At 40.7% G+C, this 72,089-nt stretch overlaps 1 protein-coding gene and 1 pseudogene across 4 annotated transcripts; both read left to right on the forward strand.

Annotated features, from left to right (window-relative positions):
- The first annotated feature begins 2,620 nt into the window (after positions 1-2,620).
- THOC3 (THO complex subunit 3) lies at positions 2,621-16,504 on the forward strand. 4 transcript variants are annotated; one of them, XM_057728766.1, is made up of 8 exons: positions 2,621-2,939; positions 3,737-3,893; positions 6,099-6,303; positions 9,770-9,931; positions 10,711-10,811; positions 13,667-13,765; positions 14,996-15,063; positions 15,955-16,504. In XM_057728766.1, exons 1-8 carry the CDS (start codon positions 2,673-2,675, stop codon positions 15,994-15,996), a joined length of 1,101 nt encoding a protein of 366 aa, XP_057584749.1. In that variant the 5' UTR covers positions 2,621-2,672; the 3' UTR covers positions 15,997-16,504. The 4 variants fall into 4 exon arrangements, with proteins under 4 accessions (XP_057584749.1, XP_057584768.1, XP_057584744.1 ...); XM_057728785.1 differs by having other exon boundaries at positions 15,877-15,992; XM_057728761.1 differs by lacking the exon at positions 15,955-16,504 and having other exon boundaries at positions 14,996-15,859.
- An 8,987-nt stretch (positions 16,505-25,491) lies between these two features.
- On the forward strand, positions 25,492-25,970 carry LOC130833264 (low molecular weight phosphotyrosine protein phosphatase-like; annotated as a pseudogene).
- Positions 25,971-72,089: the final 46,119 nt, after the last annotated feature.

A 72,089-nucleotide genomic window follows, 5' to 3' on the forward strand; every position in this document is an offset into this window, starting at 1 on the left:
TTCCCTCTACACATCCTGGCATCTCTGGCATTATGATTTTTGACCTGAATCTTCCCTGAATGGCCCTAAAATTCCTAAGACTCCTATATGTAAAAACATCCTGCAGAGTCTGAGCAAAGATCAGCTCCCAAAGAGAATTTTTGGGTGGCAGAAGCGACTATTAAAATGGTGCATCAATTATATCTTTCAAAAAATGTAAAGATCATAATAGCACAGAGATGCTGGGGAATTTTTATAGACTCAAGGAGACTGAGGAGACATGATAACTAAACACAGTATGAAATCCTAGACTAGATCTTGTGCTGGAGGAAGAAGAATGCTCAAAAGATATTAGTGGCTAAACTGACACAACTGAAATACAGACAGTAGACTAAATTTTGTGTTACTGGTCAAATTACCAACATTTATAACTATGCTGGGGATAGGAGACAGAATATCCTTATTTTTAGGAAATACTCACTTGAAATATTTAGGTATAAAGAATAATGACATATGCAACTTAAACATTTAGGCAAAAGAGTAATATATATATGTATAGACAGCAAATGGAACAAAATGCTAAAACTAGGTGATTCTGGGCCATAGGAATAGCAGCGTTCTTACTATTCTTACAACTTTTCTGTAAATTTGCTTTTTTCCAAATAAAAAGTAAAAAAAAAAAGTGGTCCATGCCTCTGTTCCCTTTAATTTTATCTCTTTTTCTTTGAAACTCTCTGACTTCAGTCTCATAATCCCCAGAAATGTGCTATTACAACTATCTCGGTGAAGAGCAGTGGGATACACTTATCACAACTGAGGTTCTAACATTTGTGCTTACAGAATATAGAGAAAGAACACATGGGGATATGAAATAAAAAACACATAACATACAAAAATACAGAATTAATACAGAATTCAAAGAATCACATTTATAACCCAGAGGTTTCAGATACTAAGAATGAGAGTGTAGAATTTGAAGTCACTACCTGTAATACCAGCCACGTGACCTGCAGCAGGACATTTTACCTCTTTATTCTTCAGTGTCCATATCTGGGACCAGGAGATATAAATTTTCAGTGTATGTATGAAAAAAAATATGCTAGCATATGAAAAGGATTCCTGAAAATGAAAGCTAAGGAGGGAAAATTAGATACCAAATAATCTCCCGTCCCAAGATCTTAGTGATGCCATCAGTATTCTTTGGAGCCTAAAAAGCTTTGAAGTCTCCAAGAATTTCTAGTTATAAAGGAGTAGGGAAGTGAATTGGGGTAAGAAAAGGGCCTCATTTCCTAAGGCCCCTCTCGGAACCTTGTGCTTTACCTGTGGACTCAGTTTTTAGGACCTTATGACACTCTCCCATGCAGCTGGTGGAAATGTAGATTGTTAGAACTTCTTCAGGTGTTTTGGCAATATTTATTCGAATAAAAAAGTGCATATGTGCACAGTGAAGTTTGTATAGGGATGTTCACTGCACTGTTGTCCTAAAAGCAAATTCATGGACACAAAACGTCCACCAAAGGGGTCAGTGGAATAAACTGTTATGCATCTATATCATTAAGGACTGCATCCATTAAAAGAATGAGACATGCGTATACTGATGAGAAATGATTTCTTATGCACGTTTACCATAGAAAACAAGTTCTGTAAGGAATGCTCCTTTTTTTTTTTTTTTTTTTTTTTGGTAGGGGGAAGGATGCACACCTATCTACCTCTCCCAAGGTGCTTATTTAAACTTAAACTATCTCTGGAAGGCCACACAAGAAATTTAACAGTATTTTTTGGAAGGGTAATTTGGGGACATGGGGGGGAAGTAAGTTCACTTTTTCACTCTACTCCCTTTTGTTTTTTCTACACTTGTTACCAACTGCTGTGTTACCTTTTAAAAAAGACTTATTCTTATGCAAATTTCCAGCACCTTTTCATCACCGAAACACTCCCCCAGCTCACAGGCCTTCTCAAGGGCCTTGGCTGGCGTTGACAGCTCACCAGCGGTTTCTTCAGCAAAACGCTGGACGTGCGGTTTAAGATACGGGTGTGAAGGGAGGGGAATAGTCTAACGGGCGTGACGCAGGCAGGCATTTACTTTTCACTCTATATCTTTTATATACTTTTCCATATATAATCATGCGCATATAGCCCCTTCTAAAAACAAAGACTCTATTTATTTAAAAATACCCCCAACCCCCTTCTCAACACCTCCGCTTCCTTTGCTTCCCTTGCCTCCCCCACAAACCCATAGTCCTTTATCCGGGACAAGTTAACCAGCTGGTGCTTCTCCAGCAAGAACCGGAGAGCCTTCTGCTCTAAAAGAAGGGCCTGAGAGGAGGGGAGCAACCCTGGAAAAAAGATGTTTTTAACTGACGGCGAAGTGAGGTTTAGAAGAATTGCGTTGGTTTATTTCTTCGATTAAACAGGGATACAAATATAACTACCAAGCAGTAGGTAAGGGGAAAATAAGGACCCTAAAAACCTCCTAATCGTTAAATGTAAAGGAGATTTAAAGCGGAAACACGACCGTTTGAAAAGGGAAAGCGGACGCGCGCTGCATGCTGGGACTTTTAGTCCCTTCCAAGGTAGTCCACAGTGCGGCTGAGCAGACGAGCGGGCCCTCTCTCGCACGCATGCGCGCGGCGACGGCGGCAGGGCTGACTGCAGCCCGGCGAGTCAACCGAGCCGGCGTCCGGGAGCTCGGCATGGCGATCCCCGCGGCTTCCATGGGGCCCTCGGCGCTGGGCCAGAGCGGGCCTGGCTCCATGGCTCCCTGGTGCTCAGTGACCAGCGGCCCGACGCGCTACGTGCTCGGAATGCAGGAGCTGTTCCGCGGCCACAGCAAGACGCGCGAGTTCCCGGCGCACAGCGCCAAGGTGCACTCGGTGGCCTGGAGCTGCGACGGGCGTCGCCTGGCCTCGGGGTCCTTCGACAAGACGGCCAGCGTCTTCCTGCTGGAGAAGGACCGGTTGGTGAGCCGCTGGGGCCTAGCCTAGGCTAGGGAGAAGGGCTGTGGTGAAGCGAGGCGTGGTGGTGAGGCGCGAATAGGGGTGAGGCGTGTGGAGGTGGGGAGAGGGGAGGGGGAAGTAGGGGTGTGGAGGTGAGGGTCGTGTGTGATGCGAGAAAGAGGAGCGTGGGGGTGAGGAGGCGGTGAACGGGCTGGGGTGATGGGGGGTGAAGATGGGGGTGGTGGAGAGGAGGACTGGTGCTTAGGGGAGGTGGCGGGGTGTAGGGAGTGCAGTAGTAACGAGGTGTGAAGAGGAGCGAGGAGTGGGCGTGCAGGGAGTGTGAAGACCCGTGGGAGGGGGGTGGACGGATGGGCGGGGAGGGGGATGGTGGGGGTGTGGGAGAATGCTAGGAGGAATTGTGTGGTGGTGAGCGGTGGCAGGGGCGGGGGGTGGTGGGCTCCCTGTGGTGGTAAGTAGGGCCGCTCTGAAAATGGTAGGGCCTCCGTGGCAGTGAGCAGGCGGGTTGGGACCCTGGGTGGCAGAGGAAGGGTGGAAGACCAGAAAGAGGGAGGAAGGCCAGGGAGGGCAAAAGAGTAAGGGCGTTGATGTGGAGCCCATCCTCAGAACGGCTTAGACTGATTGGGGATGAAGAGAGGGAAGATATCAGGAAGAGTTTGGGGGAAGAGGTTTGGATGGACTGGACTCCTTAATTATCCAAACTTTGGTTGGTCACAAGATACCTTGGTTTGAATAAAGTTAAGCAGTTACATGGGGAGGCAGGTACTTATGGGTGAAGTGACATCTGGATTCTGTTCTTTCAGGTTAAAGAAAACAATTATCGTGGACATGGGGATAGTGTGGACCAGCTCTGTTGGCACCCAAGTAATCCTGATCTCTTTGTCACTGCATCTGGAGACAAAACCATTCGCATCTGGGATGTGAGGACTACAAAATGCATTGCCACTGTGAACACTAAAGGTGAGTATTCAGAGAGAGGGCAGTAGGAAGATAAGCTACTTATTGTCATTCAGAAAGCGGTTTTTGCATATCTTCTCTGTGCGTGAGCTTGTAGGTGTGGGACATCCTGAGCTGAATAAAGACAGTCTCCAGCTCCAAGGACCTTAGGGTTTAGTGCAAAGAGATACAGACATATATATGTATATAAAAAGCTAACATAATATGACATGGTCGTCATAATGGAGAGGTCTACAAGGTGAATACCCAGAATGGAAATGCTTAAGTCTGCCTGGGGGAGATAGGGAGGGCCTCACAGAATTTGAGCAAGCTCTTGGGGTAGCCATACAGATTGAGTAGTCAGGGAACAGCACGTGCAAGGAATGGAGAATTTGGGAAACTGCTAATAGGCTGGAATGGCTGATCGTGGAATAAATGGCTTTGATGGTCTGGGAGAAAATGGCCTGGAAGTTGTGCAGTACATTTATAGACTGTTCTTCATCAGGTATTGTCTTATAAACCTTGGGGCCATTTATTAAATTTTATTGACAAAGATGTTATTGATTATAAGATGCATCAATGTTTTATGCACCATTAGGAAAGAAAATAAAGTTTTATTTATCAGAGAATCATGATACGCCAAAAATTTTGAGGTGAATCCTGATGCATTCTAAGGTACATTATAGGTAATAAAGTGTGAAAAAATATACGTGTTAGAATTAATAAAGTTGATGAAATTTTTAATTGATGTATTCAATGTGGGCTACTGGGCTTTGTTGGCAAGACTTGTACCTGGAGGTGGAATGATGTTTCCCCAACTAGACAGCTGGTGATATGTGAGTGATTTAGGTGGTATGTAGATGAACATTAAAAACTCATTGTGTATATGTTTTAATGCCTACTAGAAAAAAAGAACTGGCCTATAGAATTTATTGCTAAAGTAAAGCTAATTTATTGCTAAAATGAGGCTAGTGAAGTAAAAATGTGGGGGGGGGGGCAATTTTTAAAATTTTTTTTTCATTTTTTATATTTTATTTTATTTATTTTATTTTATTTTTTGCTCTTTATTGGAGTATAATTGCATTACACTGTTGTGCCAGTTTCTGCTGTACAACAAAGTGAATCAGCTGTATTTTTACATATATCCCCATATCCCCTTCCTCCCGTGACTCCTTCCCACTCTCCCTATCCCGCCTCTCTAGGTCATCACCTATCATTGAGTTGATCTCCCTGTGTTTTGCAGCAGCTTCCCACTAGCTGTTTTACATTTGGTAGTGTATATAAGTCAGTGCTACTCTCTTTGTTCCAGCTTCCCCTTTACCCCCCACCCGTATTCTCAAATCTGTTCTCTACATCTGCACCTTTATTCTTGCCCTGCCACTGGGTTCATCAGTGCCATTTTTAAGATTCCATATGTATGCGTTAGTATACAGTATTTGTTTTTCTCTTTCTGACTTATCTCACTCTGTATGACAAACTCTAGGTCCATCCACCTCACTAAAATTAACTGAATTTCATTCCTTTTTATGGCTGAGTAATATTCCATAGTATATATGTGCAACATCTTCTTTATCCATTCATCTGTCGAGGGGTATTTAGGTTGCTTCCATGTCCTGGCTATTGTAAATAGTGCTGCAGTGAACATTGGGATACACGTGTCTTTTTGGATTATGGTTTTCTCTGGGTATATGCCCAGTAGTGGCATTGCTGAGTCATATGGTAGTTCTACTTTTAGTTTTTTAAGGAACCTCCATACTGTTTTCCATAGTGGCTCTACCAATTACATTCTAGGGGGTCGGTTGGTTTTAATAAAAATCTTAGAAGAAGAAAAGTATAGCTGTTACATGGGTAGTACAAAAATTGTGAAAATGGCATGAGAGTGACTGGAGTTTGGGAGGTGCTGGTGTAAGAGAGAATTAGAGGCTTTTGTGTCAAGTCTGGGTTTAAATCTTGGCTCTTTTACTTCATAGCTTTGACACTTTGGCTCATCTCTCTTGCATTTTTTCATCTATAAAATGGGGATAAAAAGTGTGCCTTAGAGAAATGTGAGAACTAAAGGGGGAAATTTCAGATGAAGGTGCTGGACTCTCAGTTCATCTGTAAGTGGTAGTTCCCTTCTGTGGACGAGGACCTTAGTGAATGAGCTCTGGCGATAGCTCTGGTTTTTCTATGATAATAAAATAAGGTTATGGGCTGACAGTACCTTGCTGATTCTGTGTGGGTTCCCAGGGGAGAACATCAACATCTGCTGGAGCCCCGACGGGCAGACCATTGCTGTAGGCAACAAGGATGACGTGGTGACGTTCATTGATGCCAAGACACATCGTTCCAAAGCGGAGGAGCAGTTCAAGTTCGAGGTCAATGAAATCTCCTGGAACAATGACAATAACATGTTCTTCCTGACAAATGGCAACGGTTGTATCAACATACTCAGGTGAGGGGTTCTAGCTTAGGGGACTGTCACATCTTTGCATTGGGTGCTGTGGTGGATACCGAGGTGAATTAGATGTGAGTCTATCCTGAAGGAGCCAAAAGGACAAATACAGTTGCCTTTTGAATAGCACAGATTTGAGCTGCTCAGGTCCACTTATATGTGGATTTTTTCAAGAGTGAATACAGTATTACAGTCCTACATGATCCGGGGTTGGTTGAATCTGGGATGTGGACCCTGGGATACAGAGGAAGCGTGGATGTGGAGGACCAAGTTATATGTGGATTTTCGACTGTGCAGAGAATTGGTACACCTATTCTTGTTCAGGGGTCACCTGTAGTAATAAAGAATTCTAACCTCTCTTCAGCACCTTTGAGCCAGACACCTTGTATTTTACTGAGTCCTCAGAGAAATCCTAGGGAGTTGATGGTGTGCTTCCCATTTCACAGATGAAGATCAGGGGCTTAGCGTCACTAGTTAGCTGGTGAGCACTAGAACTGGATGCGTCCTGAATTATAGCTAATTACACCCTTAAAGTCTCAGCTTAAATATCACTTTCCCTCCAGGGAAGCCATCTTCACCCCCAAGGTTAGAAGCTTATTTGATGGACTTCCTATTGGAAGCATTTCTTTTTCTTCCTTCCTTCCTTCCTTCCCTCCTTCCTTCCTTCCTTTAAGAATCAATTAATTAATTAATTTATTGCCTGCGTTGGGTCTTTGTTGCTGCTTGTGGGCTTTCTATAGTTGCGGTGAGTGGGCTTCTCAGTGTGGTGGCTTCTCTTGTTGCAGAGCAAGGGTTCTAGGCACACGGGCTTCAGTAGTTGTGGCACTCGGGCTCCTTAGTTGTGACTCGCAGGCTCTAGAGTCCAGGCTCAGCAGTTGTGGTGCACAGGCTTAGTTGCTCCGTGGCATGTGGGATCTTCCCAGACCAGGGATCGGACCTGTTTCCCCTGCATTGGCAGGCTGATTCTTAACCACTGTGCCACCAGGGAAGTCTCAAAGCATTTCTCATCTTACATTATAAATGCATGTTTACTTCTCTGTATCTTCCATTAGATGGTAAATTTCATGAAGGTAAGGACTATATTTAACTTGTTTAGTGTTGAATCCCTAGGTGCCTAGCCCAGTACCTGCTGCACAAAGTTAGGATTTCAGTGAATAGTCTCTAAATGAATGAAATTTTGGAATTGAAATTGAGGTCTGTCTGATTCTGTTCTTTCTGTTATCTTGGGTGAGCAATTCTAGGCAGTGTGAAGAGGCTCTGTGTTATAGAGGCTGGGAGTTTGCTGTAGAATCCCCAGGAAAGAAAGTTATATTGATTGTGGGAGTTGGGAGTTGAAGGAGGCAACTTCTGAGCTTGACCTTGAAAGATTCGTAGAATTTTAATAATCAGAGGGAACTGCACAGTGGACGAAACAAGTGAGAGTGAGCATGACTGACTCGGAGAGTAGTTGGTAGGTCAGGGTTGCTGGGAGTGGTGGCAGATTAGGTGTCTGAAGAGAGGTCCTGAAATGGAAAGATAGAGTTGAAATATAATTTGGGACCAGATTATTTGGGTCTGGAATTCTGTGCTTAGCAATTTGAATTTTATTCTGTAGGCAGTGTTTTTTTTTTTTTTTTTTTAAGCTTTTTTATTAGAAAATAAAACAGATATAGGAAACCATGAAATACAAATGTATAGCTTAATGAACTATTATATGCTTAACACCTGTGTAACCGCATCAGGTCGAGAAATAGTACTTTGCTGTCCACCTCAGAAGTCTTACCATGGGCTTTGTCCTAATCAAAACTCCCTCCCACCAACACTATCTTGATTTTTATAATATTTCTTTATAGTTTTAGCTACCAAGTGTGCATCTCTAGATACTCTAATTTTGCCCATTTAAAAAAGTTTGATATGCCTTTTAAGTTGGCTGAACTGTGGGGTTCCTCTCCATCCCTTTCTTTTACTTAGAACTTAGCTGTTGAAAAAGCAGGCTGTTAACCTGTGGAGCTTGTCCCAATCTGGATTTTGCTGATTCCAAATGCCTATTTGTTGGAATTTAAGAGATACTTCCTCTCATCTGTTTGGTTACCCAGGAATATAGTTCATTTAGAGAAGGCAGGAAAAATGCTTGATTCTTTTCCTTTGTCATTAGGTAACGAATTAGTTCTCTGTCACCTCCAAAGATGATCAGCTAGGGTTTTTTAAATAAAAAAGAATCATAATGGACTCATGTATTTAACCATGGTAGATGTGTTTCAGTCTGTTGTAATCATTGTCCTTATTGAAGCTCAAATTATCTTATCTTTGGCAAATGGGATCCTCTTCAAGTTGGTTCCTGAGTCTTTTTTTTCTGACATAGTCCTACTAATCTTCAGTTTCTTGCTCTCTGGTATGATAAGATATGCCAAGTTCATCTTGTGTGTTTCCTGCCTCATATCTTTCATCAGAAAATTCTCTGAGAATTCCTGGATTCTTTTACTGGAAAATAATACTAGAGCTAGGAACGTCCATATTGTTGGGTTGGCTGTTTCTAGATCTTTCCAGTGGACAGAGCTAAGAAGTATATGAGTTGTATATACCTTAAAGATAAAATTCTGTGTGAATTCATACTGATAATTTTCAGTTAAAATCTCTTAGCTTCCAAACTGAATATTCTGGTTCTCAGAGCTGCAGGGGATTATAGAATTTGCATATTCCATGGTTACTTATTACCTTCATTCCCTGATACACATGCAGGTATTTCAGAGTAACAATGCTACCGCCACCACCAATCTGATTACTTAAAATAGTAAATTTTGCTTTTTGAATATGCTTTTCTCATTCTTCCTCCATTAAAAAAAATAGTTAATACTATATATTGTCAGATTATACAGAAATTACATATTATACCTTAAACATATATAACTTCTACAAGAAACTATATATTTAATGCTTACCACCAGCCCTAGGCTGGTAAGTCTCTAGTCATTGATTGTCAAAACTCAGTTTCCAGTTTAGATTCCTCAGGAAGAGTTTAGGGGAACAAGATTCCCTGAGTTCATACTTACTATAGCTTATATGCTTCTAAAACTTATAGCTACTTTATTATATTGTGCTTATTATTTGAACTTTTTATAATTGATAGTCTGTTTTGCTAGATACAGATATTTTGATTCATATGTTCTTGTTGGTGTATCTTAAGTATGTTACTCCATTTTCTTTTTGCATAAAGTGGTACTGTCAAAAAGTCTGATGACTATCTAAAGTCCAGTAATTTTAATACCATATGTCTTCATGTTGGTTAGTCTGGGTTCATATCCTGAGGTATGTGCTGTTTCAGTATATTGTTTGAAATCTTTTAATTTCAGGAAAGTTTTCTCGAATTACAGTCTTTGATATTTTTTCTGTTGTCTTACTTTGATTTTCTTCTTCAGTGTCTCCTCTTACCATCTTAGTACCACAGTCCTCTTCCCCTAGTTTGATTGCTGTCTGTCTTGTTTCTCAGCTACCCAGAGCTGAAGCCTGTGCAGTCCATCAACGCCCATCCTTCCAACTGCATCTGTATCAAGTTTGACCCCATGGGGAAGTACTTTGCCACAGGAAGCGCAGATGCTTTGGTTAGCCTCTGGGATGTAGATGAGTTAGTGTGTGTTCGGTGCTTTTCCAGGTAAGCAACTCTGCCAGCACTTTCCTTGTTGGATAAGTTAATTCTGTTTATGTTGGGTGAAACTGGGCCCTCCTCTTGTTGGGTTATTTTATTTTATTTTAAGCTCTTTATTGGCATATAATTGCTTTACACTCTTTTTTTTTTAAGCTCTTTATGCTTTACACTCTTGTACCAGTTTTTGAGGTACACCAAAGTGAATCAGCTGTATTTATACATATATCCTCACATCCCCTCCCTCCCGCAACTCCCTCCCACCCTCCCTGTCCTGGCCCTCTAAGGCATCACCCATCATCGAGTTGATCTCCCTTTGTTATACAGCAACTTCCCACTAGCTATCTGTTTTATAGTTGGTAGTGTATATATGACTATGCTACTCTCTCACTTCGTCCCAGCTTCCCCTTCAATGCCCGCCCCCCTGCCGCCACCCCGTGTCCTCCAGTCCATTCTCTGCATCTGCATCCTTATTCTTGCCCTGTCACTGGCTTCATCAGTACCATTTTTTTTAGATTCCATATATATGAGTTAGCATATGGTATTTGTTTTTCTCTTGCTGGCTTACTTTGCTCTATATGACAGTCTCTAGGTCTATCTACCTCATTATGTATAGCTCAATTTCTTTCCTTTTTATGGCTGAGTAATATTCCATTGTATACATGTGCCACATCTTCTTTATCTATTCATCTGTCGATGGGCATGTAGGTTACTTCAACGTCCTGGCTGTTGTAAATAGTGCTGCTTATTGGGTTATTTTAGTGTCTCCTCTGTCTACTCTGTTATAGGCTGGATTGGCCTGTGAGGACCCTCAGTTTTAGCCATGATGGGAAAATGCTGGCATCGGCATCGGAAGATCATTTCATCGACATTGCTGAAGTAGAGACAGGTAACTACACCCTCACTCCCTTAATGAGACTCCTCTGTCTTTCATCTCTGGCCATCAGGACTTCTCCTGTCATGTGTTTCCCTCTCTGCTCATTACTACTTTGCCAGCATTAGCATAAATGAATTTGTCTCCTTAAGGCAAGTTTGTTTATTATGACTATTGTAGTCAGGTAGTGAAAGGAGCAAAGAGTTAGGAAAGAAAGGGGCAGGTCTGAAAGAAAGTGATTAAAGAAAATATTTTGCATTTTATTCAGTTTTAATTCTTCCATTATAATAAAATTTTAAAATATAGAAAGGGAGAAGAATGAATGAATGAATAGATGGATGGATGGATGGATGAATGATCATTAAAATTAATGACCAATTAATGATCATTTAAATACAACCTCTTTTAGCATTGTGGTATATTTCTTTCTGTCTTTTGCCTGTATGTGGACTTAAAAAATATATATATACATTTTATAATTTAAGAAATTATCAAAGTAGATGTGATTTGTTTTAAAAAGCAACAAAACATGACTTAAAAATAGAAAAATGAGAAGGCGAGTATTCATTTTACAAAAGAGTTTCCTCAGATTTAATTTTTAACGTAGCCTTATTGTTTTTGGAAATACATGATATTTTAATAAAAGAATTCAAAGTATACAGAAAACTTCAAAGCAAGTAAAAAGTTTGAAATTCTGTGATTTAAAGAGACTACTCCTTTTTTTTTCAAACTACTTTTTCTTCCCTTTTTTTAAGTTTATTTGGTTGCGTTGGTCTTAGTTGCAGCACATGGAATCTTTGTTGCCACGTGTGGGATCTTTGTTGCGTGTACAGGATCTTTAGTTGCGACATGTGGGGTTTTTTAGTTGTGGCATGCAGAATCTGTAGTTGAGCATGTGATCTCTTAGTTGCAGCATGTGGGATCTAGTTCCCTGATCAGGGATCAAACCCGGGCCCCTTGCATTGGGAGTGTGGCGTCTTAGCCACTGGACCACCAGGGAAGTCCCTAAAGAGTGCCATTCTTGATAACATTGCGGTAAGCGTTGTCCAGCTATCCAGACACGAAGCTCCTTCATGTCCCCTCGTGTTCGTGTGATGCAGGCATGCTCTCCTGCTGCTCCGGGGCCCGCCCTCCTCATCTCTAGGATCCTACAGCTTCTTACATGGCGATGGCTGCTGTTTTGATGGGGTTTAGAATTCCATTGGCTACACCAGGTGGCTTCTGCTCTTTACACCATTATAAGCAATGCTGTGACGAGTATCACTTTACTTACGTAGTCAGCTTTTCGGGTAAACCATGGAATTGGGATTGCTGAGTCCAAGCTGCTCGCATTTGTCAAGGACCAGACTTCCTTACAGAAGGGTTGTTGCAGGGTTTACTCTCAGCAGCAACACATGCATGGAGTTAAAGGCTGAAAGGGAAATGGAAGGGGAGTAGTAGCCTCCGAAACCATTTTTTATGTCTGTGTAACACAGAAATTTGATCAGGCATGTAGCTATCGATCGCCAGATCCTAGCGTTATGAAGAGCAGTTAACTATCCCCGAAATAGATTACTTAAAAAAAAAAATCTCATAATACAAATGAATCAATATACAAAACAGAAACAGACTCACAAACATAGAAGACAAGCTTGCAGTTTACCAAAGGGGAAAGGGAGCGGGGAAGGGATAAGTTAGGAGTATGGGAGTAATAGGTACAAACTACTCTATGTAAAATAAATAAGCAATAAGGATTTACTGTATCGTGCAGGGGACTGTATTCAGTATCTTCTAATAACCTGTAATGGAAAGTGATCTGAAAGAAATATATATATATAACTGAATCACTTTGCTGTACATGCTATACAGCTGAAACTAACACAGTATTGTACATCAACTATACTTCAATGAAAAAATCTTTCTCTTTTTAACACACACACATATATATATGCATATGTGTGCATGTATATATATATATATAAAAACAGCTTTATTGAAAGATTATTCACATACCATATAGTTGACCAGTTTGAAGTGTATAATTTAGTGTATCTTGTGTTTTTATTTATTTTTTATTTATTTATTTTTAAAAGTCTTTATTGAATCTGTTACAGTATTGCTTCTGTTTTATGTTTTGGTTTTGTGGCTGGGAGGCATGTGGGATCTTAGCTCCCTGACCAGGAATGGAACCCACACCCCCTGCATTGGTTAAAGTCTTAACCACTGGATCACCAGGGAAGTCCCTATCCTGCATTTTTAAATCAGCACCACACTGTGAACATTAATCTTAACCCCAAGACTGAAAAAAGTTAAGCAGGACTACAAAAAATGGCTTTGGAAAAATCATGTTTAATTTCCACAAGTAGGAATAATAAAATTTTTGGAAAAAGAAATCTATTTGCAAGGCATTGTGGTTTAGTAGAAAGATCTGTGGCTTTGGAAACAGACTGACTTCCTGTGTTGAGTCTGCTGTTTCCCTTTTTTTTCCTGTTGCTTTCTTGAGGTGTGACTTAACCTGTTTCTTTATAAAATGGGGTTTAGGATCATTGCTTGCCTTGCTGGATTGTCTTTGTACTTTATGAAGGTAGAGTACAGTCCAGCTGATTCGTAAGGCGTGCTCAACAAACAGCTGCTGTCGCTGTTTTCCCGGGAGGGCAGAATAGCGTTCAGAGCAGAGGCTCTTAAGTAAACCGACCTGCTTTCGGATCCTGCTCTGCCACCCTCTGCGCCTCAGTGCTGTCTGCAAGATGGGGTCATAACCCTATAGGACACGTCTTAAAACCCCATAGGGTTATTAAGTGGATTAAATGATTTAATGTAGGTAAGTACTTAATGAGCCTGGTGTCTTATTAGTAACGTATTGATCGGTTTCTCTGTATTGATTTTTATAGGCGACAAGCTGTGGGAGGTGCAGTGTGAGTCCCCGACCTTCACTGTGGCTTGGCACCCCAAAAGGCCTCTGCTGGCATTTGCCTGTGATGACAAAGATGGCAAGTATGACAGCAGTCGGGAGGCCGGAACTGTGAAACTTTTTGGCCTTCCTAATGATTCCTGATAGGAGGACCTGATGTACGGAGAAGGCCCAGGCAGAGGCTTCCACTGTATAGTTAGTTTGGTCTGTTCTCTTGGAGTTGGTGGGCACCTCAAGTGTTTATACATTGGTATCAATTATACAAGTCTTTTGTCAGGCTGCCCATTCCAGTTTCCTCTGTGTTTGTTATGGCAGCTGTTCCCGTTCCTTGCCCCCTGCAGGAGGGCTCTGCAGTGATGACACCAGCATACCTTGTCCTCTGGGAACCTCCTGTCTTCCTCCTTTTGGGCGTATGATGGACTTTGTTGGGCTTGCTTCTGCTTGGACAGTACCTAGTTTGGAGGGGTAGGTGAGGAAGGATGAGATGGGGATGGAGGTTTTTTAATAATAAAAACAAAATACATATAATTTTGAGAATTGAGCATTTAATAAAACTGACTTTTAAATTATAGGACTTCTAGGATTTTAAAAATTATGGTAATATCATTATTATTTTCTTTTTTCTTTTTTTCTTTTGATCTTTATTGGAGTAAAATAGCTTTACACTGTTGTGCCAGTTTCCACTTTACAACAAAGTGAATCAGCTGTATTTATACATATATCCCCATATTATCCCCTCCCTCTTGATACTATTTTCTTATTATAAGAAGGTGTTGTAATTCTACACTTTAAAAAAATTTCAGATAGAATTTAAAGGTTGTAATTCTATCATTTAATGTCCTAACCAAGAACTCTGTGAAATGCAGCATGAAATGCATGGCCAGTAGCACTTTGATGATGTTATGTCATCAATCATTTATATGTACATGTACCTGGCCTCATTCGACAAAGATTTGTAGGCCACAAATTGATGATAAACACTGAGAAGAGTAGTAACATATAAATAAGAAATACAAAATCAGGATAAGATATGTAAATTAGAATAGGAAGTCAAGACTGGGGGAATTAAAATAGAAATATGCCAAGAATAAGGACCTAGTTGAATGATTGAACTAAAAGTCTGACCCTGTACTCCATGTGGCAAAGAGAAGAAGGGGCTAAGTCAGCTAATTCTTATTAAAATAAGCACATGCCAGCTCCTCAGGGAAGGCAAAGCTTTATTAGCTCTTACCTCCAAAAGAAATGGCTCATGTAGGGGGTTGTTACCTGGGAGCTATATTTAATTTCATGGTTGTGTAATGTATTTCAGCATTAAAAAAGAAAAACCAAATCAAAATATACCTAAGTGATGTTTGTAGGAAATTTTGGAAAAAGCAGGTAAGCAAAAAGAAGACTCATGTTCCTAACCCCAGGAGACAGTCATTTTTGTGCTAATAAGCAGTTTTGTGTATATCCTTCTAGGAGTTTTCCTATGCTTATATTTTTATATAAAAACATGTTTATCTTTATGAAAATCTTGCAGGGTAGACAAATCAAGTGTGACAAGATAAAGCATACGAGGTGCTCAGCACCATGTTTGGCAGTATATTTAATAAAACACTAAATCTTAATAGACGTCTCTAATTATTGAACATTCCCCATGTGTCTGGTACTGTAATGAGCACTTCCCTCAATTTTTGTAACGGCCTTCTGAGGTTGGGTGTGATCACCATTTTACTACTTCGGGGAGTCCAACTCAATGTTACTCATTAAGCGACAGTATTGAGGTCTAGGTTTGCTCAAAGGCCTATATGCCTTCAATTGCAGTGGCGGTTCTATTTCCATTTGCCCTACCCATTTTACAGATGAGTAAACCTTGGGTCTGAGCAGTTAACTCTTGGCCCAAGTTAGTGATGAATTGAGGCCTGTCTTCGGGCTCATCAGTGTTTCCTGCAGCCCAGAACAGCCTTGGCCTCCACCTTCCCTGGAGAATGGTCTTTTTAGTTGCAAACCAACTTGCCACCTCATTATGTAAGAAGTTCAGTAATATTCACGTCACTGGGAGTAAACTTTAGTGTCTTGTTTCTTGTCTATGCAATTCTGTCATTCCCATGGTGGCTGCTGTGTTTCTCTGTATCCCACTGGAACCATGTGCTACAGGTTCGGTCTAGATCCTTGGTATTTGATCAGTTCTCTCTTCCATCCATGTAGATTTTTCCCTCTGGGTTTGTGTAAAGTAACGATCCACTCAACTTACCACTTGAAGAAGAAAAGATTTTCTGCTTTCAGCTAGTGGGACGCATGTGGCAACAGGAAGATGCATCTCCGTGAGGAAAGAGCCTCAGCTTATGGCAGACCTCACTGACCGTCAAGGCCTAGCTGACATCTCTGTGCCTTGTCTTCAGAGCTGTGGAGGAGCTCCGAAGTCTGGTTCCTCCTGGAGAAATGACATTGTCCAGGACCTGGGATCCCTGTGGTTTGAGTGAATTTTCTAGTTCAGAGAAGGAAGGATGCCACAGAGAATCACATCTGATTATTCAGTCAGTCCAGGCATGTGATAGAGTTACTACACTAGCAAGCCAGAAGTAAATGGTGGAGTCAGCTCAGAGCTAGACCTTCGTTGGCAGGGAAAGTCAGATTTGCTGTACCGATGACCCATCACTGAGCTGACTAGAATGACAAGTCAGGTTAAGATTATGGTGTCTCTTTTGCTGAGATCCTGGATTTTGTACAGCATGAGATCCAGGGAAGGATGAAACCTACCAAGTGTTAAGCTTGCGGGATGTGTATGCGTGTTCCTTGAGGATTGTTCTCTGCACCCTAATGTGTTAGGGTAAAGCTGTGCAGAGGGGAAGGCTGTGTGTGGGAGGGGTAGGGGTGGGGAGGTTCCTGGCAGAGTATTGGGAGGCACAGCAGGGAGTCCTGGTTGGACGGAAGGAGTGGGCAAAGTCAGGACCAGGCTGTTCTCTCCATGTCAGGAGACTGAGGTGTGGAGCACCAGAGGGCGGATCAGGAAGGGGCTGATTCTGGGAGTCCCTAGAGCAGAGTGTGTGTGAGTGTGTGTGTGTGTGTGTGTGTGTGTGTGTGTGTGTGTGTGAGAGAGAGAGAGAGAGAGAGATGGGCTGGTTGGGGTGTGATGTGTGGGTGAGTTCAGTTGAGAAAGACCAGGAATGGCCTTCTAGTCATTCCCCACTTACACCCTTAAGCCCTTTTCCTTTCAGAGGTGTTTGCTTTCTACTCTCTAAGGATTTTAGTCACAGAAGGGACCATGAAATGTCTACCTTTGTTGGAAGGAGAAAAGCCCACAGATGGAATTAAGAGGGAAGCCCTGTCTTTAGAAGGAGTGGAGGACATATGTATGGAAGTGCAGCGCACCCGCAGACCTCCCACATGTAGGTACTGTAGCACCTTCTTTCTTCCCTCCGACACTGTGCTGCACTGGAAATAAAGCGGCTTCACACTTGAGCAGAATGGGATTTGAATCCCGGCTCCAGCAGTGATTGGTTTGAACTCACTTCCCTCATCCATTAAGTGGGAACGATTAATCCTCTTCTCCTTGGGTTGTTAGGAGAATTAAACGAGATAAAGGGTTTGTGAAGCATCTACATGGTACCGGGCACACGGGAAATGCTTAATCCATCCATCCCTGCCCCGTGAGGAGCAGCAGCTTCTAATGAGAACACGGGCTGCCTGCAGAGACGGGCCATCAGTCCTTCAGCTGTGTCAGCTTTAAATGCCAGAGCTGAGTGAGCCAGTTCATCATCCCAGGAGTAGGATCTGTGCAGGGAGGAGCCTTATCCATCACACCCTGGGCCTGTGGGAGGTCCAGGGGAGAGACGTTAGGTGTGCTGTCTGGGGCATCTGCTGGGCCTGTGATGGATGTGTGCACCTGTGAACAAGTGGAGCAGAAGCCAGCACTGTGTGAACAAGGGAAGGAAGAGCAGGAGGGTAAAGGTCTTGTCAGCTGAGGCTTCTGGGAAGGGATTGGATGGAGAGGAGCTGGACACAGTGCAAGTCTTGAATATGGAGGGTGTGAGTATCGGGCAGAGGGCGTGGGAGAAGGGGTGCTGCGGGTTGGAGCAAAGCCGAGGTGGCGGCCGGGTCCTGGGATGTGGAGAAGTTCAGGTGGAATGTGAGCTGGGCTTGGGGAGAAAAGGGAGGGAGGGTGTCTGGATGATTTCAGTTTGGACTGGTTGGTAGTGTGACCTTGGTGAGTAGGGCAGAGTCTGATAGGCCCGGGTGGAAATCCTTGTTCTGCCACCACTAACTGGGAGACTTTAGTCAAATTGCTTCACCTCTATAGCTGCTGTTTATCTTTATAATGTCCATAATGGCAGTACAGCTTGTGAAGGTTAAATGAATTGGCATGTGCGCTATGCCTGGCACATTGTGGATGTTCAGTAAGTAGCTACTGTTGTTATGTAGGGTTAATACCACATCTGTGTGCTATATAAATCCTCATACCTTACAAAGCTTTCCTTGTCTCCTAAGTTCGTCATGTTTTGTACAAAAAAGTGGGGGTTGGATGGGCTGGAATTTGGAGAAAATAAATATTTAACACATTTTAAAATACCCATTTTTGAACTAAGGCCCTTTGTTAATGTTTAGGGACACTAAACTGAGAAGTATTTAGCCAGTGATTGCAGATGTACCAGCAGTTCACATGTTAGAAATTGATGCTGACATGGAACCACAAGCTGTTGAACTTCAAGGCATCCAACATCTTCGTCTTTTATCCCTTAGGAGAAGCAGGCAGAGCGTGAAAACATGCTCATCCAGCCAGCAGTGTCATAGCACAAAGTCACTGGGTAGCACTTGCCCTGACTGGAATGTAGTCAGACATCACTGGGGTCCCCATGGACTTGCCAGGAACAAGTTGCTAAACTCACCTCGTTTCCCTTTCGCTTCTTGGTAAAGTTACTAGAATACAGGACACGCAATGGTGCAGATGCAGCACAGAATCTGTCAAAACATCTGAAGATGTCCTTGTGGACCAAAGGAGATATGGGCAGGGCAAAGGCCAATTTGTACCTGGTCATCAACTGTACCCAAAGGAAGTCAACTTGGAGAAAAATTTCTCTCCTGAAATGAGATGTCACCAAGGAGTTTGGGTTAAAGATGACCAGACCTGTGATGAGTTATTGGATGTTTATGATGGACTGTGTATCCAAAATGGCAGCTGAGGTGCTGAGTTCAACACATATTAGAGGGGAGGCCCTCTTGTTCTCTTTGTAGAAAGGAATCTTTGTTGCTTGATCAAATGTCTGAGATTCTTCTGAGTATTGGGCCTTGTATGAGAGAGAGGGAAAAATCAGACAGCTGTACCTTGGACCCATTTTATAGATACAAATCAGGGAGGTTAGGAACTTGCCCAGGGTCACCTGGTCAGGACACTGGTTTGAAGTTTATGTTCTTCCACTGTGTTATGTCCTGCATGTGGGTCCACAATCCCAACTGTTTAGGTTCAGCCCAGTCTAGATGTACCTTCACAACCACACAGATGGAAAGGCTTGGGAGTCTTTGAAGACTGTTTTCCACCGACATTGGGATCCGTCTGGGGCCTTGTGGCAAAGTTGTCATGATGTTGATGGGCAGAAACCAGAGAAGAGAAGGTTTGGCTTAGTGAAGTGAAGAGAAAGAACCCATGAAGGGCAACAAGATCCACTCACGGAGACACTCAACACCCACCTTGTGCCAGGCCTGGGCTGGGCGCTGAGGGTACAGCCTGTTAAAACACACATTCCTAGCTCCCATCTCCAGAGATTTTAGTTCCCTATAAAGGGTCAGGGTTCTGAGAATTTGAGTTTCTAACAGATTTCTAGGGGGTATTGCTGCTGCTGTTGAAGCCATTATATAATATATATATATTTATATATGTAATATGTGTTAATATAATATATATATATATATATATACACACACACACACATAGGGCCCAGCATAAGGTGCTGCTGAGTTTAAACTTTAGATCTTCCACATGTAGCTGGCCATATGGCCTTGGCCAAGTTCTCTAACCTGTGTGAGCCTCAGTTTTCTCATCTGTAAATGGGATACTACCCAATTCCAAAGGTGGTTGTAAGAATTCAGTGAGACAATGTATGTAAGCACTTAGCACAGTGCCTGCAGTCAGCGTTCAGTAGGTTGTTTTATTATTTTTATTAATGCCAGTGAGGAGACAGTTGCAGAAGCACATGGAGAGCTGAAGGAGGGGCTGGACCAGGCCAGTAGCTGAGGGGTGGGAAGGAGGAGACTAGGTTGTTTCAGAGGCTGCAAGCCCCTGAGATCTAGGACTTGGCTCTACGTTAAAACCTGCCTGCTGGCCCCTGTCTGGCCACTAGAGGGCAGTGGAGCCAAGGCTGCACAAGGAAGGCGGCGCGCCAGCAAGGTTGGTGCGGGTCTGTGCATTCAGCCTTTATTCCTATCCTGAAGCCTAACTGTGTATTTGCATTGCACTGCCTCCTCCCTCCTTGCTCTGTGTACTTGCTGACGTTTTCAGAAAACACTTCGCATCACAGGGCACCTCTCAGTGCCTGCTCATCTTGTGGCCTGGGATTAGCCATGGCTGAGGCGTCCCACTTTCTGGCAGCTGTGTTTATTTCTCAAGGGCACAGGCAGAGCAGAACATGGGGGCCTGCGCCCTGCAGCTCAGCAGAGCCTAGTTTGAACCGCCGTTGCTCTTCTGCCAGTTCAAAACTTGGGGCCTCTTCCATCTTGCTTCACTCCCCCGCTCCCCAGCCCTTGCCTGCCCCCTTTGGTCCTGTGGGTGGAGAAATAAAGGGAATTCCAAATCTTTAATCCATTTTGAAGGCTGGTAAACAGCACTGGTTGAATCATTTCAGAGAAGTGTGGGTGCTCTTTCAAGGTCATAGAATATAGTGAGGGAAGGAAGAATACTGGAGGCGCGTTTATAATATTTGATGGTGTACCTTGTGCCAAGCCCTGTCCATTGATGAATTGCTTTATTCCATGAGAATAACAAAAGGTACCAGTGGCAGCAGCCTGCACTTGCTGACTGTGAGCCAGGCCCTCTGCTAACTGATTTTCACATATTAGCTCTTTCAACTCTAATAACCGCCCATGAGATATTCTTCATTTTGAAGAAACTGAGACTTGGAGAGGTTACAATAGGATACATAGGGCCAGAGATGGGTGCTGGTGGAAAATGAAACCAGTGTGTCTCATTCCAAAATCCAAGCTCTTTCTGTCAGCTGTATTGGGCATGGTCAATTCTACTTTTAACCCAGCTCTTTCCGGAAGTGGGATATATAGACCTTAGGAAGGAGAAGACCAGGCTTATGACAAAACAGCCTATTAAGTACTCATGACCCCACAGCACAGTGGACCTGTTAAGGGCATAGATTTGGGACCAGATTGCCTGAGTTCAGATCCTGGCTCTGCCACCTACCATCTCTGTGACCTTGGATGAGCAAATTCTTTGACATCTGTCTTAGTTTCCTCATTTGTAAAATGGGGATAATAATAATAGTTACCTTACTAGCCTGCTCTGAGGGGTAATGAATTAATGTAAGTGCTTAGATCATTGCGTGGCACAAAGTAACAGCTCAGTAAATGTTAGCTCTTATTATCGTCATTTTTAACCATTCTGCTGAAGTCACCTCTGTATTCTTAGTGCCTGGCGTATACTAGGGGATGACAAATGTTTATTGAACGAAATGAACCCTTGGATTCAGAAAAATATTTTATGAGCCCTGGAGGGTGCCAGGTGCTGGCTTGATACATAAACGACTCCCTTTTGGACCCTGTCCTCAGGACTTCTCAGTGGAATAGGAGAGGTCAGGCAGGGTGCTAATTAGCGCACAAGGCAGAATTATTCCTTGGAGGCCCTGATGTGGGTGAGAGCACTTTTGGAGTGGGGAGGGGCCTGGGATCCAGTTTCAGAGGAGACAGGCTTTGAATTAGACCTTGAAAGATGGTGGAGGAGGAGGGAAGGGTGCGCTGGGCCAGAGAATTCAGGCTTCCTGAGCTCAATATGCCTCCAGCTTCAACAAAGGACCATTGAATCAAGTTCAGTTTTATTCATCCAACAAGTATTCATCAGGCAAGGTTGAAACCAGGCACTGAGACACAGTGATGGCTTTCAGCCAGTCTGTGCCCTCAAGTGACCTGGGTCTAATGGGTGAACAACCAAGAAAACAAGTGATGACAATTCAGTCTGATGACGGACCAGTATTGACTTGGAGGCTCTTAGGTGTTGGTGAAAGACATTCGACTCTGACTTCTTTAAATAGGAAATTCTCACTGGACATCCTCGGTCATATGTGTTCACTGTGGTCGGGGGATCATCTGTCCACCCTGCACAGGGTGCGGAGGGTACAGGGCATGCCAGTGCTGCCCAAATTACATGGACTGAGGTGGTGATGGTGGGCTGTGGTGGGTGTGATTCCCCACAGAAAATTCAGATGAGGTCACCAGAGGGAGGAAGAATCGATGTTTACATGCAATGCACAGATGTCCACTACAGCTACCGCATGGGAACAGAATAATCCACCAGTTAAGAGTCCTGGCTTGGCACTGCAGTTCCCGGGGATGGAATCCCAGTTCCACCACTTACAAGCTGTGTGACCATGGCTGGGTCACTTCACTTGTCAGTCTGGGTCTCAGTGTCCCCATCTACAAAATGGGAGTGATGGTCCAGCACTGTGGGCTTGAACCAGTGTGAAAGGACACTGCAAAGGCACCAGGCAGGTACCAGCATGTGTCACTGCAACTTGTGGCATGAAGTCTGAAGTCTCTGACCCAGTGAATCAACTTCTGGTTATCGAATTAAGGGAAATGAAAAAGCTAACTCAAAAAGGTATCTGTATCCCCATGTTCATTGCAGCATTATTTACAATAGCCAGGATATGGAAGCCACCGAAGTGTTCATTGGTGGATGAATGGACAAAGAAATGTGGTGTGTATATACACCATATATACAATGTAATTCAGCCATAGAAAAGAATGAAATCTTGCCATTTGCCACAACATGGGTGGATCTTGAAGGCATTATGCTAAATAAGTCAGACAGTGAAAGACAAATACCCTATGATCTCACTTACATGTGGAATCTTAAAAACTAAACTCCAAACCAAGCTCATAGATACAGAGAGCAGATTGGTGGTTGCCAGAGGTGGGGTGGGTGGGGGAGCGGGCGAGATGGTTGCAGGGGGTCAAAGTGTACACACTTTCAGTTATAAAATAAATGAGTCCTGGGATGTAATACACAGCATGCTGACTATAGTTAACAACAGTGTATTGCATGTTTGAATGTTTCTAAGAGAGTAAATCTTAAAAGTTCATCACAAGGAAAAAAATGCATGTATGGTGACAGATGTTAACTAGGCTTATTGTGAAGATCATTTTGCAATGTATGCAAATATTGAATCGTTACATTGTACACCTGACGTTGATGTAATGGTATATGTCAATTTTACCTAAATAAATGAAATCTGAAGTCTCTGGATTGTTACCTGACCAGTTCCAGGGCACCTGTCCACAGGCCGCCAAACTGCCCTGGGCTCAAGTCTTCAACCTGCCACTTACTGGCTACGTTTTCCTTCTCCATGAAGTGAAGACCACCGTTCCTGCCTCCCAGGGTTACTGGGAGAAGTGACGAGGTGATATACAGACAGCGCCCAGCACGCATGGTTCTGGCTCTGTAAGTGATGATAGATGTGTTCTCAGTACAATGATTCTTCCAGAGCACACCAGGAGTCCAGATGCCACTGTGGCAGGACAGACCACGTGCTCTGTGAGCAAACAACCGTCCTTCTGGATAAAGGGTGTATTTGGCCAGCAGCCAAGGGCCCTGGGAGGCTTTGTGTAGCAGGGCCCTTCCCGCCTTCCTTTCAACTTGGGCTGGGTACAGCCTCACAGAGGTTCCTGTTTCACTCTTAATCACCCCTCGGGCTCTCCTCTCAGCCTGTCTTTCATTTCCAGCGGAGGCTTTCAGCCAGGCAGTTTGAACAGAATCTCATCTGGAGTGTGCTCACTCTTCTCCCCTGTCGCTGGCAGAGATCTGGGATCAGCTCTGCATTAGGACAGGTTGTAAGTAAACACACATTTGCTCTAATGTGGCCCCTTCTCCCATCCCGTGGCCTTATCTTAGATTCGTGCAGCTTCAAATCAGGGAACACAAGAGTGTTAGGAAAAGACCTTAGAAATCCATTACTCCAGTCTACCCATTTTACAGGAGAGTGTGTTGAAGATGTTTGGTTACGTTGCTCATGTCCACATAGATAACTTGAAGATGCGAATAGAGCTGAAAATCAGGCCTTCTGACTCTTAGTCCAAAACTTTTACCACAATAACCTGGTCCGTCAACCATTCATTCCCTCCTTCGGTAACATATATTGAATGTTGATTACTGTTTTCCAGACCCTATATACTGGGCTCTGTGAAAACGAGTTGAATAAGAAACAATCTCTGCCCTTGAACTGCTCAGGATTTCTCCATCCATCCATCCGTTATCTATTCATCTTTCCATCAGTCTACTTCTCTCTCCACCCATCCATGAATACATCCTTTTATATCTTTATCCATTTATCCAGTCATCAGAGCCTTGATAAAGCCCCAAGTCCTGGGCTGGTGCCACGGACCAAGATAAGTAAAAATTTTGCTTTTTAGGCTTTCACCAGTTGTGGAGGAAGACACATACAAAGCTGCCTCTAAGATATGTATGAAGGGCTCTGTTTGTACACAAAAGGAAACTTTCTGTCCTGCCTCTTGTTTCTGAGGGTGAAAACAGGGCTGTGCGTTGGATAGGAGTCTCCAGTGGGGAATATGGGAAAGAACCTTCTAGGCCGAGGGAACAACAGTGGCAAAGGTGAGAGGATGCCTGGCGGGTTTAGGAGGGAGAGGGACTCCATTTCATCTGACGACGCCTTCTAGGAGCGCACTGGCTGGCTAATCGTCAACAGAAGATGTCAAAGCCTCCTTTACAAGGACCTTGAACACCATACCTGGAGCACAATGTCACCCTTTGGGCGTTTGGAAACCACTGCCGAGTTGTGTTTTTTGATTGTTTGTTTTTGTTTGTTTCGTTTGTTTTTTAACAGGAAGTGACTTAGGCCAGCAGACATTTTAGAAAGATCACTCAGGGCGATTGGGTCAGAGGTGGGAGACTGGGAGTATAGGAGTGTTTAAAACCTGTTCTGACAGCCCTTGGAGAGTCGACATCATGGCCTGAATCAAGGTGTTGACAGTGGAGATGGGACATATGGGGTGGGGTTCGGGCGACACAGGGAGGAAGAATGAACAGCGCCTGAATGGTGACTTACTGTATGTGGACCTTCAGGGAGGGAGAGAGATGAGTCAGAGAAGACTGAGATGTCTGACTGGTGACAGGTGACCATGCCATGTGCTGAGTTCAAGACCACAGGAGGAAGAGGATTTGGGGGGCAACAGAGACAATAATGTATTCAGTTTTAGACATGCTGCTTTTGAGTTGTCTGTGAGGTGGGTAGCTGGGGAGACGTGTAGGATGCAGTTAGTTGTAGGATCTGGGGCTTGCCAGAGGTGGGGTTGGGGGTGGACACGGTGAGCAGTCTCGAGTGTGGAATGTCAGTTGCACACAGAGCAGCAGACGTAAAGCTGGAACAGAGGCTGGGGCTTTGACCTGCTTGTTGGAGGAGACAGACCTGCTGGACTGTGGATTTTCGTAATTGTACCATGGTTACTCAAGTTCTTAACATTAGGGGAAGTTGGGTGAAGTGAGAGTATTTGGAAACTATCTGTGCCATCTTTGCAACTCTTCCAAAGTGCTAAAATTTTTTTTAAAAATAAAAGTTAGGGCACGTGGTGAGCGGGCGCCTCTGCACGCGCGGGAAGATGGCCGAGCGGGCGGCCACGTCGGTGCTGTTCATGTGTCTGGGTAACATCCGTCAATCACCCATCACAGAAACAGTTTTCAGGAAACTTGTAACTGATAAAACATTTCAGATACTTGGAGGATAGACAGTGCAGCCGCGTCTATGTATGAACTAGGAAACCCTCTTGATTTTCGGGGGCAGGCTTGCATGAAGAAGCATGGTATCCCCATGAGTCACGTTGCCCAGCAGATAACCAAAGAAGACTTTGCCACTTTTGATTATATACTATGTATGCATGAAAGCAATCTGAGAGACTTGAATAGGAAAAGTAATCAAGTTAAAAACTGCAGAGCGAAAATTGAACTCCTTGGGAGCTATGATCCACAAAAACAACTCATTACTGAAGATCCCTGTTAGGGCAACGACGCTGACTCTGAGACCGTGTACCAGCAGTGTGTGCGGTGCTGCAGAGCCTTCCTGGAGAAGGTTCACTGACCGGGTCCAGTCCTGCTTCGGCCCAGGCGTGTCCCCACAGGCTGTGTTCTCAATTGAGTGTCACAGTGTCACCATTCCCTAGCCAAGGCCACAGTCCTTTCTTCAGTTGACTCACTGTTTTTTTTTTAATCTTTATTTATTTATTTATTTAATTTTTTTATTGGCTGCGTTGGGTCCTCATTACTGCACACGGGCTTTCTCTAGTTGCTGTGAGCCGGGGCTACTCTTCATTGTGGTGCACAGGCTCCTCATTGTAGTGGCTTCTCTTGTTGTGGAGCAAGGGCCCTAGGTGCATGGGCTTCAATAGCTGTGGCACATGAGCTCAGTAGTTGTGGCTCACAGGCTCTGGAGCACAGGCTCAATAGTTGTGGTGCACGGGCTTAGTTGCTCTGCAGCTCGTGGAATCTTCCCAGGGCAGGGCTCAAACCCATGTCGCCTGCATTGGCAGGCGGAGTCTTTACCACTGAGCCACCTAGGAAGTACCGACTCACTGTTTCTTACCTTAAAAAATAATTGTAGATGGAAATCAGGTGTTGTATTTAACAGAAGAATAAATAAAAATTTTTGATTCAGATAGTTTATGGGGTAAGTGTTCTTAGACTCGTTGAACCTCCCACCTTACCCCGGTTACAAAACTAGTGGAACAAACAACATAGTAGAGCCACAAAATTGAACATAATGAAGTAAAACGTCACTGTGAGCCCCGTCAGCATCTGAGCCCGTTGACACTTCCAAGAATCTGCACTACCTCTTCCCTCTGGGTGGATGGGGCCGCTGCCCTGCACTGCCTCCTGATGCCAGGGCGTGGCGTCCAGTGATGTTGGCTCACAGGGCACACTTACGCATTTACCGGATGGGAAGGAGGAAGAGCTGTGGGATTAATCTTTAGCGCCTTCACTCCTTCCTAGTTTGTGTCTGTCTAGTTTATTTCATAAGGAAGGCAGCTTATTTGTTCCCATTTGAACCACTTTGCCTCTAGAAATGTAATTATATCCTGGAAGAGGGTTTACCTTATGGGCAGTTTGGGGATCGCATCTGCTTTTACATGCATATAATTAACCTGAATGTCAAATATAGATCAGCTTAGGTAGGAAAAAAACAATAAATTGGAAACAGTCCTTTTAAAAAAAAAAAATTAGGACAAAAGACCTGAAGCAGGGACTTCCTAGGTGGTATAGTGGTTAAGAATCCACCTGCCAATGCAGGGGACATGGGTTTGAGCCCTGGTCCAGGAAGATCCCACATGCCGAGGAGTAACTAAGCCTGTGCGCCACAACTATTAAGCCTGTGCTCTAGAGCCCGTGGGCCACAACTACTGAGCCCATGTGCCACAACTACTGAAACCCCTGTGGCTAGAGCCCATGCTCCACAACAAGAGAAGCCACGGCAATGAGGAGCCTGCACATCACAACGAAGAGTAGCTGCTGCTTGCCACAACTAGAGAAAGCCCATGTGCTGCAGTGAAGACCCAACACAGCCAATAAAAAAAAAAAAAAAAAAGACCTGAAGCAGATTGTACTAGATGCAGCAGTGCATCATTATATAAACAATATCTTTTTTTATAGCTTTTTTTTGCTGTTTATGTTGACATATAATAAACACATATTTAAAGTCTAAGGTTTGATAAGTTTTGGCATATGTAGCCTGATATGAGACCCATCGCCACAATCAGGGTAGTAAATATATTCATTACTCACAGATTTCTTCTCATCTCCTTGTTCTCTTCCTTCTCTCCCCCCCCCCCCCCAATCAGGTAAGCACACTGATCTACTTTGTGTCACTATAGATTAGATTGCATTTTCTAGAGTTTCATGTAAATAGCATGTACTCTTTTGTCTTGCTTCATTCAAGCAGCATACTTATTCTGGGATTCATCCATGGTATTGTTTGTATAAACAGTTCTTTCCTTTTTGCCGCTAAATAGTACTTCATTGGGTATACCACAATTTGTTTATCTGTTTACATGTAGATGGCCGTTTGCATTGTTTCCAGTTTTTGGCTATTACAAGCAAAGCTGCTATGAACATTTGTGTATAAATCTTTGTCTGGGTATGTATTTCCTTTTCTCTTGGGTAAACACCTGCAAGCGGAATGGCTGGATCATATGGTAAGTGTATGTTTAACTTCATCAGCAGTAGAGTTCCAGTTCCTCCGTATCTCCACCAACACTTGCTGTGGTCAGTCTTTTTAATTTCAGCCCCTGTAATGGGTGTGTAATGGTATCTCATTGTGGTTTTAATGAGCAGTCCTCTAATGACTAATGATGTAGAGCATCTCTTTGTGTGCTTATTTGCCATCTGTATATCTTCTGTGGTTAAAAGTCTGTTCAAATGTTTTGCCCATGTTTTTAAAAATTGGGTTGTTTGTTTTCTTAATGCTGATGTTGAGTTTTGAGAGTTCTTTCTGTATTCTGGATATAAGTCCTTTATTAGATATATGCTTCACAAATATTTTCTCCCTGTGTGTGGCTTGTAGTTTAATTTTCTTAAAAGTGTCTTTCAACGAGCAGAAGTGTTTACTTATGACAAAGTCCAATTTGTCAATTTGTTCTGTTATGAATCACGCTTTTGGTGTCAGATCTAAGAAGTCTTTGATGTGCTACCATACACAGGGCCACAAAGTTTCTTTTCCTATGTTTTCTTCTGAAAGTTTTATAGTTTGGGGCTTTATGTTTCAATTTTTGATCCATTTTGAGTTAATTTTTATAAGTGTGACAAGTATGGATCCAAGTGTGTGTGTGTTTTTTTTCCCCCTGCATAGGGATACCCATTTGTTCCAGCACTACTTGTCGAGAGGGCTGTCTTTTCTCCACTGCATTTCCTTTGCACCTTTGTCAAAAACCCATATGTGTGTAGGCCAATTTCTTAGCGCTCTCTTCTGTTCCTCTGATCTATGGGCTACTTTGATGCTGATACTACACTATCCTGATTAATAGAGTTTTATAATAATTCTTGAAATCAGGTGAGCTTAGCCTTCCAACTTTGTTCTTTTTCAGAGGTGTGTGTGTGGATTCTAGCTCCTTTGCATTTCCATATGAATTTTAGAATCAGCTGGTCCGTTTGTACAAAAAGAGAATAAAAAGGTAACGGACACTTCTGCTTCCAGCCAGATGAAGTAATGGATATTTTGGTTTAGATTGTGTTGAATATATGGATCAATTTGGGGAGAATGGCCAAGTTAATAATATCGAATATTCTCACCCAACAACAAGGTATACTTCTAGGTTTACTGTTTTTCCCTTTAGTACTTTAAATATGTCACCCCATAGTCTGTCTTCTTGCCCTCATTGTTCCTGATGAGAAGTCTGTGTCATTCTTATCTTTGTTCTTCTAAATGTGACATGCATTCCCCACTCTGTTTTCAGATTTTCTCTTGTTTACTTGTTTTCAGCAATTTTATTATGATGTGTCCTCATGCAGTTTTCTTTCTGTTTCTTGTTCTTGGCATTTGTTGAGCTTCTTGAATCTGTGGGCTTATAGTCTCATCAAATTTAGAACATTTTGGATGTCATTTCTTTAACTATTTTTCTGTCCACCCCCTTCTTCTTCAGAAACTCCAACTGCATATATATTAGGGCCTTTTCAGTTATTCCATAGTTTACTGGTACTCTTTTAATTATTGAAATTTATTTTTTCTCTCTGTGTTTAATTTCAGGCAGTTGCTATTTCTATGTCTTGAAGTTCACTAATATTTGCTTCTGTAATAACGAACTTGCTGTTAATCCCACCCAGTATATTTTTCATCTCAGGCATTGCAGTTTTCATCTCTAAAAATTCCCTAAAAATTGGGGTCTTTTTTTTTTTTTTTTCCTAAAAATTGGGGTCTTTTAAAAAATATGTCTTCCATGGCTCCAGCTAACTTTTTGAAATATGGAATGTTTTAAATACATAATACATTATAATGTAGTACTATACTAAAATTTATTATACATTATAATGCAATATATTATATTATAATGTAGTATATTAAAATATGTTAATCATTTTAATGTCTTTCTTTGCTAATTCTAATAGCTGTGTCAATTCTAGGTTGGTTTTAATTGATTTTTTTCTCATTATGGGTCATATTGTCCGGCTTTTCATGCCTATTAACCTCTTGTTAGATGCCAAACATTGTGAATTTTACCTTGTTGGTTGCTGGTTATATTAATATTTCTAAAAATATCCTTGAGCTTCACTTTGGAAAGCACCTAAATTAGTAGTTTATTTTTTGTATCTTGCTTTCAAGGTTTGCTACAGGGGGCCAGAACATGGAGAGTGAAGGGTTAATCATTCCTTATTATGAAGGCAAGCCTGTGAGTGACCTGCCCAGGCTCTACAGTCTGGCTGGTAGGAACAGGCACTATTCCCAGCCCCCCGTGAGGACCGGGAGCTGGCCCTCTAATCCTCTGCACATTCTTTCCCTGGCCTCAGTTTCCTCGTGTGATTGCATGCACTGCTCTGTGTTTTGCTAAATGCTCCAGAGACCTCCAGAGTTCTCTTTCTGGGTGCTCTCTCCCTCGGGTGTTCTGCACTGCATACTGAAGACACCCTCGTCTCTTCCAACTCTCAGCTTTGTCTCCTCAACTCAAGTTGTTTACAACCTCTGCTTTCCTTCCCACTCTCCGCACCACAGACTGGATTCTCTCTCCAGGGAGTGAGGTAGGGCAATTGGAGGGCTCACTTCATTTGTTTTCTACCTCTCACAGGAATCACAGGAATCATTATCCTTTGTTGCTTTACGCCCACTGTCTTGAAAACTGTTGGTCCACGTTTTTGTGTTTTTTTTCGGGGGTTTAGTTTTTGGTTGTGTCAGACGAGAGAGTAAATCTGTTGCATTACTTCATCTGGCTGGAAGCAGAAGTGTCCATTACTTTTTATTCCTTTATTTTTCTTTGAAAACCCCCCTTTAGAGCAACCTTCCTTGGTAATAACCAACAGCTTGACAAAGTGTGTTCCGTCATCCTGCGATTGCTTTACTCCTCCAAGCAAGCCTGTGGGGTGGTGTCAGATCATCCCCATCTTACAGATATGGGAACTGAGCCTCCGAGAGGTGAGGAAACTTGTCCAAAGTCACACAGTCTATAAAGGATTAAGCCACATCCCCACTACACTGTGCTGCCCTTGCAGTTCCCAGGAGGGGAAACACAGCCACATGAAGTAAGGCTTGCTGTTGTTACATTTTTAAAGGTATTTTGGGGGAAGAGGGAGCAAATAGGTGGGTTCAGGTTCACAGGACTAAAGAGCCCGGAGCAGGAGAGGGTCAGGGGTTTCCGCGTGTGGTTTTCCTGCTGCACGCTCCCCCTGACTCACTTCAGAGAAGGGCAATGAGTCTTCCAGCACATGCACCCTGCCAGACAGGAGAATTGCGTTTTTTGCTGGAGTTGAGGGTCTGGAATTTAGCCTGGCTTTACGAGCAACCTTGGGAAGTGGAGGGGGAGGGGAGAGAGGTGGGGGCTGGAGAGTATTTGTTACTTGTGAGCGTGATGGGAGAGGGGTGGGGAGAAAGAGGGGGCACCAGAGGGCCAGAGGATGGGCTTATGGGAGCTGTGGGTGGAGGGCGTGGCAGCAGGGGGCCGGGGCTCGTTCCCGCCAGTTCCCAGGGTCTCGGGCCTTGTGTGGTTGTCCCTGCTCCTGCCTTCCTCTGAGTGAGAAATAAAGGTGGGGAATACAATGATGAAGGCGTGAGTAGGTGAGGTGTTAGGGAGACAGCTTGCCAGGGTGGGCAGCACAGATGACTGGAGGCTGGGGAGGGAGGTGGTGGGAGGCAAATGCGCAGATCCGAGCTCTGAGAAACTGGGTGGAGGGGACTCAGCCTGGGTGTGCAGAGTTGCAGGTGGGGACCCTGCAGGGTGACACCCCAGGGAGAGGTGCTTCCTGGGAAAAAGGTGATATGGTCTTTTCCTGGCCGTGGGGGAGGCTTTGGAATGTTCTTGGACAATTTATTTTTAGTGAGATTCCCTTTTGACTATTTTTTTAAAGTATGGAATGGAACATAATAGTTACCATTTATTAAGTGCCTATTGTATGCTCAGAACCTGTTTCCCATGCATCATCTCAGTTCATAACATACACAATTACTTTCTGAGGTCGGTACTATTACTAATCCCAGCTGACAGGTGAGGAATCTGAGTCTCAGGGATGTGATGACTCACTCAAGCACCTTCTGCTTTGATTTATTTATTTTAAACGAGAGAGATGTACATGGGGAGCCAGAACCTGCTTAGACAGAACTCAGCCAGGGGTTTTTGTTTTATTTTTTTCTGAGATCTTCTCTTCGGTTTGGCAAATTGGAGCAGGGTAGGGGTGGGGGTTGGAAAAGAAATAAGGTGTTACAGACACAATGCCAAAGAGAAAAGGAAACTTCATGTACATTGTCACAACAGCCCTGGCTTGTCAATATCATCGAGAGGACTCCTATTATCTTGTCTACCCACGCAGGTGCTATAAATCTACCACCCTCCCTGGCTGGGGGGGGTGGGTGTTTGGTGCTAGCTGTGCAAGGCATGTATCCCATCTCCCTGGCCACAGCGATTATGCCAGACATGAGCATGTGACCCAAACCAGGGCAATCACCTCTTTTCCTGGGATTAAAAAAAAACTGGAGCTGACAACCCTGGTTACCCCCTTAGCACAGTGTAACTATCATCTGAAAGACACATTCTTCATCCTGAGAACTGAAAGAATTAGACAGACATGCAGATAGAAACAACGGAAAATAGGCGGTTCTAGTGACATCCAAGGCCCTGATTTTCATTTAGAGAGCTTTGTGGCTCTGGAAACAGACTCCTCCCGCCCCCTGACTCCAGAGGGGACCACTTGGCCTGGGCTAGGCCACTTAGCACATTCCCTTCCCCTACGATAGAAATTGCCAGAGATGGGCAGTACCAAAGCTGGTCTAGTCAGAATGAATTAAGGACCTTAACTAAATGCTGGGGCACAGTTTCTCTTTCCTGTTGGATAAAACTAGGGAGCAGTAGCTTCCTAGCGAGTGTCCATCTTGGGCTCAGCAAGTAAGCCAGTCTTGGGACAAGGCCGACAGTTACACAGGAGATATGAGCAAAAGCCCTGGGTCTCGTTAGTGGATCAGTTCCTCCCTGAAGCCAGCCCTCCTGGTGGATCCTGCAGACTGGGGAACTGTAAATCTCCTTACTGGTTTAAGGTGTCACCACAAGATTCTCAATGGACAAGTTACTCTTGGTGCTCCTGGGTCCTGGTTCCATGTCAACGGAGAAGCTGGTTCCATGGACTCCTCCCTGGAATCTTCTTAGGTGAACCATTATACTTCCTATTTTGCTTCTTTCTTTAAAAATTAAATTATTTAAAAACATTTTTAATAGAAACTTAAAAACATATACAAAAGTAGACAGAATAGTAAAATGCATGCATTCTCAACCAGGATGAAGAGGGGAGTCAAAAGGTGGCAAAAATTGGTTCTTAGGGAGGGGGTGAATAAATCTGAACTATTACAGTGTGGGGTCCTCCAGAGGGCCACGCACATAAGCAGACACACAGTATATCCTTGATACTGAAATTTCAGGGGTGGACAAGTGTTACAAAGTAACATCTAAAAAGACTTTTAGGGGGATGATAATGAAAAACTAGGTTGAGAAACACAGGCCTAATGAACCCCATTTAGCCATTATTTGGCTTTGACAGTTGTCAACTCATGGCTAATCTTGTTTCAATTATTCCCCTCCTATAAAATTCTGAAGCAAATCTCAGATATGATATAATTTTATCCATGAGTATTTCAGTATGAATCTCTAAAAGACTCTAAAAGATGTAACCATGTTATTATTATACTTAAAAAATTAAAAATTCTTTCTTAATATCATGAAATTTCCAGTCAGTGTTCAAATTTCTAATCGGATATCTGCATCAGATCCAAATCAGGATTATTGTAATTAGCTGATAGATCTCTTTGGTCTGTTCAGCATAAAGTCCCCTGTGGTTCTCTTTCTTTTTTCTTGCAAGAAACTGGGCAGTTTAGCTGTAGAGTTTTTCGCATTTTGGGATTTGTGAATTGTGTTCTTCTTGTGTCATTTAATATGTTCCACTGTGATTTAATTTGTTAATTAGTTTGAGGTGTGTTTCTTATACAGTAAACTGCAGAATTTAATGTACGTAATTCTGTAAGCTTCGGTATATGTGCATGCCCATGAAACTGTTACACGATCATGACAGTGAATATATATCCATTGTCTCCAAAGGTGTCCTCTTGACCCTTTGTAATTACTCCCTCTTAGATGTCTCCCTCTCCCAAGCAAATACCATTCTGATTTATGTCACTGTAATTTTGCTTGTACATTCCAGGGCTTTAGATAGATAGAATGTACCCTTTTGTCTGGCTTCTTTCACTCAGCATATTATTTTGAGATTCATGTATGTTGTTGCTTATATAGAAAGTTCATTTCTTTTTAGTGCTGAATAGAATGTAATTGCATGGATGTATCACTCTTTGTTTGTGGATGGTTTGTTAATTGCCATTTGTAGTTTCCAGTTTTTGGCTGTGACAAGCAAAGCTGCTATGAACATTTGCGTATATGCCTTTGTATGGAGATATATATATCCTTTTCTCTTGAATGGAAAGAACTTTGAGTGGAATGGCTGGATCGTATGGTAAGTGTATGTTTAACTGCACCAGCTTGAGAGTTCCAGTTCCTCCACATCTCCATCAACACTTGTTATGGGCAGTCTTTTTAATTTAAGCCATTGTAATGGGTGTCTCATTGTGGTTTTAATTAGCATTTCTCTAATGACTAATGACATAGAGCATCTCTTCATGTGCTTATTTGCCATCTGTGTATCTTCTTTGGTGAAGAGTATGTTCAAATGTTTTTAAAACATTTAAAAAAATTGAGTTGTTTTCTTATTGCTGAGTTTTGAGAAGTCTTTATTTATTCTAGATAGGAGTTCTTTATCAAATATATCTTTACAACTATCTTCTCCCTGTGTGTGGCTTGTTTCATTTTCTTAAAAGTGTCTTTTTGAAAAACACTTGATGCAGTTCAATTTACCTGTTTGTTATTTTATAGATCATGCTTTTGATGTCAGATCTAAGAAGCCTTTGTGTAACCCAAGGCCACAGGATTTTTTCCTGTGTTTTCTTTTAGATGTTTTCAGTTTTAGGATTTATATTTAGATTTATGATCCATTTTTAAGTTAATTTTTTGATAAGTAAGAAATGGATTTATTTAGAGAGATATATATTCCATAGATAGAATGCAGTCCACCTCAAAAGGCAAGAGCAGCCCCAGGGCCTGGGCTGGTCTGCAAAGTGAGAGTGGCCCAGGGAGAAACACCCTCCACAGACAGAGTATGGGCATCTCAGAGGTGAGAGGCCTGAGTTAATTTTTGCAGATGGTGACAAGCAAGATACAAGTTTGGTTTTTTGCATATGGATATCCAGTTGCTCCAGCACCATTTGTTGAGAAGGCTGTCTTTTCTCTACTGCATTCTTTGCATCTTTGTCAAAAGCCCATATAAGTGTGGGTGTATTTCTCAACTGTCCTCTGTTTTACTGATCTTTGTGGCTACTTTCATGCCGATACCCCATAGTCTTGATTAATGTAGCTTTATAACAATTCTTAAAATCAGATGGTCTTAGCCCTCCTTAGCCAACTTTGTTCTTTTTCAGATGTGTGTGTGTGTAAGTTCCAGCTCCTTTACATTTCCATATGACTTTTAGAATTACCTTACCAAATTTGTACAAAAAACCTTCCTGATGTTTTTACTTGGGTGTGTTGAATGTGTGGATCAAATGGGGAGAATTGACATGTTAATATACTGAATGTTCTGATCCAGTAACAAGGTATATCATTCTATTATTTTGGTCTTTTAGAAGTTCTTCAGCAATGTTTCAGTTTTTAGTGTATGGGTCTTGTACATCTTTTGTCAGAATTTCCCCTAGGTATCTCACATTTTTATGCTATTTTATTTTTTATTTTCTTAGATTTGATTTTTACTGTGGTAACATACACATAATATAGAATTTACCACTTTAAACACTTTAAATGGGATTAAGAACATTCACAATGTTGTGTAACCATCACTACTATCTATTTCAAGAACTTATTCATTATCCCAGATAGGAACTCTATACTCAATAAATAATAACTCCCCATAAGCTATTTTGAATGGTATTTAAAACTTTTGATTGTTTCTGGTATATAGAAATATAATTGATTTAGTATATTAATCTTGTGTCCTGCAACTTTGTCTAAATCACCCATTAGTTCTAGTACATTTTTTGCAGATCTCCTTGAATTTTCCACATAGATAAATAAAGACAGTTTTACTTCTTCCCCTCCAAATTGGATGTCCTTTATGTATTTTTCTTGCTTTATTGCACTGGCTACAAGCTCCAGAGCAGTGTTTAATACATGCAGTGAGAGCAGATATCCTTATTTTATTCCTGATCTTAGGAGGAAAGCATTCAGTCTTTCACCATTAAGTATGATGTTAGTTGTAGTTTTTTGCAGATGCTTTTTATCAGATTGAGTAAATTTCTTTATATTCCTACTTTTCTGAGAGTTCTTTAAGAATCAGAAGTGGGTATTGAATATTTTCAGATGCTTTTTGTATCTATGTAAATGACCATATTGTTTCTGTTTTTTAGTTCTTTAATTTTGTGAATTACATTGATTGGTTTTGTGCTAAACCGGCCTTGAAGTCCTGGCATAAAATCCATTTGGTCAAGATATATTATCCATTTAGTATATGGTTAGGTTCAAATTGCTAAAATTTGTTTAGATTTTTTTTTTCTTTTTTTTAAAATTAATTTTTATTGGAGTATAGTTGCTTTACAATGTTGTGTTAGTTTCTGCTGTACAGCAAAGTGAATCAGCTATATGTACACATATATCCTCTCCTTTTTGGATTTCCTTTCCATTTAGGTCACCACAGTGCATTAAGTATAGTTCCCTGTACTATACAGTATGTTCTCATTAGTTATCTATTTTATACATAGTATCAATAGTATGTATGTGTCAATCCCAATCTCCCAATCCCTCCCACTCCCCTGTTTAGACTTTTAAAAAAACCTGTGTTTATGAGAGTTATCAGTCTATAGTTTTCTTTTCTCATAATGTCTTTTTCTGGTCTTGGTGTCTGGTAATGCTTGCTTCATGGAATGAATTGGAAAACACTGCTCTTCTTCAATTTTTGGGAAAAGTTTGTGTAGAACTGGTATTTTTTTCCCTTAAATGTTTGATAACATTCACAAGTGAAGCCCTGTGGACCTAGGGTTTTCTTTGTGGGAAGTTTTTAACTACAATTTCAGTTTCCAAAATGTATCGGGAGCTATTCTCTTAATCGTTTCTTCTTGAGTTTTTGTGGTTGTGTCCTTCAATGAATTTGTCTGTTTCAACTAAGTTTTCAGATTTATTGTTATGAAATGTTCATGATATTCTCCTATCCTTTCAATATCTATAGAATCTATAATAATCTTACCTTTCTCTTTTTCAACTTTGGTAATTTTTGTTTAAGTTTTTCCTAATCCATCTGGCTAGAAGTTATCAATTTTAGTGGTCTCAAACAACGAGTTTTTTCTTTTATTATTTTTATCTATTCTTTTTCCATTTTGTAGTTCATTAATTTCTGCTCTTTATTATTTTGTTTCTTCTGCTTATTTTGGGTTTAATTTCTCTTCCTATTCTAGTTTTATACTAGAGGAAGTTGAACTCACTGAGTTCAAGCCTTTCTTATTTCCTAACATAGGCATTTAGTGCTATAAATTTCCTACCAACTATTGCTTTAGCAGCCTTGCACAGATTTCAATATTATGTTTTCATTTTCATTCAGTTCAGAATACTTTCTAACATTTTTTTGACTTCTTCTTTGATCCGTGGGTTACTTAGAAGTAGAATATTTGGAGTTTTTCCAGAAGCCTTTTTACAACTGATTTTTAATTTAATTCTGTTTTGGTGAGAAGACACACTTTTCATAGCTTGATTCCTTTTAAATTCACTGAGACTTGTTTCATGGCCCAAAATGTGGTCTATCTTGGTAAATGTCCCATGTGCATTTAAGAAGAAAGTGTATCCTGCTGTTTCTGGATGGAATGTTTTGTAAATGTCAGTCAGGTCAACTTGCTAGTGTTATTCAAGTCTTCTATAGTCTTGCTGATTTTCAATCTAGCTGTTCCATTAATTATTGAGGGATTTACAATTTCTGACTAAGATTGTAGATTTGTTTATTTCTCCTTGTGGTGCTATCATTTTTCATTTTATGTATTTTAAAACTCTGATATTAGGTGCATACCTGCTTTAGGTGGTTATGTGCTTTTGAATAATTGGCCCCCTTTTCTCTTGTAATATTCTTTGCTAGGAAATCTACTTTGTCTAATATTAATACAGCCATTTCAGCTACCTTTTGACCTGTGTTAGCATGCTATACATTTTACTATCTTTTTACTCTTAATTTATTGGTGTCTTCATATGTGAAGTGTGTTTTTTTGTAGATAGCATATAGTCTAATCTGCCTTTTTACAAAATGCAATCTGATAATCCCTGCATTTTAATTTTAAACCACTTACGTTTAATGTGATTATTAATATGGTTACATGTGAGTGCATTGTCTTGCTATTTGTATTGTTTTTCATCTGTTCTTTTTTCCCTTTTCCTTTTTTTTCTGACTTCTTTTGGATAAATTTTTAAGTAATTCACTAATGTGAATGAATGAATTATATCATTCACATTAGCGGGCTATTAGCTATACTTTTTGTTTTGTTGCTTTGGTGGTTGTTTTCGGGTGTGTAATACACATCTTTAACTTATTACTTTCTACCTTCAAATGCTATTATACTACTTCATCTATAGTATAAAAAGTTTACAATAATCTTCTTCCTTTTTTTCTCTCCTATTCTTTATGCTATTAGTATCATACATCTTATTTTTGCTTATATTTTAAACTCCAGAATATATTATCATTATTGTTTAAATAGTAAAGTATCTATTAAGGATTTTCAAAAAGTAAGAAAAAAAATCTTTTGTACTTACCTACATAGTTATTGTTTCTATTGCTCTTCATTCCTTTGTGTAGATTCAGATTTCCATCTGGTATTATTTTTCCCTGCCTAAAGTTCTTCCTTTAACTTTTCTTGTAGTGTAGGTCTGCTGGGATAAATTCCTTCAGCCTTTGTATTTAATTCATCTTTGTTTTTGAAAAACATTTTCACTGAGCATAGACTATGTTGACAGGTTTTTCCCTGAGTGCTTTAATGATGTAGCTCTGCTGTCTTCCTAATTGCCTTAATTTTGATTAGAAATCTGTGTCATCTTATCTTTGTTCCTCTCAACATGACAAGCCTTTTTTCTCTAGCTGCTTTAAATAGGTCTCTTGTTTACTGGTTTTGATAAATTTTGTTATAATGTGCATTGGTGCAATTTTCTTCAAATGGGGGGGGATGTGTGTGTGTGTGTGTGTGTGTGTGTGTGTATGTTTGAACTCTCCAAGCTTCTTGGATCTGTGGTTTTACAGTTTTTATCAAGTTTGGGAAAAATTGGTTGTTGTTTTTTCAAAAAATTTTTTTCTGTTTCCTCTCACCCTCCAGTGCTTTGGTGACCTAAATTATATGTGTATTAGTTCTCTGGACCTATTCAGATTATCTATTTCTGTTTGAGTGAGGTAGATTGTGTCTTCCAAGGAACTGGTGCATTTCATCTGGATTATCAAATTTGTGGGCACAAATTTGCTAATACTCTTAAATTTCCCCCCTTTTTCTTTCTGTATTTTATTTTGAATAGTTTCTATTGAATCTCTTCAAGTTTACTAATTTTTTCTTCTGCAATATTTTATTTGCTGTTAATCCTATCCCATGTGTTTTTAAAATCTCAAACATTGTAATTTTTATCCCTAGAAGTTTGACTTAGGTCTTTTTTTATATCTTCTGTATCTCTACTTTTTGAAATGTGAAATATAGTTATAATAACTTCTAATATATTTCTTTGCTAATACTTTTATGTATTTATTTTATATAACTTTTAATGTATTTCTTTGCATTAGAGTCAGTTCTTGATCAGTTTTTTTTTAAATTATTTTTTTGGGGGTACACCAGGTTCAATCATCTGTTTTTATACACATATCCCCGTATTCCCTCCCTTCCTTGACTCCCCCCCCTCGAGTCCCCCCCACCCTCCCCGCATCTTGATCAGTTTTGATTTATTAATTATTCTCATTATGGTTTGTGTTTTCCTGCCTCTTTGCATGTATAGTAATCTTTTGTTAGATCCTAGATGTTTTGAATTTTACCTGTTGGGTGTGGGATACTTTTGTATACCTATAAATCTTCTTAATCTTTGATCTGGAATGCAGTTAAGTTACTCAGAAACAGCTTGATCTTTTTGGTCCTTGCTTTTTTGATTTGTTAGGAAGGTCTACAGCAGTGCTTAACCTAGGAAGAGTTATTCTCCATAACTAAGGGAAGACCCTTATGATTGCTCTACCTAATGCTCCATGAATTTTTAGGCAAGGGGCACTGTTCCCAGCCTTTTATGATTGCCAGAGCTTGTTCCTTCCCATCATTTCAGGTAGCTCTTTCCACAGCCTCAGGTATTTTCCTTGTATGTATAAACTGATCACTACTCTGTTGTGTACTTGAGGGGGATCCTCTGCATATTCACAGGGGATATTTTCTCTGTATGTTTGTTCAAAACATGAACTCGGTATTCGTTAAACAATAACTCTTCATTCTCTCCTTCTCCCAGCCCATGGTGACCATTGTTCTACTTCCCATCTCTATGAATTTGACTACTCTAAGCTCCCCATATAAATGGAATCATACAGTCCTTCTGCAACTGGCTTATTTCATTTAGCATAATTTCTCTAAGTTCATTATGTTGTAGCAGGTGTCAGAATTTCTCTCCTGTTTAAGGCAGAGTAATATCCCAGCATATGTCTACAGCATATTTTCTTTATCCATTCATCTGTCAATGGACACTTGGGTTGCTTCCCCCTTTTGGCTATTGCAAATAATGTTACTATGAACATGAGTATACAAATATCTCCTCAAGACACTGCTTTCAATTCTTTTGGGTATATACCCAGAAGTGAAATTGCTGGATCATATGGTAGTTCTATTTTTAATTTTTAAGAAACCACAATGCTGTTTTCCATAGCAACTATACCACTTGATACTCCCAACAGTGCACAAGGGTTCCAATTTCTCCATATTCTCACCAACATTTGTAATTTTCTATATTTTTTTTAATAGTAGTCATCCTAAGAGGTATGAGGTGGTATCTCATTGTGGTTTTAATTTTCATTTCCCTAATGATTAGTGATACTGAACATCTTTCCATTTGCTTCTTGGCCATTTGTATATCTTCTTTGGAGAAATGTTTGTTTAAGGATACAGTTCCTCCTATCCTCAGATTCAACCAACTGTGGATCACGTAGTACTGTTGTATTTATTATTGAAAAAAAATCTGTGTATTAAGTGGACCTATGCACTTCAAGCCCATGTTGTTCAAAGGTCAACTATTTTAGTATGCTCAGACTGCCATAACAAGTACCACAGACTGGGTGGCTTAAACAACAGAAATTTATTTTCTCATAGCTCTAGAGGCTGGAAGTTCAAGATTAAGGTGTTGGAAAACTTGGGTTCTGGTGAGGATTCTTTTCTTGACTTGTATACAGTCAACCTTCTCACTGTGTCCTCACATGTCTTTTCCTCTCTGTGTGTCATCTTCTTATGATACTAGTTGGATCAAAGTGCCACCTTATGACCTCATTTAACCTTAATTATTTCCTTAAAAGTCCATTTCCTAATACAATTGCATTGGAGGTTAAGGCTTCACATATGAATTTGGAGCAGACACAATTCAGTCCATAACAAAGTTTTTTGTTCTTTTTTTTTTTTTTTTTTTTTGCATTTTATATTCCACTTTTTTTTTTTTTTAAATTTTTTTTGGGGGGTACACCAGGTTCAATCATCTGTTTTTATATACATATCCCCATTTTCCCTCCCTTCCTTGACTCCCCCCCCTCGAGTCCCCCCCACCCTCCCTGCCCCAGTCCTCTAAGGCATCTTCCATCCTCGAGTTGGACTCCCTTTGTTATACAACAACTTCCCACTGACTATTTTACAGTTGGTAGGATATATATGTCTGTGCTACTCTCTAGCTTTGTCTCAGTTTCCCCTTCACCCCCCGCCCCCTCCCATACCTTGAGTTCTCCAGTCCATTCTCTGTATCTGCATCCTTATTCTTGTCACTGAGTTCATCAGTACCATTTTTAGATTCCATATATGTGAGTTAGCATACAATATTTGTCCTTCTCTTTCTGACTTACTTCACTCTGTATGACAGATTGTAGTTCTATCCACCTCATTACATATAGCTCCATCTCATCCCTTTTTATAGCTGAGTAATATTCCATTGTATATATATGCCACATCTTCTGTATCCATTCATTTGTTGATGGGCATTTAGGTTGCTTCCATGTCCTGGCTATTGTAAAGAGTGCTGCAATAAACATTATGGTACAAGTTTCTTTTGGGATTATGGTTTTCTTTGGGTATATGCCCAGGAGTGGGATTACTGGATCATATGGTAGTTCTATTTGTAGTTTTTTAAGGAACCTCCAAATTGTTTTCCATAGTGGCTGTACCAACTTAGAGTCCCACCAACAGTGCAGGAGAGTTCCCTTTTCTCCACACCCTCTCCAACATTTGTTGTTTCCAGATTTTGTGATGATGGCCATTCTGATCGGTGTGAGGTGATACCTCATTGTGGCTTTGACTTGCATTTCTCTGATGATGAGTGATGTTGAGCATCTTTTCATGTGTGTGTTGGCCATCTGTATGTCTTCTTTGGAGAAATGTCTATTTAGGTCTTCTGCCCATTTGTGGATTGGGTTATTTGCTTTTTTGGTATGAAGCTGCATGAGCTGCTTGTATATTTTGGAGGTTAATCCTTTGTCCGTTGTTTCATAGGCAATTATTTTTTCCCATTCTGAGGGTTGCCTTCTAGTCTTGTTTATGGTTTCTTTCACTGTGCAAAAGCTTTTGAGTTTCATGAGGTCCCATTCATTTATTCTTGATTTTATTTCCATGATTCTAGGAGGTGGGTCAAAAAGGATGTTGCTTTGATGTATGTCATAGAGTGTTCTGCCTATGTTTTCCTCTAGGAGTTTTAGAGTGTCTGGCTTTACATGTAGGTCTTTAATCCATTTGGAGTTTATTTTTGTGTATGGTGTAAGGAAGTGTTCTAATTTCATTCTTTGACATGTTGCTGTCCAATTTTCCCAGCACCACTTATTGAAGAGGCTGTCTTTTTTCCATTGTATAGTCATGCCTCCTTTGTCAAAGATAAGGTGCCCATGTGTGTTTGGGCTTACTTCTGAGTTCTCTATTCTATTCTATTCTATTGATCTTCCTTTCTATTTTTGTGCCAGTACCATACTGTCTTGATCACTATGGCCTTGTAGTATAGTTTGATGTCAGGAAGCCTGATTCCACCAACTCCATTTTTCCTTCTCAAGATTGCTTTGGCTATTCGGGGTCTTTTGAGTTTCCATACAAATCATAAGATTTCTTCCTCTAGTTCTGTGAAAAATGCCATTGGTAATTTGATCGGGATTGCATTGAATCTGTAAATTGCTTTGGGTAGTACAGTCATTTTCACGATGTTGATTCTTCCAATCCAGGAACATGGTATGTCCCTCCATCTGTTTGTGTCGTCTTTGATTTCTTTCATCAATGTCTTAAAGTTTTCTGCATACAGATCTTTTGCCTCCTTAGGCAGGTTTATTCCTAGGTATTTTATTCTTTTGGTTGCAATGGTGAATGGGAGAGTTTCCTTAATTTCTCTTTCTGCTCTTCCGTTGTTAGTGTATAGGAATGCAAGAGATTTCTGTGCATTAATTTTGTATCCTGCTACTTTACTAAACTCATCAATGAGTGCTAGCAGTTTTCTGGTAGAGTCTTTAGGGTTTTCTATATATAATATCATGTCATCTGCAAAGAGTGACAATTTTACTTCTTCTTTTCCAATTTGGATTCCTTTGATTTCTTTTTCTTCTCTGATTGCTGTGGCTAAAACTTCCAAAATTATGTTGAATAATAATGGTGAGAGTGGACACCCTTGTCTTGTTCCTGTTCTTAGAGGGAACTCTTCCAGTTTTTCCCCATTGAGAACGATGTTGGCTTTTGGTTTTCCATATATGGCTTTTATTATGTTGAGGTAATTTCCTTCTATGGCCATTTTCTGGAGAGCTTTTTATCATAAATGGATGTTGAACTTTGTCAAAAGCTTTTTCTGCATCTATTGAAATGATCATATGGTTTTTATCCTTCAATTTGTTGATACGATGTATCATATTGATTGATTTGCGTATATTGAAGAATCCTTGCATCCCAGGGATAAACCCCACTTGATCATGGTGTATGATTTTTTTAATGTGCTGTTGGAGTCTGTTAGCTAGTATTTTGTTGAGGATTTTTGCATCTATATTCATCAGTGATATTGGTCTGTAGTTTTCTTTTTTTGTGACATCTTTGCCTGGTTTTGGTATCAGGGTGATGGTAGCCTCATAGAATGAGTTTGGGAGTGTTCCGCCTTCTGCAATATTTTGGAAGAGTTTGAGAAGGATAGATGTTAGCTCTTCTTGAAATGTTTGATAGAATTCGCCCGTGAACCCATCTGGTCCTGGGCTTTTGTGTGTTGGGAGATTTTTAATCACTGCCTCAATTTCCGTACTTGTGATTGGTCTGTTCATGGTTTCTATTTCTTCCTGGTTCAGTCTTGGAAGATTGTATTTTTCTAAGAATGTATCCATTTCTTCCAGGTTATCCAATTGATTGGCATATAGTTGCTTGTAGTAGTCTCTCATGATGTTTTGTATTTCTGAGGTGTCCATTGTTACTTCCCCTTTTTCATTTCTAATTCTGTTGATTTGCATCTTCTCCCTTTTTATCTTGATGAGTCTGGCTAATGGTTTATCAATTTTGTTAATCTACTCAAAGAACCAGCTTTTAGTTTTATTTATTTTGCTATGGTTTCCTTCCTTTCTTTTTCATTTATTTCTGCTCTGATCTTTATGATTTCTTTCCTTCTGCTCACTTTGGGGTTTCTTTGTTCTTCTTTCTCTAGTTGTTTTAGGTGTAAGGTTAGGTTGTTTATTTGATAATTTTCTTGCTTCTTAAGGTAGGACTGTATTGCTATAAACTTCCCTCTTAGAACTGCTTTTGCTGCGTCCCATAGGTTTTGGGTTGTTGTGTTTTTGTTGTCATTTGTTTCTAGATATTTTTTGATTTCCTCTTTGATTTCTTTAGTGATTTCTTGGTTGTTTAAAAGTGAATTGTTTAGCCTCCATGTGTTTGTATTTTTTGCAGTTTTTTTCCTGTGATTGATATCTAGTCTCATGGCTTTGTGGTCTGAGAAGATGCTTGATATGATTTCAATTTTCTTGAATTTGCTGAGGTTTGATTTGTGACCCAAGATGTGATCTATCCTGGAAAATGTTCCATGTGCACTTGAGAAGAAAGTGTAGTCTGTTGTTTTTGGATGGAATGTCCTATAAATATCAATGAAGTCGAGATGGTCTAATGTGTCATTTAAAGCTTGTGTGTCTTTATTGATTTTCTGTTTGGATGATCTGTCCATTGATGTAAGTGGGGTGTTCAAGTCTCCCACTATTATTGTGTTACTGTTGATGTCCCCTTTTATAGCTGTTAGCATTTGCCTTATGTATTGAGGTGCTCCTATATTGGGGGCATAGATATTTACCATTGTGATATGTTCTTCTTGAATGGATCCCTTGATCATTATGTAGTGTCCTTCCTTGTCTCTTTTAATAGTCTTTACTTTCAAGTCTAGTTTGTCTGATATGAGTGTTGCTACTCCAGCTTTCTTCTGACTTCCATTTGCATGGAATATCTTTTTCCATCCCTTTCCTTTCAGTCTATATGTATCCCTTGGTCTGAAGTGGGTTTCTTGTAGGCAGCATGTAGAAGGGTCTTGTTTTTGTATCCATTCAGCCAGTCTGTGTCTTTTGGTTGGAGCATTTAATCCATTTACATTTAAAGTGATTATTGACATGTGTGTTCCAATTACCATTTTCTGAATTGTTTTGGATTTGTATTTGTAGATGTTTTCCTTTTCTTGTGTTTCCTACTTAGAGAAGTTCCCTTAGCACTTGTTGTAAGGCTGGTTTGGTGGTGCTGAATTCTCTTAACTTTTGCTTGTCTGGAAAGCTTTTGATTTCTCCCTCAAATCTGAATGAGATTCTTGCTGGGTAGAGTATTCTTGGCTGTAGGTTTCTCTCTTTCAGGACTTTCAGTATATCTGCCATTCCCTTCTGGCCTGCAGAGTTTCTGTAGAAAGGTCAGCTCTTATCCTTATGGGTTTTCCCTTATATGTTGTTTGCTGCTTTTCTTTTGCTGCTTTTAATATTTTTTCTTTGTGTTTAATTGTTGTTAGTTTGATTAATATGTGTCTTGGTGTATTTCTCCTTGGGTTTATTCTGTATGGGACTCTCTGTGCTCCTTGGACTTGATTAATTATTTCCTTTCCCATGTTGGGGAAGTTTTCCACTATAACCTCTTCAAATATTTTCTCAGACCGTTTCTTTTTTTCTTCTTCTTCTGGGATGCCTATAATTCAAATGTTGGTATGCTTAATGTTATCATGAGGTCTCTGAGACTGTCTTCTATGCTTTTTATTCTTTTTTCTTTTTCCTGCTTTGTGGCGTTTATTTTCCCCATTCTATCTTCCAACTCACTTATTCGTTCTTCTGCCTCAGTCATTCTGCTGGTTATAGCATCTAGAGTATTTTTAATTTCAGTTATTTTGTTATCCATTGCTGTTTGTTTTTCTGAGTTCTTATGTACTGTTTCTTGTACTTTCTCTATTTTGTTATCGAGATTTTGTATCATTTTTACTATCATTACTCTAAATTCTTTTTCAGGCATTTTTTCCTATTTCCTCCTCATTTATTTGGTCTTGTGGGTTTTTTTCCTGCTCCTTTGCCTGCATGGTGTTTCTTTGTTTCCTCATGGTTGTCCAAACTTTTGGGGTTGCTTGTCCTGGCGATAGAGGTGTTTATAGAAGACTGTCCAAGCCTCACACTAATGTCCAAGTATTGGATTAAAGAAATACTAAGTCTAGGAAACACATACACGTATAAGACACACGATTACTGAATCCATTAGGACATAAGGCTCTAGAAACACCTGACAGAACCCCAGTGTGCTATCAGATATTCAAAGAGAAACCCAACAGAAATTGACAACTGAAACAGAACAAATCAGAGACAAAAGCAAAAGCAAACAAACAAACAAATAACACCTTACACATACAAACATTAATCCAGGGAGATTTTGTAAGCTAGGATCAAATATAGAAAAGAGCCAGAGTACCACCAGAGAGAATGGAGATTCTCAGAATGAAATTAGACAACTGTACTAAGAACTGAGATAAAGACAAAAACCTAATATTAAATACCAAGGTGGTGCGTCATCTGGAGAATAGAGCAAGGAGTCTGAGCAGATCGATAGTGTTGCTTATAAGTATGTTAAGATAAAATAAACTTAAAATGGCTGGAAGAAAGGGGAACAGAAGAGCATAGTGTGGTTGGAAATATGCAAATAAAAAGAAAGGAATAGAAATGTATAAAAGATAGGGATGAAAGGAAAGTATGAGAGATATATTGTCCGTACTACCAAAAACTTAGCTAGATATAGAAGTATATAAAAAGGCAAAAAAAAAAAAAAAAAAAAAGAATAAAAAAATCATTAAAAAATTATGTTATAAAACTTGTAGATCCCTTAGGGCTAAGATCATATTTAATAAAGAAAAAAAAAAAGAGAGAGAAAAAGAAAAAAAAAAATCCAGAACTGATCCCAGAATGGACCAGTTCAATAGGAATTGATACTAATATTTCTGTTTCCTTAGAGTCTCAGCTGTAAGTGTCCTTCTACTCACCTTGGGTTTTTTTGCATTATACTGTGACCAGCAGAGGTTCCTTTATTGTTCGTCTGTGAGTGTCGGTGTGTGGGGAGGGAGAGGGTACAATAGTGGCTCCTTCCCCTGGGAGTGAGTGAGCAGTGGCGCATTGTTGTTTCAGTCGGGCTTGGAGGTGCCTGTTGCAGAGGGACGCTGGTGGCTCAGGCGTAAACAGAGTTGGGCCTCTCTTGGGTTTTTTGTTGTTGTTGTTGTTGTTGTTGTTGTTTTTCTCAGCAGCCTCCCTGCTGCCGGTGTTCCAAGGGGTTTTAATCTAGCCCTGCCCAAGTGCCTGAGGGTGCTTGTTATCCCTGAGCGCCTTAGGTGGCCCACGGGGCTTCTCTCCACTGCCTGTTGCAGAGGCACAGAGAGAGAGAGAGAGAGAGAGAGAGAGAGAAAGAGAGAGAGAGAGAGAGAGAGAGAGAGGCTATGCGCGCAGCTCCTCCCCCCCCCCGCCCATAAGCCTGCAGCCTCCAGCTGCCATCATGGCCGGGCAGCTCTCACGGGCAGGCACTCCTTGCCATGGACCTCTTCCCTCCTGTCCTCTCCGTCCGTCACCTTACTGGCAACAATGTTTCTCACCCTGAACCGGCTCTCCGGTTCCCACGCTCCTGCTCCTGGACCCTCTGTTCAGCTGTGGATCGACGCCTCGGTCCAGGAATGCTAAGCTGCGCTGCGGACCCTCCGCATGTTTCTCACTCCCTCCCATCTGCCACAGTTCCGCCGCTTCACCCTCTTTGAGCCCTCGCAGATGCCTCCTTACCGGTTATGTCGGGCTCCTTGCGGTCCTTTCTGGTGTCCAAGGCCGTCTGCTGGTGTTCAGCTGGTTCTCTGTGGAAACCACTCTGTCCTTCAGTGCATTCCCAATGCATCTGTGGAGAAGGATGCATTCCACATCCCTCTACTTCGCCGCCATCTTTTTCCTCCGACGGTAGTATTCTTAAGAATATTAAGTCTTCTAAGCCATGAGGATGGGATGTCTTTACATTTATTTACGTCTTCTTTTGTTACTTTGAGCAACATTTAATAGTTTTCAGTGTACCAGTCTTTTTCCTCCTTGGTTAAGTTTATTCCTATCCCTTTCACTCTTCTTGAAGCAATTATAAATGGAATTGTTTTTTAAATTATCTTTTCAGAATATTCATTCTTACTTTATAGAAATGCAACTGATTTTTTTTGTGTTGATTTTGTATCCTAAAACTTTATTGAGTTCATTTACTAGTTTTTAGTTTCTTGTGTAATCATTTGGCTTTTCTACATATGAGATCTTGTTGTCTGTGAACAGAGATGATTTTACTTCTTCCTTTTCAGTTTGGATGCCTTTTGTTTCTTTTTCTTGCCTAATTGCTCTGACTAGGATTTCCAGTACTATGTTGGAAGTGGTGGAAGTGGGCGTGCTTGTCTTATTCCTGATCTTAGAGGAAAATATTTCATATATTTTTAATGTTTTGGGTTTCTTTTTTTTTTTTTTTTTTTGTCATTGGGAAGATTAGGTTGGGTCTTATTACTCCATCTTGTCCAGAAGCAGAAATTCTTGAAGTTTTTATTGTGAAAAATGTCAAAGATATAGAAGAGTTGAAAGAATGATACAATGATTACTTATATACCTGCCATCTAGATTCAATAACTGTCATTCTTTTTGTTGTATGTGTATATGTATGTGTATATATGTCATGTATGTGTATTTTATGAACTATTTGAAACCAAATTGTAGAGATATCATGACATGTCACTCCTAAACACATTAGGATGCAATTCCTAAAAATAAAAAGATCCTCCTGCATAATCACAACACCATTATCACACCTAAGAATATTAAATCATTTTCTATTATCATCTGTATTAGTTATGTGTTGCTATTACACATTACTCCAAAACGTAGCAACTTAAAACAACAAACATTTATCTCACAGTTTCTGAATGTTAGGAATTTGAGAGCAGCTTAGCTGGATGGTTCTTGTTCAGAGTTTCTCGTGAGGTTGCAGTAAATCTGTTGGTTGAAGCTGCAGTCATCTCAACACTTGAAAAATGCTGAAGGATCTACTTTCAAGCTCATTTCATGGCCTGGATGCTTCAGGTCCTTGCTTCATTGCTCTATCCATAGGCCACCTGAGTGCTCTCATGGCATGGTAATTAGCTTTGCCCAAAACAAGGGATCTTAGTGAGAGTGAGAGAGTGCAAGAGAGTTCCCAGGATGGAAGCTGTAATTTTTTATAACCTAATTGTGACAGTGACATACCATCACTTCTGCAGTATGGTATTAGAGGCCAGACCAAACCTGGCATAATGTAGAAGGGGACTTCATTAGGGTCCCCTAATTAGGGTGTGGAGGCAGGGATCATTGTGATCTGTCTTGGAGGCTGGCTACCTCATCATCTAATATCCAATCTGTATCCAAACTTTTCCATACAGCCTATGGTTTAAAAACCAGGATCCATTGCACTTGGTTGTCACATATCTTTAGTTTTTTAAATTTAGAACACTGACTTTCTGAAGAGGCCAGGCCAATTAGCTGTCTTCCAGAATATCCCACAATCTAGGTGTGCTTGTTGTTTTCTTACTTGACTTGTTCCTCTCTCTCCTGTATTCCCTGCAGACTGGAAGCTCAGTCTAAAGGCTTACTAGATTCATGTTAAATATTCTGGCAGGAAGACTTGATAGTTTAAGCTGTGCACTTCTTTTGAAAGTCCTATTATTATAATAATGTCAGGAAGTCCTACTATTAGTGGTACTAAGTTTGATCATTTGATTCCAACTTTGTCTTAAGCAGACTTTCAACCAATCCACCTGTTGTAAGTGCCACCTTCACATCCCTGTCAGAGGTACTTGGTGCCTTCAATTCATGAGTCTTTCTAGAGATTTATGATGCTAGCTGGCCACCTTCTCCTACAACTGAAGGGAAGCTGTTTCCTCTGGTCTGCTAGGACAGCTATCATCAATCCACTTTCTTTCCAGTATCCATAATTTTATTGTTATTTCCTCTCCTGTTCTCTTAGTCATTGTGAGTGAATGCTCTTTAAAGTCTTCTTTGTCAATCTGTTATGTCAGACCAGAGGTTCATCTTTGCTCAAGCTCATCAGCTTAGGATTTTGGCACTTTAACTAAAGTTACAGCCAATAAAATCATTATTTCCCTTTGCAGACAAAGGATCTGAGGCCCAGAGAGGGTATTTCATATGCCCAAAGCACACAGCTGGTAGTTGGGGTGAAGTCAGGATTGGATCTCATATTTGCCTGATTCCACAGCCATTGTTCTTCCCCAGACCCTTCTACATACCCCACACCCAGTCCTACTGCTTCTAGCAATTAGACATCTTAGTAAATAAAAAGTTAATAAAATTTGGGAAACTGAATCCTGGTGGCCAAACATTTATACAAAAATCTGACAAAAATCAGAAGTCAATCTTTTTTTGTCCAGCAGGGGTGGGAGGTAGACAGTCCTTTACACTGACTGGAAGGCTTGTGTCTGCATCTGAGGCCCCACCTTTCCTAGAATGACACAGTAAGTGAGCCATGGAGAATCACAGTGAAGTGTCTTAGTATCCAAAAATTCAGTCTGGGCGGTTGTTATGGGCTGAATTGTAGCCTCCCCAAATCCATGTATTGAAGTCCTAACCCCTAGTACCTCAGAATGGAGATAGGGCCTTTAAAGAGGTAATTAAGGTAAAACAAGGTCATATGAGTGGACCTAATCCAATATGACCCGTATCCTTTTAAGAAAAGAAAATGAGAACACAGACAGTGAGACACACTAAACAACGTGTGCACGCAGAGGGAAGACCTCACTGAGGACACAGTGGGTTGCTATCTACAAGCCAAGGAGAGAGGCTCAGAGGAAACTGAACCTGTTGGCACCTGATCTTGAACTTCTAGCTTCCAGAACTGTGAGAAAACACATTTCTGTTGTTTAAGCCACACACACAGAGGGGCAGTCGTTGATTTCGTAGCTTCCTCCTTTCATAACAGAAATATTGGTGCTGTGTTAGTAGAGGTCAATGCTATCTTCTGTAACAAACATCCCCTAAATATATAATGGGTCACATAAAGTCAAATTTTATTTTTCTTTGAAATAGATATTTCTAATAGGTGTGCATTTCTTCTTCAATTGATGATGCAGAGACTCAGGTTCCTGCCATATTGTGACTCCATCATCCACCGTCTTTAAAGCTTGAACTCCAAGATATGCGTTAGCATCAGGCCACAGAAGAGGAAGAATGGAATAGAATGCAGGGAAGGGTTTTATGGGCAGTCCTGGAAGTGACATGCAGCACTTCTGCTCACATTCCTTTAGCCAGAACTCAGTCACTGGGCCGCATGGAGCTGCCTGGGACATGTAGCTTAGCTATGGGACCAGGAGGAAGAAGACAAGCCTTGGGGAAAACCAACAAGTTTTTACCACAAGTATAAGTCATAGAGAACGATCCTTCCCTCATCATATTATTCCAATCAGACAGGCTACTGACTACCTGGCTCATAGGTTTTTAGGACACTGCCTTTGGTTCTATGGTTTTTCAAAGACCCTGTACAGAACCAAAGCAAACCAAAATCTTATGTTGACTCTCATTCCATTCTTGGGTCAGGGTGACATCTTCTGGATTCATTGACCAAGATCTAGGAAGTCTTAGTGAAGGGCCCTGTGAGGAAGGTCCTCTAGACAGGCTCTATTTTAGAGCTGCAGGGATAGAGGAGGTGAAGTCCTGTGCTTGCACACAGCAGAGTCCAGTTTCGAAACCAGGTCTGGTTGGCTCAGAGTCTTTGTATCAGAGTGTAGTTGCAGTGACTCTTGCTTTCAATAAGTGGCAGATGTTGTTAGAGGTTTTAATCTATCTTCAGTTAACAGGAATTTTTGGTTGAGTCTCATTTCTGTCTCTTGTTATCTATCTATCATCTACCTACCTATCTATCTATCCACCTTGTTGTCTCTTATCTCTTATCTAAGCTTTGTGGTCTTGGGTGGGTTTCTTTGTTGGTTGGAGCCTTTTTGCATCTATGATATGGGAATGATAATCCCTAACTCACAGAGCTTTCTTATGGGCTAAAGAAGATGGGACCTGTGAACAGGCTTTCTACAGTGCTCCGAGGATGTAAAATAGGGGACGTGGCTCGCATGCCTGTTGATTTGAGGCTGGAGGTGGACATATATGCAGTGTAAGAATAGGAATTACGGGTGCTACAGGGACTGGAGGACACACGACATGCCATTGAAAGAGACAAGGGACCGCTGCAGTTCATCCGCAGCTGAGTGTCTCTATGTGTGGGAACTAGACTTCAGGGCGTAAATCATCTCCTTTGCAAGAGAAGCCAAAAACCTCAATTTGTTTATGAACTCTCTTGACTTTCAAATGTTGGCATCTTATTGAAACAGAAACCCTGTGAACCAAGCAAGTTCTTGACTTCAAGCGAGAAGAGATTTTGGTCATGGAGCTCCTACAGTGTGCCAGGCTCTGTGCTGGGCTGGCAGGAGACAAGGCAGGTCAGCCTGAATTCCGTAGGGAGGCTGTAAACCAGTGATGAGAGAAGCCTTCTGCATGGGAAGATGGCACTATAATAGGATTTGGCGTAATGGGATTTGACCTGCATTACCTTTGAACTCCTTAGGCTTGGGTCTGCAGAATGCTTTTTTGTAGCTGTAATTGAAACAGTAAAGTAATTTGTGGCACTCGGAGGGGATGTCTTGGGAAACGTTTCCAGGGCTTTAGTGTTTCCTGAGGGCTTTCACTATAGGAAATAAGGGCCTGAGAGTCCCTTGAGCTGGCCTGGGACCTGGGCCACACAGTGGCTCAGGTAGACATAGGGGAAAGGGGACTGACAAGATTTGAACACTGGGTGTTCAGACTGAGCTGATTGGATCTTCCCTTGACCCTGTGAGATCAGCCTCATCATCCCTACTTCAGAGCAATGACTGAGGCTCAGAAGACGGAGATGACTCATCCAGAGACACAAGCCAGGATGCTCAGGAAAGGTACGACCGTGTCTATGAGCTCCTTGAAGTCCTCTGCAAAATGTTTCATGTTTGCACTTTTATCTGCTTCTCAGGGAAAAGGGCTACAACCTTCAACAGATACTCGAAAGGGTCAATGATTCCAAAATGGCAAAGAGCCATTAATTAAGCCAAGTTCTTTTTGACTCCAAGGTCTGTACCCTGAGATCCCTCCACAGGATCCTGGTTTAAAGTCAGGCTGATATAAACTCTTGGTCTGGGTCCCAGCTCCACGGCTTACTAGTGATAAGACCTCATTTCCTCATCTGTAAAATTGGGATTCATTTATTCCACAAATATTTTATCAGGCGTCTGTACTGACTTGGATACTGTTGTAGGCACTGAGAACACAAAAATGAACAATGTCCCTGCTGTCATTGATCTTATAATGTAGTGAGGGGATAAAGACAGCAAACAAATAGATATATGTGAGGTGGTGCTAAGTGCTATGGAGAAAAACGAAGTGGGGTAAGGGGGTCAGGTGTGCTGAGGAGTGGGATTGGGCACTGTGATATATAGAGTGGTCAGGGAAGCTCCTCTGATGGCCATCTAAGTTGAGGCATGAATGAAAGGAGTGTCACATGGCTATTAAGGGGAGAGTCTTCCATGCAAAGGGGGAAAGAATGATTTGCCACATGTGGGGAAAAATGAAGAACTCTCTGTGGCCTGCAGGATAAAGTCTGAAATCCTCAAATTGGCATTCAAAGGTTTCCTCAATCTGGTCCCAAGTTATTTTCTGACCCTCCTTTGGGTTTCCTTCCTCATCCCTCGTGGGTTTGCTTGAGCTTTTTTCTTATTAGCCAATCCATTAATCATACATTCGTTAATACCCACTCAGTGTCAGGCCACTATGGACACAAAGGAGCTCCCTGTCTGGTGAGGGAAGAGGATAAGGACATGACTAATGCCTTAAATGCCATGAGGCAGGGCCACCTAGGGGCTGAAGGAGCACAGAAAAGGGGGTAACTGGCTCTAACCAAGAGAGAGGGGCAGTCTGCATAAGACTTCCATGAAGAGGGGGACATTTGCATAGGGCATTGAAGAATGAGTAGGAGTTTGCCATATAGTTAAAAAGCAGAAATGAGATAGGATATTCTGGAAGGAATTACTATGGAGGGTTTCCTAGTCAGGAAATCAGAACTTTTTAGCTGTTAATATAAAATAACACTTTACTACTTTAAACCTATTCTGTGGGATAAACAGAGGTAACAAACATCTATCTCCAGGGTTCAGACAGGTGAATGGGTCCAACTGACTTGGTAGGAACTAGGGAGATCTGGACAAAAAATACCCTACCTAAAGGGGGGTATTGATTGTGGCTTTTCAGGAGTGTGGGTTCAATGTTGATAGAAATTCCTTTTTCTTTTTTTTCAATTGAAGCATAATTTACATACAGTAAAACTCACCCTTTTTAGTGTATAATTCAGTGAGTTTTGACAAAAAATATGCAGTAATGTATCCACCACCAACGCAATCAAAATATAGAACAGTCTGTCACCCCTCAAATGTTCTCCATGCCTTTTTTTTCAAGAAGGGCCATTGTTATTTGTTCAATTGTCAATGATAATGTCATTTATTTGTTTATTTGTTTATTTATTTATGTTTTGCTATGTTGGTTAGGTCTTTGTTGCTGCACACGGGCTTTCTCTAGTTGCAGCAAGTGGGGGCTACTCTTTGTTGTGGTACATGGGCTTTTTTTTTTTTTTTGTCTTTTGTCCTGCCCTGCCACTAGGTACATCATTACCATTTTTCTTTTCTTTTTTTTTTTTTTTTTTACTTTTATTTATTTTTTTATTTTTTATTTTTTATTTTTTTTGGGGGGTACACCAGGTTCAATCAACTGTTTTTATACACATATCCCCATATTCCCTCCCTTCCTTGACGCCCCCCCTCGAGTCCCCCACACCCTCCCTGCCCCAGTCCTCTAAGGCATCTTCCATCCTCGAGTTGGACTCCCTTTGTTATACAACAACTTCCCACTGACTATTTTACAGTTGGTAGTATATATATGTCTGTGCTACTCTCTCGCTTCTTCTCAGTTTCCCCTTCACTCCCCGCCCCCTCCCATACCTTGAGTTCTCCAGTCCATTCTCTGTATCTGCTTCCTTGTTCTTGTCACTGAGTTCATCAGTACCACTTTTAGATTCCGTATATGTGAGTTAGCATACAATATTTGTCCTTCTCTTTCTGACTTACTTCACTCTGTATGACAGATTGTAGTTCTATCCACCTCATTACATATAGCTCCATCTCATCCCTTTTTATAGCTGAGTAATATTCCATTGTATATATATGCCACATCTTCTGTATCCATTCATTTGTTGATGGGCATTTAGGTTGCTTCCATGTCCTGGCTATTGTAAATTGTGCTGCAATAAACATTATGGTACACGATTCTTTTGGGATTATGGTTTTCTTTGGGTATATGCCCAGGAGTGGGATTACTGGATCATATGGTAGTTCTATTTGTAGTTTTTTAAGGAACCTCCAAATTCTTTTCCATAGTGGCTGTACCAACTTAGAGTCCCACCAACAGTGCAGGAGAGTTCCCTTTTCTCCACACCCTCTCCAACATTTGTTGTTTCCAGATTTTGTGATGATGGCCATTCTGATCAGTGTGAGGTGATACCTCATTGTGGCTTTGACTTGCATTTCTCTGATGATGAGTGATGTTGAGCATCTTTTCATGTGTGTGTTGGCCATCTGTATGTCTTCTTTGGAGAAATGTCTATTTAGGTCTTCTGCCCATTTGTGGATTGGGTTATTTGCTTTTTTGGTATGAAGCTGCATGAGCTGCTTGTATATTTTGGAGGTTAATCCTTTGTCCGTTGTTTCATAGGCAATTATTTTTTCCCATTCTGAGGGTTGCCTTTTAGTCTTGTTTATGGTTTCTTTTGCTGTGCAAAAGCTTTTAAGTTTCATGAGGTCCCATTCATTTATTCTTGATTTTATTTCCATGATTCTAGGAGGTGGGTCAAAAAGGATGTTGCTTTGATGTATGTCATAGAGTGTTCTGCCTATGTTTTCCTCTAGGAGTTTTATAGTGTCTGGCCTTACATGTAGGTCTTTAATCCATTTGGAGTTTATTTTTGTGTATGGTGTTAGGAAGTGTTCTAATTTCATTCTCTGACATGTTTCCGTCCAATTTTTCCAGCACCACTTATTGAAGAGGCTGTCTTTTTTCCATTGTATACTCGTGCCTCCTTTGTCAAAGATAAGATGCCCGGTACATGGGCTTCTTATTGCAGTGGCTTCTCTTGTTGCAGAGCATGGGCTCTAGGCACATGGGCTTCAGTAGTTGTGGCACGTGGGCTCAGTAGTTGTGGCTCATGGGCTCTAGACCACAGGCTCAATTGCTCCGAGGCATGTGGGATCTTCCCGGACCAGGGATCAAACCCACGTCCCCTACATTGGCAGGCAGACTCTCAACCATTGTGGCACCAGGGAAGTCCCTCTCCATACCTTTTTAAATCAACCCTTCTCCCCACCCTTAGTGCCTAGAATTGTTTTCTGTTCCTATAATTTTGCCTTTGTGAGAATGTCATATAAATATAATCCTAACATTAGCCTTTGGAGCCCAGCTTCTTTCACTTAGCATAGTGTATTTAAATTACATCTGTGTGGAGAGAGAGATCAAGATGTTGGAGTAGGAGAATATTGAGCTCATCTTCCCCTATGAACACATCAAAAATACATCTGTATGTGGAGCAACTCTCACTGAAAACAACTTAGAGACTGGCAGAAAGACTCTTCAACAGCCAAAGCTGTAAAGAAAGATCTTCATGGAATTGGGTAGGAAGGGAGGAGAAGTGATTGGATCAGGACCCACACCTCTAGCAGGGAACTCAGAAGAGGAGGGGCGTGTCATGGGCTTGGGGATCCTCCCTGGGGAGTGAGGGGTTCAATCCACATATTGGGCACCCCAGTCCTGGAGTCTGACACCAGGAAGATGAATCCCCTTAGCTGGTTTGAAAGTCAGTGGAACTTATTGGAGGGTGGACTCCGCTTGTGTAAAGCTTATGCACATTCTTGCTTACTCCTGGGAATAGTGCGGAGGAAGCAGATTGAAAACTGCCTGAGGCTCTGGCTGGTTTCCTGCAACCGCCCCAGCATGCACCCCAGCCCTCACCAGGCATCTGCTCCTGCACCTCTTACTCTGGCACTGCTCTCCACTGGGGCGGAGGTGCTGTTGCCAAGGAGAGTGCACACACTTAAAGAGAACGGATATAAAACTCTTAGCAGAAAACATAGGCAGAACAATTTTTGACATGAATTGCAGCAAGATCTTTTTGACCCACCTCCTAGAATAATGAAAATAAAAACAAAAGTAAACAAATGAGACCTAATTAAACTTAAAAGCTTTGGCACAGCAAAGGAAAACCATAAACAAGATGAAAAGACAACCCTCAGAACGGGAGAAAATATTTGCAAAAGAAGAAACTGACAAGGGATTAATCTCCATAATATACAAACAGTTCATGCAGCTCAATATCAAAAAACCAAACAACCCAATCAAAAAATGGGTGGAAGACCTAAATAGACATTTCTCCAAAGAGGACATACAGATGGGCAACAAACAGATGAAAAGATACTCAACATCACTAATTATTAGAGAAATGCAAGTCAAAACTACAACAAGGTATCACCTCACACCAGTCAGATGGGCATTATCAAAAAAAACTACAAACAATAAATGCTGGAGAGGGTGTGGAGAAAAAGGAACCCTCTTGCACTGTTGTTGGGAATGTAAATTGATACAGCCACTATGGAGAACAGTATGGACATTCCTTAAAAAACTAAAATTAGAGGTACCAGATGACCCAGCAATCCCACTGCTGGTCATATACCCAGAGAAAACCATAATTCCAAAAGATACATGCACCCCAATGTTCATTGCAGCACTATTTACAATAGCCAGGACATGGAAGCCGCCTAAATGTCCATCAACAGAAGAATGGATAAAAAAGATGTAGTAAATGTATACAATGGAATATTACTCAGACATAAAAAGAAACGAAATTGTTCAGTTTGCAGAGACATGGATGGACCTAGAGACTGTCATAAAGAGTGAAGTAGGTAAGAAAGAGAAAAACAAATATCATATAGTATCGCTTATATGTGGAATCTAGAAAAATGATACAGATGAACTTATGTGCAAAGCAGAAGTAGAGACACAGACATAGAGAATGGATGTATGAACACTGGGGAGAGGGGATGAATTGGGAGATTGGGATTGACATATATACACTACTGTGTATAAATAGATAACTAATGGGAACATACTGTATAGCACAGGGGACTCTATTCCCTAACTGGGAAGGAAATACATAAAAGAGGGGATATATGTACACATATAGCTGATTCACTTTGCTATACAGCAGAAACTAACACAACATTGTACAGAAACTATACTCCAATAAAATTTTTTAAAAAATAAAGAGAATGGAACCACCTGGGACCTGACCCTGCCTCTGAACAGGGCAAAGGCAGCCATTACCAGCATGTGCTTGGAAACAACAGATTGAAAACTGCCTGGGGCTCTGACAGGCTTTCTGGGACTGTCCCAGTGCATTCGCCAGCCTGCAGCAGGCAGTGATTCCAGTCCCTCTTGCCCTGGCACTGATCTCCACTGTGGTGGAGGCTGCCATTGCCAAGGAGAGTGTGCACACTTACAGGGAACAGAACCAGCTCAAACCTGACCCACAGGGCTTCTGCTCCAGGACCTTGGGCCCTGAACCCTACTCTGATAGGGAGGTGATTGCCATTGAGCAGAGGAGAAGCCCTGCTCACACTTGGCTCTGATTCTAGCCCATCTCCAGCCCTACTTCCCAATAAGGTGGTAGCTGCCAGCACACTCCAGCAGAACACATGACCCATGCTCACTTCAGATACAGCTCTCCCACCAAAGTCACTGAGCACACACAGACTGCATAGGGATGCTCCCACACAAAGACACCCCAAGACAAGTGTAGGTAACTGTTTCACCTAATTTCATAGGGATAGAGAAAGTCAAATGAGAAAACAGATGGGTATGTTTTCAAATGAAAGATCAATAAAAAACCCTGAAAAAAATCCCTAATGAAACAGAGATAAATAATTTAGTAGATAAAGAGCTCAAAGCAATAGTAATAAGAACTGAACTTGGGAAAAGAAGAGATGAACACAGTGAGATTTTTAACAAGGAACTAGAAAATATAAAAATGAACCAAAGCTGAATAATACAATAACTGAAATGAAAAATACACTAGAAGGAACTAACAGCAGACTAGGTGATACAGAAGAATGAATAAGTGATAAGTGATCTAGAAGACAGAATAATGGAAATCATCCAATCAGAACAGCAAAAAGAAAAACAAATTAAAAAAATGAGAATAGCTTAAGGGACCTCTGAGACAATATCAAGCATGCTAACAGCATTATAGGGGTCCCATAAGGAGAAGAGAGAGAGAAAGGGATAGAAAAGTATTTGATGAGCTTATGGCTGAAAAATTCCTGAAGCTGAAGAAAGAAACAGATTTCCAGGTAGAGGAATCACAGAGTCTCAGACAAGATAAACCCAGAGAGACTTGCACCAAGACATATCAAAATTAAAATTGCAAAAGTTAAAGAGTGAATTTTAAAGACAACAAGAGAAAAACAAAGAGTCACATACAAGGGAACCTCTATAAGGCTATCAATTGATTTTTGTTCAGGAACTTTTCAGACCAGATGGGGGTGACATGATATATTGAAAGTGCTGAAAGGGAAAAGCCTACAACCTAGGGTACTCTACTCAGAAAAGTTATCTTTCAGAATTGAAGGAGAGATAGAGAACTTCTCAGACAAGCAAAAACTTAAAAAATTCATCAAAATTAAACTGACCTTACAAGAAGTAATATAAAGGGTATTCTTTAAGTGGAAAAGAAAAGGTAAAACAAAAAGTAAGAATTTATAGGAAAGGAAAAAAATCCCACTAGTTAAGGAAAATATATAGTAAAGGCTATGATTCAACCACTTAAATAAGCTAGTACAAAGATTAAAAGACAAGAGTTGTAAAATCAGCTATAACTACAATAAACAGTTAAGGGATAGCCATTAGGATGTAAGATATGGCATCAAAAACACAAAATATAGGCGAGGGGAGTAAAAAATGTAGATCTTTTGAACTTAAATGATTACCAGTTTAAATTAAGTAGACATAGTTATAGGTCAACATATATGAACCCCCTGGTAATCACAAATCAAAAACCTCAATAGATACACAAAAACTAGAGAGAAAGGAACACAAGCATAACACTAAAGAAATCATCAAACTGCAAGAGAAGAGACTAAAAGAAGAAAAGAATAGAGAAGAACTACAAAAACAGCCAGAAAACAAGTAACAAAATAATAATAGACATATACCAATCAACAATCACTTTAAATGTCAGTGGACTAATGCTCTGATTAAAAGACATAGCGTAGCTGATTGGATAAAAAAAAGATTTGTCTATATGCTGCTTACAAGAGACTCTCTTCAGAGCTAAAGACACACAGAGTCTGAAGGTGAGGGGATGGAAAAAGGTATTCCATGCAAACAGAAATGACAAGAAAGCAGGGGTAGCAATATTTATATCAGACAAAGTAGATTTTAAAACAAAGTCTATAACAAAACACAGAGAAGGGCATTATACAGTGATAGATGGATCATTCCAAGAAGAGGATATAACATTCATTAACATATATGCATCTAATATAGGAGCACCTTAATATATAAAGCAGATACTAACAGACATAAAGAGAGAAACTGACAATAATACAAGAGTAGGGGACTTTAACACCCCACTTACATCAGAGGACAGGTATCCAGACACAAAATAAACAAGGAAACAGTGGCCTTAAATGACACGTTTGACCAGTTGAACTTAATAGATATTTACAGAACATTCCATCCTAAGACAGCAGAACACACATTCTTTCCAATTGCACGTTGTATGTTCTCCAATATAGATCACATAGCTCAGCTACAAAGCTAGTTTCAACAAATTTAAGAGGATAAAAGTCATATCAATGAAACTAGAAATTAATTACAGGAAGAAAAATGGGAAAAACACAAACGTGGAGACTAAACAACATGCTACTGAAAAACCAACCAGGTCAATGAATAATTCAAAGAGGAAATCCAAAAATGTCTGGAGACAAATGAAAACAAAACCACAATGATCCAAAATCTATGGGACACAGCAAAAGCAATCCTAGGAGGGTAGTTTATAGTGATACAGGCCTCAAGAAACAAGAAAAACCTCAAACAAACAACAAACATTTCATTCTAAAAGAATTAGAACAAGAAGAACAAACAAAACTCAAAGTCAGCAGAAGGAAGGAAATAATAATAATCAGTGTGGAAATAAATAAAATAGAGACCACACCCCCCCCCAAAAAATAGAAAAGATCAATGAAACCAAGCACTGTGTTTTTTTTTTTTTTAAGATAAACAAAATTGATGTCTTTAACCAGGTTCATTAAGGAAAAAAGAGAGAGGACTCAAATAAATAAAATAAGAAATGAAAGAGGAGAAATTACAGTTGATATCACAGAGATATGAACAATTATAAGAGAATACCATGAACAGTTATATATCTACAAATTGGACAACTTAGAGGAAATGGATAAATTCTTAGAAACACAATCTTCCAACACTAAATCAGAAGAAATAGATTATCTGAACAGGCCAATTAAACAGTAGTGAAATCAAATCAGTAATCAAAAGACTCCCAGCATATAAAAGTGTAGGAACAGATGGCTTCACAGGGGAATTCGTCCTAACATATAAAGAAGACTTAATACATAAACTTCTCAAACTATTCCAAAAAACTGAAGAGGAGAGAACACTCCCAAATTCATTCTGGAAAGCCACTATACCCTGATACCAAAACCAGATAAAAATACCACATAAAAAAAGAAAATTTCAGGGCAATATTTCTGATGACTATAGATGGAAACATCCTGAACAAAATATTAGCAAATCGAATACAATGGTATATAAAAACGATCATACACCAGTGCAGCATGATCAAGTGGGATTTATTCCAGGGATGCAAGGATGGTTCAATATCCACAAATCAATCAACGTGATATACTGCATTAACAGAATGGAGGGTAAAAATCACATGATCTTCTCAAAACATGCAGAAAAAGCATGTGACAAAATCCAACATCATTCATAATAAAAAGTTGGTCTCATCAAAGTTGGTATAGAGGGAACATATCTCAACATAGTAAAGGCCATTTATGACAAACACGCAGCTAACATCATGCTCAGTGGTGAAAAGCTGAAAGCATTTTCTCTAAAATCAGAAATGAGACAAGGATGTCCATTCTCATCATTTATATTTAACAGAGTACTGGAAGCTCTAGCCTCAGCAATCAAACAAGAAAAGGAAAGAAAGGCATCCAAATTGGAAGGAAGAAGTAAAACTGTCACTATTTGCAGATCATATTATATATATATAGAAAACCTTAAAGTCTCCACCCAAAAAAACAAACATTAGAACTAATAAATGAATTCATCAAATTTCAGGAAACAAAATTAATATACAAAAATCTGTTGCTTTTCTCTATACTAATAATGAACTATCAGAAAGAGAAAGCAAAAAAAGAATTCCATTTAAAATTGCATTGAAAAGAATAAAGTACCTAGAGATAAAATTAACCAAGGAGGTGAAAGATACATACTCTGTAAAATAAAAATAAAAAAAGCTGATGAAGGAAATTGAAGATGATACAAAGAAATAGAAACATATGTGCTCATGGATTGGAAGAATTAATATTGCTTAAATGTGTATACTATCCAAGGGGTCTACAGTTTTAATGCAATCCCTGTCAAAATAGCCATGCCATTTTTCACACAACTAGAACAAATAATTCTAAAATTTATATGGAACCATAAAAGACTCTGAAAAGCCAAAGCAATATTGAGAAGAAAGAACAAAGCTGGAGGTATCAGCTTACTTCAGACTGTACTACAAAGCTACAGTAATCAAAGCAGCATTGTACTGGCACAACACAGACACATAGATCAATGGAAGAGAACAGGGAGCCCAGAAATAAACCCACACAAGTACAATCACAATTAATCTATGGTAAAAGAGCAAAAATATACAATGGGGAAATACAGTCTCTTCAATACGTGGTGGTGCTGGGGAAACAGGACAGCTACATGTAAAAGAATGAAGTCAGAACATTTTCTCATACCATATACAAAAAGAAACTCAAAATGGATTTAAAGACCAAAATGAATTAAAGACCTAAATCATAAAACTTTTAGAAGAAAATGTAGGCAGAACACCCTTTGACATAAATTGTGGCAAAATTTTTTGGATCTATCTACTCAGGCAAAGGATACAAAAGCAAAAATAAACAAATGGGACTTCATTAAACTTAAAATCTTTTACACAGCAAAGGAAACCAGCAACAAAACAAAAAGACAACCTACTGAATAGGAGAAAATATTTGCAAATGATATGACTGAGAAGGAGTTAATATCCAAAATATACAAACCTCTTATAAAGCTCAATATCAATAAAAACCAAAACAATATATTTAAGGATGGGAAGAAGACCCGAATGGACATTTTTCCAAAGAAGATGACATACAGATGGCCAACAGGTGCAAGAAAAGATGCTCAACATTGCTGGTCATGAGGGAGATTCAAATCAAAATTAAATGAGATATCACCTCACACCTGTCCGAGTGGCTGTGGTCAAAAACACCACAAATAACAAATGTTGGAAAGAATGTGGAGAGAAGGGAACTCTTATACTGCACTGTTGGTGGTAATGTAAATTGAAACAGCCACTATGGAAAACAGTATGGAGGTTACTCAAAAAACTAAAAATGGAACTACCATATGAGCCAGCAATTCCACAACTGGATGTATATCCAAAGAAAATTAAAAAACTAATTGGGAAAGATATTTGCACCCCAATGTTCATAGCAGCATTATTTACAATAGCCAAGACATGGAAGTAACCTAAGTATCCATCAACAGATGAATGGATAAAGAAGATGTGTTATACATATACGATGGAATGTTACTCAGCCAAAAAAATAAAAAATATTTCCACTTTCAACCACTGGATGAGATTGGAGGGTATTATTCTTACTGAAATAAGGTAGAGAAAGACAAATACTTGTTAACCCATATGTGTAATCTAAAAAATATATGAACTATGAGGAAATGGAAACAGACTCACAGATACAGAGAAGAAACTAGTGAATGCCAGTGGGGAGGGGGAAGGGGGTAGGGGCAGGATAGGGGTTGGAAATTAAAAGGTACAAACTACTATATATAAAGTAAATAATATACAAGGCTATATTGTACAGCTCAGGGAATATAGCCAATATTTTAGACCTTTAAATGGAATGTAATCTATAAAAATATTGAATCACTATGTTATACACTTGAAATTAGTAAAATATCTTAAATCAACTATACTTCAATAAATAAGTTGATAAATCTTTTTTTAAATAAATTTATTGATTTATTTATTGGCTGCATTGAGTCTTTGTTGCTGCACACGGGCTTTCTCTAGTTGCGGCAAGTGGGGGCTACTCTTCATTGTGGTGCCTGGGCTTCTCATTGCGGAGGCTTCTCCTGTTGCAGAGCATGGGCTCTAGGCACGTGGGCTTCAGCAGTTGTGGCACGTGGGCTCAATAGCTGTGGCTCACGGGCTCTAGAGTGCAGGCTCAGTAGTTGTGGCACACGGGCTTAGTTGCTCCATGGCATGTGGGATCTTCCCGGCCCAGGGATCGAACCCATGTCTCCTGAATTGGCAGGCAGATTCTTAACCACTGCACCACCAGGAAAGTCTGATAAATCATTATTTCTAAAAGCCAAAATAAAAGCTAATGTCTAAAAAAAAAACAAAAAACCCTGAGTCTATTTAGTGAGAAAATAAGACTATCTTGGCTAAAAACTAATGTAAAATTATTTTAATTATTGCGATGGCAAAGAAATTCATGAATTTGGCCTATTGCTAATAGCTGTGGAATCAAGGAAAAATCTGTTTTGCCTTGCTATACTAGGATAAAAAATGATGATGTGTGTGCATTTTTATAAATAAAGTGTTATGTAACCAAAAAAATTATATCTCTGTGTATTACTCATTTCTTTTATTTCTGAGTAGTATCCCACTGAATGGGTATACCACAGTTTGCTCCTCCATTCCCCAGTTGAGGGACATTAGGATTATTTTCCAGTTTAAGATTTGTGTGCAAGTTTTTGTGTTTGAATATGGGTTTTCATTTCACTTGGGTAAATATGTAGAAGTGAGATTGCTGGGTCACATGATAAGTGTATGTTTAATTTAAGAAACTGCCAAATTGTTTTCTAAAGTGGCTGTTTGTATCATTTTACATTCCCACCACCAGCAAAGCCTGAATGTTACAGTTACTTAGTATTTTGTCAGCACTTGATATTGTCACTATTTAAAAAAATAAAACATTCAAGTAAGTGTGTAGTAGTATTTCACTGTGGTTTTAATTTGCATTTCCTAATGACTAATTATGTTGAGCATCTTTTCATGTGCTTATTAACCACCTGTATATCTTCTTTGGTGAATTGTCTATTTAAATACTTTGTCCATTAAAATTTTTTTCTCGTGCTTTGAGAGTTTCTTCTTTGAATAATAGTTTAATTGAAATATAATTTGCACACCATAAATTCACTCATTTAAAGTATATAGTTCAATGATTTTTAGTATATTCAAAGAGTTGTGTAATCATCACCACGGTTGATTTTAAGACATTTCCACCACCTCAGAAAGAAACCTCATACCTTTATCTATCACTCCCTACCTCCATCACCAATTCTCCCTCCCTGCCCTAAGCAAACCCTAACCTACTTTCTATCTGTGCAGATTTGCATATTCTGGACATTTCATATAAATGGAATCATATAATCTGTGGCCTTAAAGATTCCAGGGTTTTTCACCTGGTCAAGATACAAATTGTTCAAAGTCAAATACTTGATCTGCAAACATGGTCTCTCACATATGCAGTCTTTCAATTCTCTTAACAGTGCCTTTGAAGAGCAGAAATTCTTAATTTTGATGTGTCCAGTTTATCAACTTTTTCCTGTATTGGTCATTCTTTTCGTGTTGTAGTGAAGACATCTTTGCCCAAACCATGATCGCAAAGGTTTTCTCATATGTTTTCTTGTAGGAATTTTTTCGTCTAAAGAGAGACTATAAATCTGTTTTTCATGTGAAATATCTCAATTTGTAAGTTTTTTTTTTTAAATGAAATATGTCTATGGGCTAGAAAAGGACCACAAACTACCAGTTTTCGTATATTAGGACCCTCTGCATAGTTGAAAATTAGCTTATAACTTACAATTGACCCTACTTTTCTACAGTTCCTCTGCATCTGCAGTTTCACATACGTGGATTCATAGGGTGTGGCTTGTATGGTACTTGAGTACTTACTACTGAAAAAAGCCTATGTGTAAGTGGACCTCTGCAGTTCAAACCCATGTTGTTCAAGGGTCAAATATATTGTGTGCAAAATTGCTTTTATTTGGCTGTTTTTGATCTGTTAAAACAGCAGTTTCCTATGTTTCAACTTAATGCTCTTTGCAGGTTGTTAAATCATAGGCAACCAACTGAGTGACAGATGTCTGCATGGTACAATGACACATCTTGGTCTGTCCTTTTTTTGTTTTTTTTTTTAATTTTTATTTCTCTGGCTGAGTTCCTTGAGTTTGCCAAGGCATCCCATGACAGATGAGAAAACCAAAGCTTAGTGAAGTGATGCATCTTGCAGGAGGGCAACCAGCAGGACTCCCCTTAGGTGCAATGCATTATAAAGCTCACAGGTCACCTGTGCCCTCCAAAGCAGAGGCCTCCACAAATATAATACTTGAACTTCACATTTTAAATATGTTTAATTATTTAAACATTATAATCAATGCAACAAAACCCCTCAGATATATTGCATGCTAAATATTAATATTTCAGAGAAAACCAGCACAGTTTCTTATGCTCTCAGTTACCTGGGTTGTGTGCAAGCTTGACACTAAAGTTTCTCCTTCTGTCTCTGTGTAATTACAGAGAATACTGAAATTGCAAAGCAAACTTTTAAATGCCACTAGCATTTCTACCTCATATTCCTTGCAACCTGGGATTTTCTTGATATTTACAATTTTAAAAAGGAAAGGACTTTAAAAAGTCAGTGCTGAGGTTGAAACATGACTGCATCTGTCATCCATATCAAATATCCAATTTCCTATTCATTTTGATCCATTGAAACAACGTCATTTTTCACAGTGATTGACCTTATAATAAGTAAATGTTACAGAGTTTGTGGCAGAGGTACCAAAAATTTTATCATTTTCCTTTTCTTGGTAAAGGAAGATTGCATTTCCTGGAGTCCCTTGCATCTGAATTGACTGGAGGCTGAGGACCACTGGGATGTGGGCAGAAGTGGTGTACGCTCTTTCTGCCCCTTCCACAGAGGCCAGGGCGTTAGCATGGCAGAATCATAAGATGGTGGTGGGGAGGAACATGAGTCACTGGCTCAGGAGATGGAAATATGCCAAGAGGCATATTTTTGATTTATAAAAGATCAAAATCAGTGATTGAGTTTAATGGCTAAGTTTTACAGGTGAGGAACTCAAGGGCCAGAGAGAAACAGTGACTTATCCAGGGTCACACTGATGAGGCAAGGCTAGAATCCAGCGTAGGGACATCTGTAATTTTAGGTTGCCTTTTCTTTTAATAATGGCAGTCAAGTTTTCCCATTCTCATAATCTGGCCATATGCTTCATACAGGACTCATCTAATCCCTCATCTTATATAATCCATCACCTAGGCCTCAATGATTAGTTTGATGGACATATGACCCAGTCTGGACCAATCAAAACTAATTTGTGGATTTTTGCTGGAGCTGCTGGAAAACAGTCCCTCTTCATGGGTTGTTGAACCAACAAGGTATGTCTTGAGCTGCTGAGGGCCATCTTAGTATATCTAGGTGGAGAATGAAGGTAACACAGGAGAAAGCAGAACTGAAAGATGAAGAGAGAGATGAGGCTTGATGATGTTCTTTGAGCACCTGGATCCAGCAAGGCCTGAAGCCCAAGCTTTTATTCACGTGAGCCAATAAATTTCCTTTTTGTGTTTATGCTAGTTTTGATTGATTTTCTGTCACTTGCTCCTGAAATCACTGTGACTTATACACACTGTTTTGTGCTTTCTTCACTAACAAACAGGAATTACTGCATTTTTCTATTTTACTGATAAGAAAATGGAGGCCCAGTCCGTTTGTAATCAAGTGCTTCATGTCTCATAAGATTCAAACTTGTTGACTCCCTTTCATCTTGGGAATGCCACACACAGGAACTCTTCATTGCTTCCAGCCCCTGCCTGGGCATGGACATACTTTCCTGCTTCACAAGGGGTTGTTGAACACAATATCCACCACAGAGTAGGTGCCAAAACATTGTTGAATTGAAACAAAGAAAGAACACTCCCACCAAAAAAGTACACAAAGTGCATGAAGAGGCAGTTCACAGAAAAAATACAAATGACAAGCACATGCCTGAAAGATGTCTAACCTCACTAATAATTAAGAAATAGAAATAGAAATGAGGTACCATTTTCTAACCCATGAGTTTGTTAAAGAGCTGAAGGTTGCCTAATACCTGGGGATGGGGGGATAGGCACTTTCATGAGCTGGTGCGGGGCGGGGGGGGGGGGGGGGCAGGGGTTGGACAGCCCAGCCTTTTGGGTGGGTAATTTGGCAATTCTGTTAAACGTGAACATGCATCAGCCACTTGGCCTCCTGCTTGAGATTTCTTCTACAAACTGACTTCAGCAAATAGGCAAAGATGTAGGTAAAAGGACTCTCAGCATAGTATTATTTGTAATAGCGACAAACGGGAAACAAACACCCATCTGAAGGGGACTGTGTAGTGCATCACAGTACATCCAAACTGCAGAATAAATTTCAGCGGTTGAGAAGCACACGGGGCCCTGGTGTGTGGGTATGGAAGGAGGTCCCGGGCATCATGCAGGCAGAGGAGAGCGGGATGCCCACGGCATGCTATTTATGCTGAAACAACAGTGAAACCTTACCCAAGCTGAGATGAGATGAGGTTCAGTTGGAAAGCAGGATCGGGGCGGGGGCCGGGGTCAGGGGACATTTATTTTCAACTTATTCCCTCTTCTTTACAATTTGCTGTTTTAAAAATTATGATCATCATTGGGCTTCCCTGGTGGCACAGTGGTTAAGAATCTGCCTGCCAAGGCAGGGGACACGGGTTCAATCCCTGGGCCAGGAAGATCCCATATGCTGCGGAGCATCTGTGCGCCACAACTACTGATCCCGTGCTCTGCAGTGAGAGAAGCCACCGCAATGAGAAGCCTGCGCACCACAATGAAGAGTAGCCCCCACTCACCGCAACTAGAGAAAGCCTGTGCACAGCAGCAAAGACCCAATGCAACCAATAAAAAATAAATTAAAAAAAAAATTATGATCATCTAAAAAAATGATACAAATGAACTTATTTACAAAACAAACAGACTCACAGACTTCGAGAATGAATTTATGGTTGGGGGGGGAAGAGTGGGGGAGGATAGATTGGGAGTTTGGGATTGACATGTGCACACTTCTGTATTTAAAATAGGTAACCAGCTAGGAACTACTATAAAATAAACAAATAAATAACCAAAAAAATTATGAACATATATTACCTTACAGTTTACTCATTTGAATACCTAATAATGCATGAGGTAAAAGCATTCAAAAGGCACAGAGAGGGGGGTAAAGTTTTCCAATTCCCTCTCCCCGACCTGATGGAGAATTCATGTGTCCTTAGCGCATATTTACTGTATTCAGAAGGAGGAGGGGGAGGGGAAGTGAATGAGAAGGGTGGAGGGCACTGGCTGTTGCTCTGTGGCCAGACGTAGCAGTGGGCTGCCCTTCTCAGGGTCACTCTCTGTTTTTTGCTTCCTGGCATCAGGCTTCCTGAGACCCCACTGAAGCACAAGTGAAGTGGGGGGGATGCCCCAGCAGTAGGCCTTCCAGGTCTGGGTCCTGCACCCCAGCACCTCAGAGAGTGAGTCCCTGGGGCCCCCTGATGCTGGCGCCTTTCCTGCCAGCTCCCCTTGGGCCAGGTCTGCCTGGCAGATGCCCAAACACTCATTAGGAGAGATGGGGCTGTAGGCAAATATTTATCCCTGTGCAGCTGTGGGCTGAGCCGAGGCAGCAGGTGCAGGGCAGAGTCCTGTTTACCCAGCGCTGAGCCGGGCGGGCGCTGCCTGTTTGCTGAGCTCCCTTCCTGGCCTGGCTCAGGTGCCTGGGAGGAAGCTGGGCAGCAGACGATGTGCCAGGCAGGGAGTTAGGTGAGCCACCAAGCCCTCACAGGCCTCAGTATAAAGGCCTGACTCTTGGACTGGTCCACAGGGTCGTGTGAGGCTGGCCTCTTCCTCTCCCCTCTCCTCTGGCTGTTCTCCAGGAGTGAGTCCTTCTTCCCCACCTCTGCCCTGGGCTGACTCCTGCTGATTCTTGGGTCTCCCTGACCACCTCCCACCCCAGAGTGGTGGCCTTGTCAGCCGTTGCCATGGCCCCACAGCTTGTGGAAATCACATATTCATTTCGCCACACTTTCCTGGTGAATGTTTGTCATCTCTGCTAGCTGCCAGAAGAGCAGGGGTGGGGGCAGATGTTCCCATTTCCCCAGCACCTTCCATTGGGCCTGACACCTAGTAGGTGCTCACCGAATATTTGTTAGGTGTGAGCCTGAGTGAAGCCAGGCAGAGAGAACTGCACCGGCAAAGGCATAGAGGTGGGATGGAGGGGTCGAGAGGGGGACGTGGGGAGCGAAGAGATTGGAGGCTGGAAAGTTGCATGGGGGACTCTGAAAGGCCTTGAATGCCATGCCAATGAGTTTGGTTTTATCTAGTCAGAAATGGGGAATTGTTGGAAGGAAAAGGCCATGTAAATAATACAACAAATGAGAAAATGATAAACTAGGTCTTTTGAATTGAGTGATGTTAATTCTGAAGCTCTTACGATGGCCTACAAGGCCCTACACCCTCTGTATCCACATTGTACCCCTTTTCTTATCATTCTCCCATCACCCACCCTAGCCACACTGGCCTTGCTATTTCTTGAACACCAAGGTATCCTCCTGCCCCAGGACCTTTGCACTTGCTGTTTCCTTGGTCTGGAATGTATTTCCTTTCGATATCATGATTTAC

The sequence above is a fragment of the Hippopotamus amphibius genome, chromosome 1 (genome assembly GCF_030028045.1).
Source record: "Hippopotamus amphibius kiboko isolate mHipAmp2 chromosome 1, mHipAmp2.hap2, whole genome shotgun sequence".
Classification (NCBI taxonomy): Eukaryota; Metazoa; Chordata; class Mammalia; order Artiodactyla; family Hippopotamidae; genus Hippopotamus; species Hippopotamus amphibius.

Coding starts and splice junctions, on each gene's coding strand:
- THOC3 (XM_057728761.1), top strand. CDS start 2,673: ATGGCGATCCCCGCGGCTTCCATGGGGCCCTCGGCGCTGGGCCAGAGC. Junction 9,932..10,710: donor TGTGTTCGGTGCTTTTCCAG/GTAAGCAACTCT, acceptor ACTCTGTTATAG/GCTGGATTGGCCTGTGAGGA. Junction 13,766..14,995: donor TGCCTGTGATGACAAAGATG/GCAAGTATGACA, acceptor AATGTATTTCAG/CATTAAAAAAGAAAAACCAA.